Source organism: Gordionus sp. m RMFG-2023, chromosome 1 (assembly GCF_954871325.1).
Source record: "Gordionus sp. m RMFG-2023 chromosome 1, tfGorSpeb1-WG-v2, whole genome shotgun sequence".
NCBI lineage: Eukaryota > Metazoa > Nematomorpha > Gordioida > Chordodea > Parachordodidae > Gordionus > Gordionus sp. m RMFG-2023.
In genome coordinates this window covers 45,630,537-45,702,625 of record NC_088775.1, presented here as the reverse complement: position 1 = coordinate 45,702,625, position 72,089 = coordinate 45,630,537, and the positions used below count along the sequence as shown (strand labels likewise).

General features: G+C 26.9%; 1 protein-coding gene and 1 long non-coding RNA gene across 2 annotated transcripts; one reads left to right on the top strand and one right to left on the bottom strand.

The window, feature by feature from the left end:
• The first annotated feature begins 18,533 nt into the window (after positions 1 to 18,533).
• Positions 18,534 to 67,303, top strand: LOC135923497 (uncharacterized). Its single transcript, XM_065458286.1, has 9 exons — positions 18,534 to 20,083; positions 20,713 to 20,801; positions 33,404 to 33,548; positions 34,757 to 35,034; positions 48,351 to 48,530; positions 51,415 to 51,480; positions 51,938 to 52,082; positions 65,994 to 66,250; positions 66,452 to 67,303. Exons 1-9 carry the CDS (start codon positions 18,670 to 18,672, stop codon positions 67,145 to 67,147), a joined length of 3,270 nt encoding a protein of 1,089 aa, XP_065314358.1. The 5' UTR covers positions 18,534 to 18,669; the 3' UTR covers positions 67,148 to 67,303.
• LOC135923503 (uncharacterized) lies at positions 29,431 to 40,980 on the bottom strand. Its single transcript, XR_010571234.1, has 3 exons — positions 40,949 to 40,980; positions 40,852 to 40,906; positions 29,431 to 29,758 (listed from the first exon to the last, which is right to left on the bottom strand). It is a non-coding gene; the product is annotated as an uncharacterized LOC135923503 (long non-coding RNA).
• Positions 67,304 to 72,089: the final 4,786 nt, after the last annotated feature.

Genomic DNA, 72,089 nt, shown 5'->3' with positions numbered 1-72,089 from the left:
GTTTCACTTTTTTGTTTTTTTTAGATCTTGGTTCAAATTTTTATGTATTTATATTTATTATACATTTTTATTAATGTAATTGTGGTTTTTTTAAAAATAATCTGCAGTTCAAATTCAATTTATTTATTGATTTTTTATTTTAGATTTTGTAATTATTTTACACCCGATTACAAAAAGTTTGGCAATAATATAATATGAATTTGTCTGCTTAGATTAGTTTTTAATTTCTATAGCATATCCTTTTAATTTAAAGTGATGGATGGTCATAAGGTATGTTCTTCCAAGTAATAATAAAAAAAGATTAAAATAAGAAGGAATTAGTAATTTAAATTTTGTTTTTGCCCTTTTTTACACCATTTTCAATATTTATTTTTTCTATAAAAATATTAAATTATTTTGTAATCATGAACTTTGATTTATATATTTTTATTATTATATTATTTATTTATTTTTACAAAAAAATGTGTGGTTTGGTTTAATGAAAAATAATATTAAATATATTTTAAAAAAATTATATTTTAAAAATTATTTTAAAAATAATAAAAATTTCTGTAAATTTTATGTTAATTTTTTTTTGGGGGTTCTATGTAAAAAGATCGCGTTAAAATATATGAAATTCGGTTATAATTTTTACAGGTAAACATTTTATAATTTAGTAAAAAGTTTTAAATCGAATAGTGGTTTTGCAAAAACAAAATTATTAAGTAAAAGGGAGAAAATTAGTTTAAAAAATATTAAATTTGGTAAATTAACCAGACATTTTAATTAGGGTAAGGGGAAGAGAGGGGGTTGAAAGTTTCAATTAATCCTATATTGAACCAAAATTACTTATATGAGCTTTGTGGCTATAGTTTTATATATAAATTTTAGAATATGAATTAAATATTCACTATTAAAATTTAAACAAAATTTTGTTTGTGAAAATATGGGGAAAAATAAGTTGAGATTTGCTTTAAAAATTAATATATTACTATAGAATAGGCTCATCCACAAGCCAAAACAAATACGCTTAGCCTTAAGGACCATGTAAAAAAACTTAAATTTGGCTTATATGGGAGGGGGGGGTTATATCAATAACAATTTAAATTCCTTTATGGTCTTTCTTTTCCTACATTAATTTACTATGAAATTGTTGGCTACAATTAAATACCTATTATTTTAAAAATAACTTTTATTAAAAAATTGACTTTACAAATTTTCCTTAAATCTAAAATATAATGGAAAATATAATTACATTATTAAATAAATCAATGTTTCTTATTTTTCAATGAAAATAAAAAGGTTCTTTAATATGGCCTCGACATTTAAAAAAAAACCAACCTTTCACTTCATACATAATACGACGACAATTTTTTATTTATTTATTTATCAAAAAAAAGTAAAGTGACACATATAATATAATACTATATAAATAATTTTTATATTTATTTTATTGATTACCTTCAAAAAAATAGCCATTAGTTTTAAACTTCATTTAGTGATAATGAAAGGTCATTTACAACAAATGTTTTAAAATTTTTATTTATTTTTTATTTTCATATAAATATTTTTTATTTTATTGATTATTTAATTAAGTATAAAGTAAATTTTTCGTTCTCTTTGCTATTTATTTCCGGATGGTATCATTTAATTGCATAGTAGAATAGTTGAAATTCTAGTTTCGCAGTTTTATAATAATTGATTTAAAAAAATTTAAATCAATTTGTTCAGTTTTTAATTCATGTTTTCACAATTTCAAATAAAATTATTTTTAAGTTTTTGCTAGATTTTACCCATAAAATTAGTATTTCTCCTCATCTAATATAAACATGAACTCTTATCTTTGTTGCATAACCCTAAGCTAGTTGTTAAAACGGCCGACGAGTTTGGTATCAGGACTTAATCAGATCCACTTATTTCGGTAAAAACCAGGGATGTGAACCCTTAGACAAAAAAAAGGGTCCGGGTTCGGATACAGTAATAAAATTTAAAAAGGTACTGGGTCCGGGTTCAGGGAACATAAAATAAATGATCATTTATTATTATACTTCAATATATACACATTCATAATTTGCAAATAAAAAATTTTTAAATGAAATGATTTATATTTTAAATGTTTTATTCAATCGCACAATCAAAATATCTTCTAAAATATATCCTTGAGATTTCCACGTAAATTCGATATTTCAAAGATGAAAATCCACGTTCTACGCTTACCTAAAATATATAGTTATCTTTATAATACATAAATTATTGTACTTGTGTAGCGGTTACAGTCATTACGATTCTAGACAAGATATATAATTCTGAATATATTGAAGAATTTTCTTCCCAGAATTTTAAAATTTGGTTGCTTATTTATTCTCTTAACTTCTGAGAACTTTTCTATTAAAGATGCAAATAGACATTTTTTTATCCTCCTTTCTATCTGATAATAATTTGATTTTTTTTCTCCATCTTAAAGTAAAATATCAAGATCATCAATTTTGCTATCATTATCATTATTATCACTACAACCAGGTATTGTCATAGCCTCCAATATATTGTAAATAATGGAGTTTTGTGTATGTTATTAATCCTTAACATGGTCTTTAGCCATTTGTTTTCTCAATAAAACTTGATATCGAGGGTCTAAATATATAGAAGCTTATACAACTCTATTTTGCAAATATTGTTGCTCTCGAATTTTCATGTTTTCTAATATTCTATATGATAAATGATAGTAAATCTTTCTAAATCTAATCGACATCTAATATATGCCATACAAATCAGATAAACATAATTGTTCTGATTGTAATCTTCATCTTGTTATTTTTACAGGAACTAATACACTAGTAAGGTCCTTTATTTGGCTCCAATCATCTTCCGACAAATATGCTCCTATAATAAAATCATTACAGAAATCTTTCAAACTTAATAATCCTTCTTGTATCATATAAATTGAGGACCAACGTGTTGTGCACTCTAATATTGCCATTGACCATTTCATTGATTTTAATATACTTACAATTGTGCGAGTTCTTAAATATTTTGCAACATCCCTTGATTTATCAATGATATGTTTAAAGTGATTATTTTTTAGGCAATCATTAATAGCCATTTATAGAGTAAATATTATTGCCTACACTAGAAAATAATTTATGATATCAATCTCTAAATAATGGAAGTCCAGGAAGAAAATTGAAAGAAAACGCGAAGATAAAATAAATGATTCCACGAAAAAAAATAATAAATTTAAAAAATTTAATATTATTTTTAAAAAAAGATTTTTATTTTTAAAATTTTTTTAGGACACCTAGAACCCTTGGACTCTCCTCTTTTAAAAAGGGTCCGGGTACAGCCAAAATACGAAGATTCAGGGTTGGGGTTCACATCCCTGGTAAAATCACCATAAACGTATTTGCTTCACGTATCAGTTAGATTTTACCGAATGTAGTGGGTTTGGTGCCTAATAAAATTTTTAAATCTGCAAATTAAATTTAAAAAACTGGGAAAAAACTGAGCATTTAATTAAAAAAACTGAAAAAAATTATAAAACTGAGCATTTAATTAAAAAAACTGAAAATAATTATAAAACTGAGCATTTATTTATAAAACTGATAATTTTAAAAAACTGAAAATTTTAAAAAACTGAAAATAATTTAAAACTGCCTTATATAATTATTAATCATTAAACTGCTAATTTAATTATAAAACTTGAAAATAATTTAAAATTTACAATAAAATAAATTTTGATAATTATAAATATTTAAAATATACAATATTAAAAAAAATCTTGTAAACAATTTTAAAAAGATAAATATAAAAACTATATTTAAAAAATATATAAGAGGGGGGAGGAGCAAAATGAGCCTCTCATTAGATTCGAGGAAACTATTCATATTAAAAAACAGGGTTCCGTTTCGGTTTAAAACTATGCGTGTAATTTGTTCTCCTTACTTCCTTCCTCTTATTCCTTCTTTGCACAACCCGGTATACTATAATATTCCATTTTAGGCCTATATTTTTATACATAAAAATATGTTAAAATAAAATTTATTATTATAATAAATTAAAAGTTATTAAAAATAAATAAAAACATTAAGTCGTAACAATGTTTATAATGGTGTTGTTAAAAAGCCAGATTCGATTTTTAAAGCGGCCCGAAAAATAATATTGTGCAAGCACGGTGATTTTGCTCATAGATGGCAGAAAGGTTTGGACTTCTACTTGCCAAATCTTGAGGCTTACACAAATTATTTTGGCTAAAATCTTAATCGAGCCGTGTTTAAAAATCGACCCTTATCGGGCTTTTTAACAACACTAGCTGATAACAACGTTTTTAAGATTACACAAATTTTCAATGAAAAACATTATTTTAACCCATTTTATTAGGAAAGAATTAAGGGTTAATATTAATATATATTTTTTAAATGTTTAATGTATTTTTAATACAATTTCCTTTTCCGTGATATTTCGATTATTATAACTCACAGATGAAGACACTAAAATTATAAGTTAAATAAAAAATAATTGCCTTTTAATTAATTATTATATAATGTAATTTTTAAGAGGAATTTATTTTTACAATTTCGAAAGAGACCTTAAACTTTTACCTTGATCTTTTTTTTCCGTCAAAATACATTTTATAATTAAATATAATTTTTGTTTATTTTTTATTTAAAAAAAATTAATTTTTAAAAAAATTGATAAATTAACCAATTTCTAAAAAAAAATCTTGTTTCCCCTAAAAAATGTGATGTTATAAAATACAAAATAAAATCAAAATGTGATATTATAAAATATATATTATTAATTTGATCTATTTTTTTTATCGAATTATTTTTTATTAGTTCAAGGCTTGGTTAAGGGAGTTGATGAATTTTTATTTTAATTTTAAAAAGATGATAAAAAAATATAAATTATTGGCATATTTTATTTTTAAACATAAGGTAATATAATACAAGCATTTTGACCACATAATTATAATTGGGTAATGGCCGGCTTGAGCTGCTATCCCCCGAAACCAATATGATAGTTTTCGGCTAAAAACTTGGTTTAACCGATTTTTTAGCCGGCTAAAAATTGGCTTAAATGACAAAAAATTATGATGTGCTGGTAAGTTTATTTGGAATAAGGACTAATCTGGAATTCTCCCGTGATGATTTTAAATCTTCTTATTTTAACCTATTTACTGAGAGCGATTTTTAAAATGTGATTTTCAGGAAATGAATTCGAACCTATAAAAGGCATTATAAATTTGAGATATATTTTCTTTGAACTAATCTTAATTTGTATTATAATTTATCAGTCTGCAGATTTTTTTTAATCCAGAATGGATTGGAAAATAATATAAAAAATACGGACAGGGCTTAAAAATTTTAAAAGATTAAAAATCCGGGTCGGGCTAAGGATTTCAAAAAAATTACAAATCTGGGTAGGGCAGATTTATTATTTTTTTAAAAAAATCAATAAATTATTGGGAAAAATCTTATAAATGGAGCTTTTAATATTCATTTAATGCTTATATTTTCAATTTCCCATTGAAACAATTTTCAAGATAAAGTCAAAATTATTCAAAATAACGAAATTTTAAAAATTCCGCCGTGCTTGATTGTATAATGATCAAAAATAAAATCCAGGCCTGGCCAAAGTTTTAAAAAAATGTCGGGTAGGACTTAAATATTTTTTAAAAAAAATACGGCCGGGCGGAGCCTGAAAATGGGGGAAAAATCAAATCTGGGCCGGACCAAATATTCCGAACTCTGCAGGTCTCCGATTTTTTTATTATAGATTTTTCGCATAATGGAATTCATGAAATCAAATTTTTAAAATTAAAGTCGCCCTCTGCAAATGGTTTAAAATTGATAGATTTTGAATCAATGCCTGAGGATTCCATTAATCATTATTCCAAAGAAACACCACTATTATGGCATATTTTTGTGGGGGGGGGGGATTCCTTGTCAATAATGTTCTGTAAAAGACCCCCTGGACTTTGTTTCTGTCCTACCAAGTTCATTCTCAAAAATGGTCCTATTACGGTCTGCCCTTCATAAGGCGTGGGACGAACGCTCCTGTCATAGATTAAGAAAGAAAGATTTATTATAATATTTATATATTAAATAGGCAAATATATTATAATTTTAGCATTATATATCAGGGACCGGGAACAAAGTTCCTGTTTCGGCTAAAAAATTATGGAAAAATTTATCTAATTTTTATTAAATAATCAATATAGATCAGTTAATTTGGACATTCTCTAAACAATCATTATTTATATTTGTGCAGTAATTAATATAAATTTGAATATCTAAAAACACCTCTCATAATTTTAATTTATATAGAGTAATAATATTGTCATGTGAAGCAAATAGGAATTAAAGAAAAAAAATTGATATTTATAAATATTATATTATATTTTATATAATAAATTAAATTAAAATTTTCATATTTCTTTTTTTTGGAACTGTTCGGGGACGTTTCCGGGATCACTTTTCCTTTAACATTACATAATTTTTCTCAAGTCCCGTTCCAGGAACGTGTTCGAAACGTTCCATTTTATGTCTGTTTAAGATAAAATAAAAAATAATTATCATATCATTAGTAATTAATTAGTATTATATTATTTTACTTTTATTTAAAAAATTTTTAAATCGAAATTAATGATACTATTATACATATTATCATTCATTATCTATTAAATAATAAGATTAAAAACTATAAGAAAAATGTTAAATTTGATTACAAAAGAAAAGCTACTATCTGTATTGGTTTAATAATATTTTATATATTAAAATGATTAATTTGTTTTCGATAGGTAATATAATAATATAGGAGAGGTGTATATTAAAATGATTAATTTGTTTTCGATAGGTAATATAATAATATAGGAGAGGTGAAGTATAGGATGTTTCAGTTAAAAATAAAATCTTATATTATCCAAAAAACTAGATTAAATTATTATTTAGAAATAATTAGCATTAATCTGAGAAATCGAAGAAAGCACCGGACCTGAAATAACGGTCATAGGTATCAGCACATTCAAATTGCATATAAGCATAAATTAAATTCTATAACCTAATTATATACCTAAATAAAAGGATTTATTATTTTTTTATTAACAAAACCTAGATCTATATCATGAGAGAAAATTCTACCGATGCCAGAGCACTAGCTTTATCTAATCCCCCCTCCCTCTATTTAATTATTTAGCTTCAGATTGGTCTTTTATCATTTTTCTTAATCATTTGCATAACTTTTTCATCTGTTTTAGTAGAATTGATATATTAACTATAAATCATAGGCGTAGCCAGGATTTTTCCATAGGGGGGGGGGGCAATATTAGGTGAGTTTCTCCTCATAAATTATATTGGGCCTTTAGGTCCACTTACTTTGGCTATGCTATGTTAAATATTTTATAAAAATTGGGTTTTATGCTTTTCTAAAAATTTTAAATAAGTTGTTATTTTAAAAAGATATTAACTTAATTTTTCTCTCTAATCATTATTTATAGTGTTATATTAAAACACAACTTTTGAGAGAGAGGGGGGTTAGGGATGTATAGGGGAAAATTTTTTATTAGCTTAAAATGATATTTACGAGAACAGGCAAATTTCTAGTGTTGATAAACAGCGCGATTTGAGCCGATTTTTAAAAACGGCTAACTCAATATTTTAGCTAGTAAAATATTGTCTAAGCCTCGAGATTTTGTTAATAGATGTTCAAACCTTTGTGCATCTATGAGCAAATAAAATATTGAGTTAGCCGTTTTTAAAAATCGGCTCAAAATGAGCCGTTTAACAACACTACAAATTTCTGAAAGAAGGGGATTTCTCTTTTCCCACCCCTTGTTACGTCAATGCTATATATAAATAATTACCTTCTATACATCATTTCCATTAGAGTTATATTATATGAAGAAGCCATAATGAACATGCTACATCATCAATTATATTTATATATTATATAATATTGTTACATATTAAAATAATGTGTCGTTTTAATAATATTTTTGACTTTCTTGGCACAAGTTATCATAAAATATTCTAATAACGGTTAAAGTTACTAAGTAGGAGTTAATTTAATATATGTTTAAAATATGAATGCTACAAATTAGTTTGATAGATATAGCGTATCTAAGGGGTCCGAGTAAGATCCACCCATTCTCTCGCAATATTTTTTTTTCCAGTGCTATGAAGGGTTAAAATCATTTTTAGATTTGACTTATTCTCCTTTTTTTAAAAAAAATAGAGATTTTCATTATCAATTGAATTGTTTGGGAATGGAAACTCAAATTGTTTATGATAAATTTAACCATTTTTATGTAAAATAGGACCTTTTTATAACAAAAAAAAACATTTTATAAATTATAAATATAAATTTTTGCGAATTCGAGTTCATATTTTTGTTTAGCTTAGTTTGATTTCAAATTGGCTTGTTATTGTTTTGTTTTTGTAACAAGCACTTCTCTTTTTTTAAATACTAAAAATTAAATTTTTTATTTATACTACCTTCCATTATTTTATTATTTAATAAAGTACATATCGGTATTGTATTATTATGAATATAAACAACATGCTTATAAAGAGTTTCTCAAGAAACCAGACATTTTAAACGTTAAACTCTTGAATCATTAATTATTATAAGACTTATGGGGCTTTATATTAAAATAAAATACTTTAAACGGGAAAATTGCTTGATTATTTTTAAATAATTATATTAAAATGAACTTCATACTTATTAATGTTCCTGCTTTCACATTTTTGATATTTAAGAAATATAATCATTTTACAATTTTTAAAAAAAATTTGGGCGGGTTGGGCGGACTGGACCTAATTTAATTTTTGATTTTCGAGCCAGACAGGGCAAATCCTAAAAAAATTTTTATGGCGGACTTGGACCTAGAAATGATTCAGAAATTTTTTGGGAACTAATATAGGTTCGATGCAGGACTCTAGTATATCCGCCATGTAATAAATCACGTTAAAAATCATTTGGCTTACATGATACCTCGTATAATAGTAGCCAGAGGCTTCTACCACGAGGAGGGGAGTTATGACGCTTTTATTTTCTATTTAATCAAAAATGCACATAAAATAATCCTTATCACAAGACTATGATGAAATTTATTGCGTAAACCTCCCCTCCCCGCCAACAATAGGGGTTCTGACTATTCAATAAATTTTGAATTTTCAAAACGACATGCAAAAGCATTCATCCATACATTTATGATAAGGAAACTAATGGCTCTGAGCCATCCAAAACTCTCACCTTGGATTCATATTATCTAAAGAAGAACTTCAAATCGATGTAAACCTTCGGTTAGGCTCCGACATTATCATTCCTACATGCAAGTTCTAAAATCATACCATTGATAGACTTAGCTCAAAGCTCTCTACCACCCCCCCCCACCCCCCCCACGCCTTCGAGCTCATGAGGACCATAAGTGGTACATCTGTAGAGTCCTGCATAGGCGGCTCGGTTCGGGCTCGGGCATTGAAAAGTTTTCCTTGGGCTCGAGTCTGGTTGTAAGAGGGCAGCCCAACGCAAGTCCCAAAAATAAATATTAGAAATATCCTCAATAGTCATTTGTTTCATCGAGTGTGACTATCAGAGTCACGTGTCATTTTCATCTAACACACTTCACTTACTCATTTACGTAATTTACACTTACCAAATTAACTATTTGTGAATGCATACACATAATTATTAATTTTTGCTATGATATTATAATATTTAAACTCAATTCCAAAAAAATTTTGGTTGGGCTGGAACAAAAAATTCCTGCTCGGGTCGGGTTACAACAAAAAAAATTTTTAATTCTGGCTCGGCTTCCCATTCACTATCATTACTAAACGCTAATTGATGCAAATATAATTATAATTAATTTACAAATTGTGAATATTAAAAATTGTTTAAATATCGCTAAAAGTATAAATCACATTAGATAATAAAATTCACTGGTAAAATAAATAGAATTGAATCAAAAGAAGTTTTGCATAAGTCATAAGAAATAATTCAAAAATATATGTTTACTGGGTAAAAAATCATTAGAAATATATATAAAAAATTTCTATGAATTACATCTTTAGTTTAATTCTCATTATCCATTTCTTAAAATATATTTTGATAGTTGGGAATGAGATTTTAATTATTTTGCATAGAAGTTAGACTTAAGTTACCTTTTCATTTAACCTCTTGTAATGCACAGCTAAGGACTCTAATATCATTAACAATTTTTATATTTGCATGGGACTTTGAAAACGATTTAAAGGCTTAATAGAGCTTAAATAATTGTATCAAAATTGGTCATATTACCTTTAATATTTAGTAACTGTTTACAATATTGGAAACGGATAAAACCAATATAATTATACTAATTATATAACTGGCTTTTGCTATCTAGATTTTGGCAATAAAATATGTTCAATTAATTTAGTATGGCCAGAAAATTTTGTGTTATTAATGTATCTAGTAAGGTATAAATATTGATTTTATGAAATATTATTCAAAATTTCTTGGAGTAATTAACCCAGGTCTTTGAATTCCAACTTTCAGTTTTAGCCATATTTTAGAAGAATTAACTGTTATGTGTGGTGAATATATTCTAACATACTTGAAATATTTTTAGCCTTGTGTTTAATTCAGATTTATCGTTTGAAGATTACAGTATACGAGCAATCCCAAGTAAATGAATAAATTATAGCGAATATATCATAAAATGTTTTTCGACCGGTTTAGTAATTATCCGATGTATTTCAAATATATATATATTAAATATGTCATATAAACATTTTTGGACAATGGGATGTCCTGACCCCGAATAACAGACCTTAGTTACGCCACTGAAACCCGACCTCTTCATGATTCTAATTATCATACCCCAACCATGATAGAGGGCACTGCTTTGGATAACACATACTTTACTGTGACTTTCCTAAACGTCGTCATTCTCGACACGTTACTTTAATGGCAATTATTAATATATCTCTCTCCTTCAGCTAACATCGCTTGAACCATGTGGCCTAAACAATGAATAAGACCGACGTCACAACTGATACCTCAGAAGAACAAAATATCCTAGTTGGGGACAGGACCATTTTTATATTAATCGCTTTGCGTGGCCAGGTCGGAAATGAATAAATTTAAAAATTTAAATAACCACATGAATCCCTAAAGTTCCAAATACCATGGTGGGTTTAAGTATAAAGCTTTAAATTTTCTTAAAACTTTATGCCAACGTCAATTTCACACGCTTCAAAAGAGAGTTTGCCTACGTCAAGAAATATTTATATTCCTTTCTTTTAATTAGTCTATTATTTTTGACAAATTGAAATATTAAATGAAGAATTAAATATAAAAAACCAATGGTTTTTATAATTTTTTTTGTTATATATCAGACCTAATTTGGTTACAGATCTAATATTATATAAATATGCAATCGAAATTTTAGGCCCGACCCGGAATTTGAAAAAAATAATACTTCCAAGCTCTGACCGGCTCAGATTTTAAACAATATTCATTTTCAAGCCCATTTTTTAAAAAATATTTTGCTCGGCCGGATTTTTATCTTTGATTGATTTTTGTTATATTTTTCCAAATGTTTCAAATTAAAATAAATATAAAATATGAGGAGTTATAAGATTTTTTTACTAATTTATATTGTTATGATTCTTGAAAAAAGATTCAAAGTAGACCCCAGCCTGAATTTTTATTATATTTTTAAGCCTGAAACCGGTTCAGGCTTGCAAGTAGCTTAGTTAAATTATTTTCCACGATAAAATTAATTTAATAAATGTACCATCACTTTTACTTACTGACCTCCAAACATCTTCTATCTACGTAAAAAATCAATAAAAAATAAATCTTTTCCCAACTAAAATTAAACTTTCTATTCTTTAAAAATTTCCCACCTAAGATTGACCATAACGTCATACATATACATTCATAAGAAAATTTTTTTAAAAAAAAGAAAAAAAAACACTTTAAAATACACATTATTTATAAATACAATAAAATATAATAAAAAGTACATTGTACGTTACTTTATTTTATTTTTTATCCTTTTGAAAAATTTTTTATGAAAAATGGGGATGCGGGTAAATAATGGTAAACAAAATGATATTAAATATACTTTATTTTTAATAGAAAATTAACCTCTATCTATCTAATAAATATTAAAATTAATAAAATACGATTTATAATAATAAGGAATATAAGATGGAATGGATTATATTTAATAAACGAAAGATCTATCTTAGCGACAAGAGAGTTATTTACGATTATAACTTTTTATTTATTTCAAGGACTAACTTGCTGTTGCTAGGTATGGGGACGAACATTGATACATTCCGTTATCATGCGTTAAATTTTATTATATATATTTGATATTGTCTTCATGCAATATTAATCACTACCATTTAAATAACTATTTAATAAAAATTGTTGTGACTTTTTAACTGTGCATAGCAGGCCCGCAGCCACGGTCGATAAAATATTTGGTACCAAAAAAATTTCCGGCCCTCAAATTTAAAAAAAATATTAGTTATTAAATTTTAATTCCCCATTAACAATTCAATCTAAATGAAAAAATAAAATTCTTAGAAAAATTTTAGTTATTAAATTTTTTTAGCCAAATTAATTGGATAAACAAGAATTAGTTATAAAATATCGATTCACTTCATTAAATGAAAAAACAAACAATATCCGCCCTTTTTATTCTTCAGCAAAAAGACACTAGTGTTGGTCAGTATGATGATTCTTCTCAATCTCTTCTTGAACATGATAAGTCAGTCAATGTTAGCCAGATTTAATTAATTGAATAATTACGATAAATTATAGATATTGTAAACTACTTCCTTCTTACCTAAACGTTAATTCAATACATGTCAAATAATAATATAATATTTTGAAAAATTTAAAGAGGGCGAATATTTTTATATGAACAGGACGAATACTTTTTCAAAACATCCATTATGGCAAACTACTTCTTGCCTACCATGTGATCATAATTAAACGCTAATTAATACATATCAAATTATCAAATATTAAAATAATATATAAAAATTTAAAGAGGACGAAGATTTTTATAAAGAGAACGAAGATTATACTCCTAAGAAGACGAATATTCTTTTAAAATACCAACTTTAACTACCCTCAGGTACCTTAGGGTACTCAGACAGGCAGACATCTTACATTATAATTACTTGTTTCCACCCATAATATTTGAGTATAACGTAAGCTATCCAATATTTTCATTTTTGACGTTATACTTTAGGTCAATGAAGGATAAAAGAATACAAAATTTAGTTTGAGTAGCATATGAAAATAATCCAAAATATATCTTTTAGTTCATTTATGTTTAAATTTAAAAATCAAAATCTCTTGTATATTAATATTTATTTTTACAAATTTTTAATAAAAATAGAAAAAATTTCTAAATACCTATCTATTATTTCAAAAAATATTGGCTCTCCCAAATAAACAGTCCCCCCCCCCCACTGAAAATTCCAAACTACGGGTCTGTGGTATATAGTAACCAATCTAATTTATTTTTAAAGAAAATTCTAAATCATATACTTTATTAAAGTTAATTATAAAATGAAACGTAAAATTGGTATATCAAAATCTCAAAAAATGCTTACTAAGAGGGCTAGCAAATTCAGGTGATGGGGAACTCCAAATATATTAAGATATTTCACAGAAGAATAAGGAAACGATCAAAATATTTCATAAGTAGAATTGGAGGATTCAGGAGAAGATGAGATAATTAGGAATATAATAAAAAATTATACAATCATCTAAAATAAAATATAAAGATAAAGTGGAAAAAAGATAGTGATAGATAACAGTGATATTAAGTCATATCCCAATTTTAATCATGTATGGTGTAAATTGTACAAAAAAATTAGGGGTGTGCCAATCCATAATTTTTTACCGATTCGATCCATTATTACTACGAAAGGGATCCAATACCGATCGGATATTTATATACTATTTATATTTAATATCTATCTCTAAACCAAGACCATAAAAATCAATATTTTCTATTTTAAAAAGATCAATTAACTTTCACGAACGATTAAGGGTATATTCTTTTTTTATTCACCAAAAGATGTAAAATATGAGCTGATATTTCACCAATAGAAATCTAAACCTTTATGTTGTTTGTGGGCAAATTTCTAAGCTTTGGTAATTTGATTTTGGATAAAATCTTGTGTTAGCCATTTTTAAAAATTGGCTAAATTGGGCTGTTTAACTACATTAGCTGAATTTGACTCGTTAGATATTTTTGTATCCTTTTCTTTTTGCAAAGAAAAATATAAAATCTTTAGTGGCTAACTACTCTATCTTTTAAAATAATAATTATTTTTTTAAATATTAAAAATATTGAATCTGTATAAAATAAATACAATATTATTAAAGTAGTGTTGTAAAACGACTCGATTTTTCCCAATATTTTTAGCCAAAATATACCCAAGACTGACGATTTTGTTCATATATGACAGAAGGGTTGGGCTTCTCGTATTCTCAAGACTTACATAATATTATTTTGGCTAAAATCTTAATTCAAAATTAGCGAAATCGAGGTGCTTAACAACACTAATTATATATACAATCATAAAATAACCAAATCCCCGATCCTATATTTAAAATCGATACAACCCGAAAAAATACAACTTATATGTGACATATTTATTTCATATAAAATGTTAAAAATTATATTTAACCAACAAATGATGTATCCACTTCCCAATATTCTATTTTTCGAACATAGAGCAATTATTTTTATTAAATTTTTGATATTATAATTATGTTACCAATAAATTATTTTATTTAAAGTAAAATAAATTTTTATATATAAATTTAAGTGTTTATCACATCTTGGTAATAAGCGGGTTAAGCGCTGTCTTAAATAATATCGGATTGAATTGCAGTTCAAAAATCAATTACTTCTTAAAACATTAATCTGTCGTTTTTTCCAAATCAAAATATTGAATCTCATGAATTTGCAAAAATGAAATATTATTTTCAAGCCCATCCCAAATGACAGCCCTGATTATTATGAAAATTTTGGCAGTATTTTATAAATTGTTTCAAAGGGGAATTTAAAGTATAACCAGTAAATGAAGATTGAACGCTCTATTATAAGCAGGGTGTCTGATCGATAAGCATAACGGTTCAGTTCATTCCGGTTCTTAGTTTGAAATTTTAAACAGGCTAGTTCTATTTCGGTTAATTTTAAACGAATTTATATAGATTCTTTCCGGATAACAAATCCATATATTGTTTTTTTCTGTTATTAAAAGTTTTGGATTTTAAAATTAATCATCGTCTATTTGACACACATAAAAAAATTTTCAAACTGTATATAAATTATGCTAATCATTTAAAATAAATTGATAATATCAACATCTTTATGAGCTGCTCTGTTCAAAAGTATTTATAACGTTTCTGTTCTCTCCTTTCAAAATGTAATTAATTATAATTTCTTGGATCGGTTCCTATAAGATTTTCCAACATTTTTATTGATATTCTTGATTTTCCTCTTAAATTTTTTTTAGCTTGAGTGTCATCAGGGTCGAATTTCCAGCTGAGCCTACAGGTATCTGATATTTATAATTTGTTCTTTTCTGTTTATTTAACAGATATACAAGTAAAATATTTAAAATCGAATTATATTTTGAATCGAATTATTTTAAGAAAATTTTATTTTAATCTGATAAGACGCAGCTTTAATTATTTGTCAAACTTTTGAAAGCATTTGGTCAGAATGAAATGCTTAATTTTTAAACATTATAGTTTAGTGCTTCAATCCATCCCCCTCCCCCTTATCGAAATGTCAATATTTAAAAAAATTATTGTAAGGAGTCCTGCCCCCCTCCCCTTTTACATCAGATTATTAAGAAATTAAAAACCTTTTTTAAGGTTAATATTACTTCTGCGTTTTTTATAATTTTAAAACTACATATTATAATAAAGTAGTATAAATATTATAATAAAGTATCGAAAAGTGAAATTAAGTTGAAAGGACGGAAAATGTTACTTTAAATTAAAAAAATACTGACAATGCAATTATTTTCGCGTTTTATTTTATCGCCTCTCGTCTTTTCTTTTTTGCTATATTCTAATAATTAATAATAAAATACTGAAATAAAAGTAAGAAAGGAAATAAAAACTATTTTATATTATTATATTACATAATAATATTGTAATATGTTTTGTCATTAAAAAAAAACTTATTAAAATTTTCATTTTATTATTACCATTACCATGCCATAATGATTTATATAAAAAATAACACAAATTATGTTTTTACTTTGGCATTTGACGACCTAACACATTAAACTCTGCGAATTATGAGCGTTTTCGCTGAGGTGCATGCAATGCATTGAAGGGAAATGCAATCTTTTTTTTGCAAAATTTTATTGACCTATTATAAAATACATATTTATTTTATATACCTTATAATATATATAATTTATACTTTATATTTATAACCTAATGCGTAAAATGAACCGGGAAATGAAATGGAAAGAAAATGATTTGAATCGATGAATAATATAAAAAAACTATTTATCTGTGTATATCTATTGGAAAAAATATTTTTTAAAAAAGTTTGTTCTTTTGTATGTTTTAATTGAAAACGAATGACGAAGAATATCATATATTAATGCATTTTTTATTCTATTATGGCACAAAAGGGAAAGGTTAATTGTGGTTCAAAGATGAATCAGGAGGAGGGGGCGAAATGATATAGGCCAAAAATATTATTCATATTATTACAAATTTTATTACAAAAGTATAAGAATTTTATAATTTTATTATCGTTTGCGATACAGTATGGTGATATAACCGCTAACAAATCAAATATAATTTGATAATGATGCTCGAATTAGACAAGTTGAAATTTGTAATGTCACTGTTAAGAGGGCATTTACTTTAATTTTAAAATTCCTATAAATATTTTAAAAAAATTTTATTACAAATATCATTAAAAAATCATTTAAAATTATCATGTTATTTTTATAAACAAAAATTATTTCATAGGGTCAAAAAGGTAAAAAAAATAAATATTAATATTTAATAAAAAAAAAATATTTTCATTTATTAATATTTTCTACATAAAATAATTAATTTAAAAAAATTTTGATTAAAATTCATAGATAATGATTATGATTTGAAAATAAGGTAAATAAGCTAATTTATATACTATATGTATTTAAATGGTAAGATAGTATCAGATCTATGTTCCAGCTTGGTGTTAGATTTTTCTTATTGTTGACTGATCTCGCCAAACTTTGGGAGGTCTAAATCCGATCCGGCTTGAGCTGTTATTTTTAGAAATTACCGATCAGACTTATTAAAATTCTATCTGACTATACATTTGGATGTTGTAGGATTTTTCTTTACTTTTTATTCTTTAATGATAGAAAATTGTAATTTTCAATATAATTTTACGTTAAAAATATTATATTTGCAAAATTTATTGAATATTTTTATAATTTATCATGAAAATGTTTAATTTTTAAAGATCTTTTTAATTTTTATATAATAAAATAAAAAAGTTACACCTCATGTTTTCCTGTTTTTATTTTCAGACTGATATTTAATTTTAAATTCTTTTAACGTATCAGCTTTTTCTAAAAATTTTATTGTATATTTTCGGCCATACCTTTCATTCCCAGTTAGCGCGAATTCGCGTTGAACAATACAAAAATACAATTTGTAATTTGCCGCGAATTCGCGCTAACTGTGAATGAGAGGTAATTACTAGGCCTTACGACACTAGCAAAAATTGTGGTATCGGCGTATATCTGATTTTTATCATTATTTGTAAAAAAAATAAAGGTCTTATCATTTATTATTAAAAGGAATTAGTATGACAAATATGACATCGTTCAAGGTTGAATTGGTCAATAATACTATTTAATTATGACCACTTTTATATAAAAATATTAAATGGACAATGAGATTTTTTATTATATTTGTTTAATCTACCTCTCTCGTATCGTAGTATCCCTTTATATTTCCCATAGATATTTTATTATACAAATAAATACGATAATAAATAATAGTAACGGCTTTGTCTATTTTCAATATTTGTCCACTGGACTGAGAGTTGACTACATTCACAATGACCTTTATGTGCCAAACGTACATATTAATAAACTATTATTTATTATACACCACAATTTCTCTCTGGTGACCTATTTGGTTATAAAACGTATAAATGTAATTTTTTTACTTGATAATGAAATGGAAAAAATAATAAAAATAAATCATGAATAATTCAAATGGACTATTGATATTTTGCATAATTATATCATGTAACCATTAATTTTCAACTTTTATGGTTGTGGCTATCGTCACCCCGCCTCAAATATATTTTTTTGCGGAAAATTTTTTAAAGTTTAAATTTTTATAATATTTTAAACTATATTTTACTATTAATTATTTATTTAATCCTTAATTATTTCTATAGATATATAGGAACAAGTCATTTATTTATTGAGGTTCAAACGCTTAATCAAAAACATATTTTAATTTCTTTAAATATTCTTTGCCCGAAAAAATTATATAATTTGGGCGAGAAAAGTCGCATGGAAATTCGTTCATTTCAAACTTAATAATTTACCCGGCAAACTCATTGGAAAATTAAAAACGATAATTATCTATATTATTTTCAATTAAAAATCATCATATAAAAAAATGATGGTATTAAATCCCAGAGGGGAAAACTCTAACAATGAAGGCCAAAATTCGGTCCTGAACAGCAGTCTATCAAAATTCGAAACCTTGAAAAAATTACCTATTGAAGAAAGTGAACCAAAGATTAATTATGAAAGAGTGAACGAGAGAGTCACGCCCACTTTAAAAACGTCGGTCGGGCTTGTCAACCCGATCACAGCGTCAAGGATCATCCAAGAAGCGGCCAAGATGTTTAACGAAATTGATTTACAGAAAAATCTGTCCTGCTTGAATTTCGGGGATATGGAGAACGAGGCAAAAATTGTCAATGGGTATCGTCTCCCTAAGAATTTGAACGATAAGTACAGCAATAGTAGCTGTATAAACGAAACCAATTCCCTAAATTGGGGTGACCATGGAGGGGAAGATGCGAAACGGGAACCGAGAATCAGGGAATACTCTGAATTCCTGAAAACGCGACAATTGGAAAATTTGCGTCAATACCATCAAAGGCTTTGGCTTTACAGCACGGTGACCACTCCGGTCCATCAGACTCTCAGTTTACCGCCCCTTTATGCGACCGATAAAAATAACAAAGATTTAACATCTAATATTTTGGATGTTAACAATCAATACCATCAACAGAGTCTTAACTTTGTTCCTGAATTGCCATATGTTAATATCGATAATAAAATTAATAATTTCATAAATCACCCACTTCATCAACCCTTGATCGTTCACCCTTCATTATTTTACCCACAACACCAATTTCCTATGACGTATCCACTCTCACACCTACCAGCATTCGAAAACTTTCCTCACCAATCCTTATCTTACAATCAAAACTTGACCATCAATGGATCCCTACCAGAATATATCTTGAACACACTGGCTAATTACGGGAATTACTCTAATACTTTAGGCATCCAAAATTTGGCCGAATTAGGCGATAAAAGTGGTATCATAACAGATAACAGCGATGTGATGAGCGCCAAAAAATTCAATCGAAAGCGGAAAAGTCAGGATTCGTCTTACAACACGGGTTCCAGTAAGGATGACACCCAAAATTCTCCCTCTGATTCTCCCCTTTCCTCCTCCCCCAAAACCAAATCCTCATTCCAACTATCTCCCTTATCTTCTTCGCAAGAAAATTTAGCTGTCATTCATAACCAACATCAAGCCAAAATGATGAACGACTTGAAAAATTTTTACGAAACCGAAAGCAATCCTTACAGCTTCGAAATAAATGAAAACCACAACGGCCTATTAGCCTCCATGCCAGAAAATAAATGCTCAATCAAGCCTTTCAAAGACAACCTTGAAAATCATCTTTTCAAAAGTTCCGAGAATCGTATTGACCTATCTCCTATGGTACTTGATTCGCAGCATCCATCAATCCTCAATAATCTGGAATTGGAAAAGCCACTCAATTTAGGTTCAAAATTAATTTTTTTTCTTTTTAAAATAAGGGTGTCTTTATTTAAGCAAATAAATAGCAATGATTCTTGTCGACTTTGTTAAAATAATGCTAATTTAATTTAGTATGCCAAGGTGTTTTAATTCTATTATTTTTTGTTCTAGTCGGGTTTTTAAATATTGATTTTTAACAATTTCACTGGAGATGGCTAATATTAAGATTTTCAAGGAATTTTTTCCCCTAATTTTAATTTATATTTAGATTACTATTGACATTCCATCGTGCATTTAATGACCTGGTCTTGATATAACTAGAACACTTTTTTAGGATGCGTGCTAAATTTAAATTAAGCCAACATTCCAATTCTGCTTTTATATAGATTTTTTTTAAATGAATTTGATTGTCACCTTTTTATTTCATAAAATTTATAAATTAACTAATATATACAATTACAATTTTAAATGCAAAAACAAGACATTGTATTTATTCATATGTACTAATATGTAATTATAAATACTTGAATTACAATTCGACAAAATGTTAAAATGCTTTAAGTTGGAGGTATACAAAGGAAAGGAATTTCATAACAAAAATACGTTCTTTCCAATTATTATAGGATATATTTTTATTACATTATCATCCCTTAGAATTCGATGGAACGACAGTGCTTTGCAGGGTTTGTGGAGATAAAGCCAGCGGATTTCATTACGGAGTGCATTCTTGCGAGGGTTGCAAGGTATTTTATGATCATTATAATTTTTTTTCAGGCGGATCTTTAGACGTTTTAAAAAGTGGGTACTAAAAAGTGCTAATTTTCTTAAGAATATATCTATAAAATATTTTACCAAAAGAAATAGTGATGTTAAACGGCTCGATTCGAGCCGATTTTTAGAAACGGATAACTCAATGTTTTATTCGGAAAAATATTACGCAAGCCTAAATATTTTGCTCATATATTGAAACAAAGGTTTGGACATCTATTAGCGAATTCTTGAGGCTTAGACAATATTTTTCTGGCCAAAATATTGTTAATCGTTTTTAAAACTCGGCTCACATCGAGTCGTTTAATAACACTAAAAAAAACGCATCTAAATGACAATTTATTTATTATTATCAAAGTTATTTTAATATAATACTAATTAATAGTGTTGTTAAACGGCTCAATTTGAGCCGATTTTTAAAAACGGCTAACTCAAAATTTTATCCAGAAAAATATTATGCAAGCCTAAAAATTTTGCTCATAGATGGCACAAGAATTGAACATCTATTGGAAAATCTAGACGCTTAGGCAATATTTTCATTCCATGTCAAATCGATCAAAAAGGCACTTTTTCGGCCGACCCCTTTTAAAATTGTTAAAAATTTCGGGAATTATTTAGATAGGTAAAAGAATAAGAAAGCCGTTTATTTTAGCTCGCTAGCACACCTGGTTCTCGAGATATAAGGGCTCAAAGGTACAAAAAAGAGCCACTTTGGAATCTGTAAAATTTTTAAAATGCTTATATCTCAAAAACTATTTATAGTAAAAAAATTATAATATCTCATTTTTTAGGAAGATATTCTCTAATGGGCTAACAAAAAATAATAAATATTGGCGCCATTATAGGCTTTTAGCATCCGGTTTACCTAAATTGCTCTACCTGTATTTTTAAGCAAAATTGTGAGTTTGTTTTCTAATTTTTTTTTTCTTTTTATGCAGACACTTTTTATAAATTTATATACGATGTCATAACCTTGGAGATGCTATCGACTTTTCCGAAATATACATTTTTACCAAAAATTGAAGGGCCCTAATGGTTGAAAAATATTATTCTGGAAAATGAAAATATTGATATATTTATAAGAATTGTGATAAAATTTCCCAGTTCTGCCCCCCCCCCTCCCACTATCCTTAAAATGTTTTACATTTTTTAGATCTCTACTTTGTTACTATAGCGAGCGAATGACTTATTAGCTCGATAATATATAACAGCTGCAGTAAAAACGTATATTTTATTAGGCATATATTCAATTATATTTTACAAAATAAATTGTTTAAGATGATATCTCTTTCTGCGAATTAATTTTAACCTGTCCGTTCAGATCTATTTTATCGTCTGTCTACCAATAACAATCTGGATTTGGAGAGTGCAAAAACATGTATTCTAGGTGTAGATCAATTAAAATTTTATTCTATATCACAGATGGACATACCAAATATTAAAATGTTGCAACCCATTTAATCTACAGAGACATGCTTATTATAGCTAGAATCTAAGAAAGATTCTACCCTGGATGACCCCCAAAAATTTACCATTCAATTTAGATATGTTAATCTGCTCTTTATGGCGACAAAAATTAGCAAACATTCCTTATACTTCAAATAACAATGTAGATATTGATTCTCCCCTTCATATATAAAATCAAGAGGCTATTGATAACATTAATATATCCCTACAATCAAATGGGGAATCTCTCATTAAAAGAAAATGCTTTGTGAAAATATTCGAAAAAAAAAATATCTAGAGTAAAAAAAAGTTTTAACGACTAAAATTATACCATTATCTTCATCAAATGATGATAAATTCGATGAAATTGTAGATACCTTAAAAATTAAAAAAATTATATGAAAGATATTTATTATTGGAAATTCAGTGTCTAATGGGCATATACCCACTCTACTCCTCAGTTAATTAGTATATTTAATAGAAAATCAAAATTTTTTAATATAAAAAGTGAAAAAATCTGGTTATTGATAAGTTAGCAGCAAAATTTTAACCATAATCCGTAATTTCATAAAGCGCCATCTACTTTTTATCAATTTTTCAAGTCGATAGCGTCGCCAAGGTTTTGATATTGTTTATATATTTAGCAAAGGTATCTAAATAAAAAGCAATAAAAAAAATTCGAAAACAAACTCACTATTTTGCTTAAAAATACAGGTAAAGCAATTTAGGTAAACCGAATGTTAAAAGCCTATAATGGCGCCAATATTTATTATTCTTGGTTAATTAGAGAATTTCTTTACCTACAAAATGATATATTATAATTTTTTCATTATAAATAGTTTTTGAGATATAAGAATTTTAAAAATTTTACAGATTCCAAAGTGGCTCTTTTTTGTATCTTTGAGCCCCTATATCTCGAGAACCAGGCTGCTAGCGAGCTAAAATAAACGGCTTTCTCACTCTTTTACCTATCTAAATAATTCCAGAAAACAATTTTAAAAGGGGTCGGCCGAATCGTGATCGATTCCCGTTAGCCGTTTTTAAAATCGGTTCAAATCAAGCAGTTTAACAACACTACTAATTAATATAAACTTCATTATCAAAATTTACTCATTCTTCTGCAGCCGTATATTGCAGGCTTATAGACGTAGCCAGGATTTTACTAGGGGGGGGGGCTATTACCATTGATTCACGGCTAGCGAAAATTTGCGACGAAATGTACAAAAATTAATGTAAAATTATTATATTTATATAATATTTTCTATACTTCACCTCAAATTCGCGCTAACTGTAAATGCAAGGTTAGGTGAGTGTTTTCCCTATAAATTTTGTTGGAAGCATTTAGGTCCACCTATTGTAGGCATTTTACTATGTTATATTTTTATAAAAATAATTTTGGGTCACTTTTTTTAATAAAAATATTTTTTCTAAAATTTTTAATTAAAAAATTAACTTTAATTAATTTTCTTTGAATTCTTATGTGTAATTACATATGTTATATTCATTTTTGAAAGAAGATGGAGTGGGTGGGTGTGTAGGGAAACTTTTTTTAATAGCGTAAAATAATATTTACGAGAACAGGTAAATTTCATAAGGGGAAATTTCCCCTTGCCCCCTCCCCTGACTACGTGTTCAGTAAATATAAAAATTATTTTAGGTTAAAATAAAAAAAATTGATATAAAAACGTATATGTCATAGAGCTTTAGCATATTAAAGGCAGTAGCGAGTTTTTAAAACCTAAATTTTTCCCGGAATTTATTCCATTATGTACATATAGAATATTTACCCTGTGGATTTTCAGACAATTTTATCGTAAATTTTTACATATATTTTTAATTTATATGAAAATCTACAAAAATTAATTGAAATCAAGAGTATAATTTAAAAATTCACGGCAAGGTTCACAGGGTAGTAAGGTTTTCAAATATAAAAAGGTGTATAAATAAAAGTTTTAAACGTCTGCTAAAAACCTAGGAAAAATCATAAGATGAGTATAACGAGTGATAAATTTTTTTCAATTCTATTTTCTATAGAAAGAAAGAAAGAAAGACGATTCTGTCCCAGTCGAACATATATAAGATGTTTAAATTTGACATTCACAAGAACAGGAATATCGTTTAACGTTATAATTTTCTTAATTTAAAGTAAATATATAAGTTATTTAAAAAAATGATATTACTCTTAATTTTTAACCTTGCCCTAACTTCGTCAAAGAGGTCGGTCTCAGAAATTATTTTTTTCTAGAATAATAACAGATTCATAATCTTCTGAGCCACATGGGCATCTAAATAACAATGTTTTTTTATTGATCAATACATAAATAATGATAAAATTGGAACTACTCTTATAAAATATTAAAATGCTCTTTTATTTCAAATCATAATTTTATCCCGTTTATAAGATTTTTAAAAATAATTGGTAGAAAAATTTCTCACAACATTCGGGGTAGCAGCGGAGAGCTTTTTTATTCAAAAAAATATCGGATTAGAAGTGGTTAATTGTTATTTCAATACAATTAATGATTTTTTTTTTAGTTTATAAGTTACTACACCTTTAATATGTATGTCTTTAATGTTTTGACTTTTAAAAACTAAATAAAATAAAAAATATGGCTTTTTTAAAAAAAAAAATGCATTCTGAAAAAAATTGTTCAATTTTGATCAACAAAATTAATTTTGTATCCGAAATTTATTTTTATAAAAAAGGAAGGGAGAAATAAAATATTAATTGGGAAGGGTAAGATAAACTTTCACTCTTTTTTCATATGTATCACCCATTGTATTGGCAAAATTATAATATAGTGTAATGTATACTAACGAAAGAAAGAAACATTGACACTTTCATCTATCTTTGAAAACTGATAACGATCAAGACTTAAGGATGAAATATAAAGGAATAATATTACCATCACCACCATCTGCGTTCGTTTGTTCATATTATGTAATAAAAAAAAGATCAAGATAATAACTTAAAAATTTCAGGGTTAGAATATGACCTTAGTAGCTGCTATAGTCTACTTAATAAAATAACTTTTAAAATAATTTTTTTTTATTTGATCAAAGTAGAATATCTTAGCTGGGTTATCGAAGTATGTCCTATTTCCAATTTTTTCCTTCAATTTGGGTTATGGATGACAAAATTTACAGTCGTGAAAAATTTTAAACGATACCTATCTAATAGCTGGCTGTTAAGCTTTCAAAAATGAGAAACAAATGATTGTCGTAGAAAAATTATATTCATTATTAACTCAATCATTTGCTGGCTTATTTCGGTGTAAAGATAAATGAAATATACTGAAAAATATTCAACCTTCGCTATACTATTATATAATAAAAGGATTTCACATTTGAGCCAAGGTCTGATGTTATAGTATATTAAATATGGGCAAAAGCCGGAAACCTTGAACTTGATCATATGGAATTGTTATTTATACTTTAAAATATCTAAAACAAATAATTTTTTGGGAACCCCTTAGATGATATAAATATTGATATAAGTTTTGACAATAATCAAATTTTGAATAATTTTTTTATAAATATCGAGATTTTAATATTTTAATTACTATATGCAATAGTTTGGCTCCTTTTTAAGTATTTGATCCTGTCTTTCTTTAAGTTATATCAATTTCTCTAAATCAACTTGTTCAATAACTTCATCCGAATTATTATCATCTGATAAAATGGGAGTGGATGGTTTCAATGTTTATATTTAATTAAATTGTAAATATATAAAATCTCATTTAAATTATTAACATTGTATTTACAATTATACAAATATCTTAATATATGATTTAAATATAAAATTTACTGAACAATTTCCGGGTTCGGTTCGGGTTTTTAGAAAATTTTCAAAAAGGATTCAGGTTCGGTTCGGGTTCATAAATATTTTTCAAAAACCCGGGGTTTCTGCTCCGGGTTTGGTTCAAAACTATGCTATAAATAATGTATGGAAAAAATTACCATCTAAATATTGGCATAATTTTTTATTCAGCTAAATTATTATTTCTAAGAATGAATTAAAGATTAAGTGTCTATATGACATAATTTGATGATTTATAGTAATTACTGTTTATTTTGCTTTTATTTAATAAATTTTCATAAATAAAATTGAAAAGCATTTTGAACAAAAAATAACTCATAAAGATTTTGCTTTACTTGCATTTTGATTTTATCAAATAAAATTCTCAAGTATAATTTTTTAGGCTACTATTTAGAAGTAGTATTATAAATTGCCTCTCAATTTTTTACTTATATTTATCTATAGTTTTTTTATATTTGAATCTTAACTTTAAAATCGTTTTTCTTAGTTTTAAAAATCAATTCTTGACCGACCTTAATTAATATTCTCTAGTCTTATAACTTATTTTTTAAGAATATATGTCAATAGTAGCTATTTATTCAGATTAACTCTACCTTAGTCCCAATATGAAACATTTTTTACACAAATAAAGGAAATTAAAGGCACGAAGTCTATACTTTGTAAGTGTGGATTGTGCCCTAGTTCAAATATTTCATCCTCGATGTCCAACCGCTCGAATCTAAAAAAACACATTAAAGTAAAAATATAAATTCAGATTAAATTCTTATATAGATAAAAAATATTTGATTAGGATCTGAAATGAAGATTTTTGAAGATATTCTAATAAGTTTTTGAAAATAAGATCATTCTTCAAATATTTTTAATAAACTCCTCCAATTAAAATTTTTATTTATTAAATATAATACAACAGTTTAAGTGCTCGTGTTTAGCTGGTCATAATTTTGAAAATCAATTCTTGTTAAAAATATAAAAAAAATTATTAAAAAAGAACATTTCTTATAATATTATTTTTGTATAATATAATTTTATTATCGGGGGGGGGGGGGGGGGGTATATATAATTTTAGCAAATAACCGTTAATGCGTTGCTCTTTTTTTTCAAAAGTAACAAGTTTCTTTTAAAGTTTACAGCAATAGTTTATATAATATTGTTATTATTATATATTTTTAAAAAAAATTATAAGAGTTAAAATGTGAGTTTTTGCCTCCAAAAATTGTTTATATCATAGATCGTTTCTAAAATTTTATGAAACTTTGCAAAGTTTAGCATAAAATAGGAGGTTACTAAAAGAACCAGGTCGGTTTTTTGTGTATCAATTTAAAAATCTCTGGGCTGTTGCTATTCTTGAAAGGGGATTTTTATTCACCTCCGTTTCTCTCGCTCCATAGAGGAAGTATAAAAAAATTGAAACTTGAATTGTTAGAAAGTAAAAACTTATTATTTTTTTATTCATAATATTTATTATTTTGAAAGTAATCATTGTCGTTAGGTCTTTCAAAAAAAGAGAGATATTATATTAATTATTATTTTGTTAACAAAAGAAATATAAAAAATTATATGACAATTAAATTTATATCTTATCTTAATGAAATGAAGATGGGTTTATTCAACCTTCAATATTTATAAAACTCAATCTTATATAAATATATTATAATAGATAATGAATTTTTTTATTATGAAAGCTAAGAAAATCCATACTAATTTTTAGGCCCAATCAGAAATTTTATTTTTGAGTCTGAGCGTTACCCGATTTCATTTTATGCCAAATATCGGCCCTGAATTTTTGATTAAAATTTTTAAAATTAAATTCATTTTTATAAAGTTAAATAAAATAAAAATGATGAATATAATTTCCTTGCCCTAATCCAACTATCAATTTATTTTAATATAAGAAACGAAAACACATTTTACATTTTTTAAGGTCGGCCCCATTTTTTTATATTAAACTTAAGCCCGGACCGACCTGATATTTTAAAAGATTTATACCCTGTCCTGCCTAATATTTTTTTATTTTAATTTTTTAGGTTAGAGCTTTGAGCCAGTTTGAAATTTAGTAAGTATACCATCTAAATAAAACTACTATTCATAAATTGGCTTCTCTAGTTTTAACATGCTCCTATTCTATCAATATCTCGAATAAATAATTATTTGGGCTTTTGATGGAAACCAGTAAAATTTGTGCTGTTCGGGTCGATAAAACGGCCCGATTAAGATTTTAGCCAAAATAATATTATGCAATCCTGGAGATTTTGCTCATAGATGGCAGAAAGATTTAACCTCTATTTTCCAAATCTCGAGGCTTACATAATATAAATTTTCCTAAAATCTTAACCTAGCATTTTTTAAAAATCGACCCAAATCGGGCCATTTATCAACACTAAGTACTATTCTTTACAATGTATAGTATTATTAAGTAATACTAATGTTTCTCAAAGGACCAAAAATTTTAAAGCGAAATATAAGCGAGTTGAACCTTCTTATAATTTGATGCGGTTAATTTTTCTGTATATTTTTTATCGAATTTTATTTGGATTTCTTATTTCGGGGGACATAATATTGATTTTTTTTTATTTTATCATTTAAAAAATTTTTTTTGAGGCATATATAATATAGGCTAATAATTTAATCATATATTATATTTGAGAAGTCCATTTTTGATTCCTATTTATATAATTTTTGGTTGAGAGGGCGGGGGTGTAATGGGGTCAAATTCTCACTTTGTTTATTTATCCATTCATTTAATTTCTAAGAGCATTATCGATTTTCTTAATTTGTAATAAATGTTCTCATTAATTGAATTCTTAATTTGCTTTATATTAAAATCGAAATCATGGCCATTTTGGGGATGGAGAAAAATTTTATTATAATATTGAACATTATCGAGTTATTTTGATTGGTATTATTCTTGATAATGATAAAAATTAACATTCTTCTAATCCCCCGCCAATGTTTTTTAAAATTGTTTAAAAAGCTCATGCGGTTTATTCTTTTATAATTTTTCTTCTCCTTTTTTTTTATAAGCATAAATTTATATAAGATCAAGTTTTATTTTACATCTACAATATAGAAAAATTAGTAAACAACGAGAAGTATTGAATTTATAAAAATAAACATATAATTATATAAACGTAAAAAATAACCTGATATTTTGTTTAAAAAATATTGGGCATTGAACCCCTTCCAAAAATCATAATAAATAATCATTTGGTTTTTTTAAATAAAAAGGCATAACCAAAAAAAATATAAAAAAAATAAGGGTAGATAAAATATTATCGATTTTTTTAAAAAAAAATATTGTAACATAAAAACGATATCAATTTTAAAAAAATTCCCTGATTTAGGAGTTTTCTATAAACAAAACGTGGGCCAAAATTGCGAGAACCGATCTGAATTTATTTAATTTTCACAGAAAGTAGACATAATTTTTAATCTACATGTCCCAAAAAATAAATTTCGCTAGTTGTCAGTCATTAATGTCTACTTTTGATAGGCTAACATGATATTAATTATTTCTATTTCCATGGATTTCACCCCAAAACGGCTCCACGAAATTAAGCCCAGATAGTTTAAGATTTTTCGGAATAAACTCGAAGTTTGATGAGGTAATATTTTCGGGTTAGGAAGCGTGGGATGATTTTTCGTCAGTGTAGATGATCTCGAGAAGAACTAAATTTGTAAATCAAAATAAATTAACGATATTTTTATTGTCATTTCTTACAAATTAGGCCTTTTCATATGATTCGAATCGAATAATTTACCGTTCATATTATATAATTTAATCAATATTAGATTTGAATTAATTTTTAAATATTAGTAAATAATTCATAAAAACTGACAGAATTTTTTTTTTAAATTTTATTTGGTTTAAGATTCTTATCAATAAAAATGAGTTGTTATCCTTAAAATAGGAACCTATGTTTAGCTGGTCCAAATATCCGATAAAATATTCAACTTATTATTAATTTTGGATATCATTTTCTTTACCAATTCTTCTTTTCTGCAAATTTATACATAATATAATTTAAAAGTTTTGGATGGAGTATATATCAGAGACCTTATGGGCCTTAATTTTTTGACCAAGCCAGGTCCAGGCCAGCAGTAGAAAAATTTTTAGGCCACAGTCCCGGTACATATCTTATTAAAAAAGATAAAAAATTCCTTAACCGGCCCAAACCCATATCCAAAAATTTTATTTATTGTATTTAATAAAAATAAACAATATTATAGTGTAGTTTAGGCAATCAATTTGTTTACAATACTGAAATTTTTTATAATTAGAAAAATAAAATGGTAATATTTCTTTAAGTTAGTAACTGTTTTAAATAAGCGAAATTTAAACAATATTATAGTGTAGTTTAGGCAATCAATTTGTTTACAATACTGAATTTATAATTAGAAGAATAAAATGGCAATATTTCTATAAGTTAGTAACTGTTTTAAATAAGCGAAATTTAAATTTAATAATTTTAGGCCCAAGCCCAGTAAAAAAAATTCATAAACCCAGGTCCACTAGAAAATGTGGTAGTAGAGATCTCTGATATATATTAATTTTACTGATAAATCAAGATCATTTATAAAATCTTTAAAAAAGAGTTTAAATAAGTTAACTTTTAAAATTTGTTTTACAAATATAAAAAACATGATGTTTTAATGTTTCAAAAAATCAATTTTAATACGTTTCTTTTTATTCAGGTCAAATGTGAACGGATCCTATTATAATGATTGATCAGATAAGATTTCATTATCCATTATATATTTATGGTTGAATGCAACCTATTTATATTTTTCCCAAGTGGCCCCACTTTTTGGTAGGGGTTTTTATCAATACAATCATCAGGGTCAATTAATTATCACAGTTATTCATAATTTTACTAGATATGAGAAGAATTTATAATAAAATTATTTTACTAACAAAATATTTAGGTTCAAAATATTGATACATAAAATCTTTGTTAATATTAAAAAAATGGTGTAAGAAAATTAACAAATATTCACTCCACTATTTCATAAAAATTTGAAAATGATCAGGGATCTACAAGAGATAAAAATTTTAGACCCAGCATACCTTGATTTAAAGAAAGCATTTTTAACCCACATCGGTCTGGATTTCATATAATAATTTTTTTTTAGTTTTTTTGAAATATCTTAGCCCGGACTGGATTTTTATTTTTGAAATTTTTATAACTTCAAAGGGAAATTGAAAATATGAGCAGTAAATGATTATTAAACGTTTCATTATAAGATTTTGCTATCCATTAATTGTTATAATTGTTAAAAAAATTTAACAGCCTGCCCTGGATTTTTAATTTTTATAAGCCCGGCCCTAATTTATAATCTTTTAAAAATTTTAAGCCAATTGTCTTAAATTTTTTTTATATGACTTAAAATAATTGTTGAAAAAAAGTTTACTCAAAATGAAACTATTTAATTTATTTTCGACCGGGCAGGTGGGACTAAGATGCCATTTAATAATTTAAAAAAACTGACATAATAAATAGCTTGAGTTAAATATTTTTCTTAAATCCTTATTGAATTTCATAAAATAAACTTGTAACCCAATTATAATCACTTTTTTGGATAAAAAATCACTGAAAAGTTTTAAATGGCAATAGAAATTTTCTAAAGTTATTATTTGAGATATACATTTTTTTTATATTATTTTTTTTGAAAACAAACTCCGTTCTGATAAATTTAGATAAAACATTCAATAGAAATTAGATATCTTTTAACTTTTTCTACACCGGTTAGTTTGGGGAGTCTACGCTCCTCTAATAATTTGGGTCTACGATCATTCCACTAATATGTTAAATAGATTAAATATGATATTACTCGTCTCGACAATAATTGGTTGTTTAATCAATTGCTTGTTGATTGGTCAATTGGCTAAGATTTCAATAAGAATTTAAATAGAATTTTTTTTATGCCTTATTGAAAAGAATAATTTTTATTTGCGTGTTTTAATTTTTTTTTTGAAGCAATATTTTATATGTATCATTTTACCATTCTGAACAAGAAATATGATATTTGTGAATTTGATTATAAGTAATCTTAAATGAGATTTTAAAAATTTAGTTTAATGAACCCTATTATACATATATATTACACAAATTATATAAGTAGGCATATAATATTTTTGTATTTTATAATAAATTTTATAATTACATAATGAAATGAAGATTAAATTTTTTATAATCCAATAGCGAGAAAATATAATGTACATGCCATAATATTATCAATGTCGGGCAGGGGGCTCTAAGTATATTTTTTTGCTAATTTTAGATAGAATTTCTTTTTTATGCTAATTCTTAAAAAAAATTTAAAGGGTGAACCCATTCCTTTCAAATTGAGGCTAATAGGGTGAACCCATTCCTTTCAAATTGAGGCTAATAGGGTGAACCCATTCCTTTCAAATTGAGGCTAATGAACGTTGCCACTGAATTGTACGAGTTATTTTTTTATCTAATTACTTTCCCGAGTTCGGAACCTTAACCTTGAAGGAACCCTTGAAATGGGACAAATTTAAGAATTGGAACCAAACCCATTTTAAAATTTCCTTCATAACATATTCAAAAGTGGAAATAATTTATATATTTTTTTAAAAATGGTGTGTTTCATTTTAAAGGGTTATTACTTAATTTTTTTTTATAATTACTAACAGAGTTTGGAATAAAAAAAAGCATAAATCACTTTTCAAGATTTTAGGAATAGAAATCAGTACCACTATTTAAAAAAAAACATTCACAAACTAAAACGGTATCTCTTTAAATCCCAGATATTAAACTGCGAATTTCCACCAGCTTTATGTTTAGTTGCAAATTTGTAAATTTTGAGGCATTTTAATTTATATTGGCATTGGCTTTCGATGGGTTCAAATTAATCGAATCCGTTTTATATATTGCAATGTATTTAATTTTTATTATTTACATGTTAAAATTTCACCATTAAAAATAAATAAATGATTTTGGCTGAATTTAAGCAAACTCATAAACTAGATACTAATATTATAATAGATATATCCCTCTATTAAAAGTATTTAATCAAATATTATAAATATATTGAGTTCGATTCATCGTTCTGATAATTGCAATCATTAGTTAAGTCCGAAGAATTCACAATATTTTATATTATATTATATTTCTAAATATAATATTTTATTTTACTTCTAAACAAATATCATAATTTAACCAAAGAATTCAATTTAAAAACATTATGAATTTAAAAGGAAATATCTATTTCAATAATACCATTTTGCATAGTGGATTTCAACATTACCGTTTGATTTTTCTATTACATTTAAAAAAAATACTTCAGGGTTTTTTTAGAAGAAGCATTCAGCAAAAGATACAGTACAGACCTTGCCTCAAGAATCAGCAATGTAGTATCCTTAGGATAAACAGAAATAGATGCCAATACTGTAGACTCAAAAAGTGCATGGCGGTAGGAATGTCCAGAGACGGTATAATATATTATTCGTAACTCCAATAAATCTTTATTGACTTGAAACCTTCTAAATAAGATGATCACTTAATTACTCTTATTGACCACAGATGAAGCATTGGTTACTATACTATATATAGTTAATCATTTTTAGAAAGCAGAGCAAAATTATGAATAGTCATCTTATGAAGAGGTTTCAAATGTATTTAAGTGTAGCATCTTCATATGCTAAGAGCTATGATCATAGAAATTAGAATTGTCTCTTGTTATTATATGAGTTTTTTATTTGTGAGCTTTTATTTATATAATGGGTAGGATAATTATTTTTTAAGTGCTAAAGTATTAGGTTTCTACCTCGAATTGGCTATTTCAAAATATCCTAAATTCCAACCTCACATATCCAATCCACTCTAAATGGAAGTAAGGATGGAAAACGCATGTTTCCCCCAAAACAATTAGAAATATAATACATCCATTAATAATGAAAGACAAAGTGGAAGCTAATATAATATAGTCACGAGATGTGGGAATTTGGATATCAACTCCCCCCCCCCTTTAACATATTTATTCAATTACGGTAACAATGAGCCCTTCAAATTCAACAACTCGACTCTCCACAAAATTTTTATTAATTTTTAACGGTCCAAAAATTTATTTATTTTTAGGACCAAGTTAGGTCCGATCCGAATTATATTTTTATTTTTGGCAAATTTTTAATTGAAAATATAAGTTTAGGGCATATTTATTGTTACATAAAACTAATATTTTGTCCTAATCCCTGAAATTTAAATATTCATTTTATTTTATTAATAAAAAAGGAAAACATTTTTTTTAAACCCAAAAACATGTCCAATTTTTTTTTAATTTTGTTCAAATCTGTAGGAATTCTTCTAAAAAATTAATGCCCTGTCTAGCCCAATTTATTTTTAATTTAAGCTTGATCCTGACAAGATTTTAAAAAATGATTTTTTGAAATTTTTTTTAGGCCCGAGCCAAAATTTGAGCCGGTCTTTGAACTATGGCTTTCTAGACAATACCTTTTAATCACCTTTTCAATTAAAACAGATATATCTTATAAGCCAATTTGTCCCAATTATTAAGTTCAAAATTACGATATCGTTGAAGAAATATAGAGAGGAAATTTGGAAATAGAACAAGAATGATATATTTTTTACAAAGTTAAGTAACCTAAATCAGAGTTTCAAATTTTTAAAAATTAAAATACAGCCGTAAGATTCGGGAGGGTTCCAAAAAGGGAGAAAGCTAAAATACTTGCCGAAATGAGCAGAGTTATCAATTCAAAATCCTCCAGCTTGTCTAAATTGACCACGGATGACATCATACAACTGAAGGATAAATCAACTGGAAACGGGTTTTATTCTGACGAAAACGTTCGTTTAGACACGTTAGTTACGATCTTACAGAACGCCCACTCTGACACACTTAGCAATTTGAATGGCGGATCTTTGAAAGACATTAACCTTTCGCAAAATAATGCCACTAACGTAAATGACATTTGATGATATATATATCTAATATATTATATGCAGCGTAGGAAAGTGGGACCCCCACCCTAAACAACATTTTAAGCTAATTAATTATATCCCTGATTGTCGTACTTTTTATTGTATGGTTCGGTTACGGTTCTGAGGAATTTTTTTTATAAATGTTCGGTTCAGATTCATAAAATCTTTAATGAAGGTTCATAAAACATATATATATAAATATATATATATAAATAATTAATTCTCTTTGATGATAGAATATACTTTAATTCTCAACATTCTTTTTCAAACAAAATCTGTAACTTAGTTGTGAAATCTATTGATGCTAATAGATAGAATTTAGGTTGTTATAATTATCTTCCTCCCCCAATATGTAAGAATATCAGTTATTGCTTGTTATATTGTTTCATGCCGTTAAAGAATTTATATTTCCACTAATTAATCGATTATGTCTTGTATACAACGTGCCATATTTCTACTTTTATTATCCTAGGGATAATTTATTTGACTCGAACAAATAAAAAAGGAAATGTAAAAATATATTTATAAAAAATTTACTAAAAATATGATTCTATGAAAAAAATTGCTCTACAGTTTAACATTTATATATTTATGAGTAATTGAACCTAATACAAGTTACATTCTTGAAAAAGTAATTAGTTACGTTGCAAGTTACTTTATAAAATATTTATAACCTTATTTAATATAGTTTATTATCATACGAAATATTTGCATAAAAATTTTAATCATAAGAAATACAATTTACAAAAAATGATTATATCCCAATATATAGTATTTATTTGCACTCTAAAAAATGTCACAATTTAGTATTTATATGCACCTGAAGAATATATATAATATAAATAACACAATTTAATATTCATTTTTCAAAAAAATTCAGCTTAATAAAATATTTAACTTTAACAATAAACTGCTTTCAGATTGGTGCTTAAAAAAGACGTGCTGTTTTTCCTCCAAATTAAGCCCTCTACACTAAACTTTTGGTAATCATCATATAAAGATAATGATATATTTTTAAAAATTAACTTGAAAAGTAACATATTGTTTTTTATATTTCAAAAAATATGACTAGTTACAGTTAGTTATATTTTCAATGTAAGTTACCGGTTAGTTACTTTAACAACACTGAAACAATCTTGTGCATATATTATTATGGTACACCAATTGTAGGAAAAACACCAGGCTAAAGGTAAATCGTTATAATTCTACTTTATTGATTTTGAAAAAGCGTTGGTCCCAATTAGTGTTGCGTAATCGGCTAATTTTAGCCGATTATAAAACGGCTTAGCCGAGATTTTAGGTGAATAAATCGGCTAATCATAATTAGGCTAAGCCCAAAAATGGGCTAAGCCTAAAAATTGGCTAAAATAAATTAGTCAAAAATTCTGCATCGATGCCTAGCACTAATTATTATTTATTTTAGTAAAATAATTTATTTTATTTATATTTAATATAAATATTTTATTATTATCAACAAATAAACATGATATGATTTAATATTTTTTATTTATATTGTTTTATTTTGAAATGAAAATAAATTTTTTTATTTTATGTTTTTTTAATAAAAAAAATAATATGCTGATGCTATTGTAAAAATGTAATATTCTTTTTAATATAATTTATTAGTGATTTTCACAATCTTCTTTTTAAATACATCTTTAATTGAGGAATTATATTGTTTAGATAAAAAAACAATCTTTTATGTGAAATCTTTTATAATTTTTTTTTTATCAATTTTGTAAAATTATCTATTTTTTTATTAAATGAGGTGTTTTTTTTAAAATAATTTTTTAAAAATATTTATATTAAACATTTTTGATGTTATTTAATATGATCTTTTTAAGGATGATATTTTAATGTGACAATTGTCATAATCTTTATTTTTAAAGTTTTTTGATTTTTTTTTGACGAAAATAGATTAAAATAGGTATTGATAACATGTTTAAATAAAAATTTCGTAAAGATGTACCTTAGAAAAGTGACAATTGTCATAATCGTTATTTTCAAAGTTTATTGAATTTTTTTGATGAAATGTTAGAATGACAATTGTCATAATCGTTATTTTCAAAGTTTATTGAATTTTTTTGATGAAATGTTAGAATAAGTATTGATAACATGTTTAAATAAAATTTAGTGAAGATGTACCATACATAGATAAGTGAAAAATTGTCATAATCGTAGTTTTTAAAGTTTTTTGAATTTTTTTGACGTAAATAGGCTAAAATAAGTATTGATAACATGTTTAAATAAAATTTATTGAAGATGTACCGTAGAAAAGTGACGATTGTCATAATCGTTATTTTTAAAGTTTTTTGATTATTTTTTGACGAAAATAGAAGGGATGTGAACCCTTCAACAAAAAAAAGGGTCCGGGTTCGGGTCCTGTAATAAATTTTTAAAGGACCCGGGTCCAGGGTTCGGGTCCAGGGAACATAAAAATAATGACTCAAAATAAGACTTTTTTTTCATTCATTTTTATTATACTTCAATATATATACACATTCATAATTCAAAATGAAATATTTTAAATATTTTATTCAATCGAACGATCATAATATCTTCTAAAATATCATCTTTGAGATTTCCACGTAAATTAGACAATATGTATTTCAAAGATGAAAATCCACGTTCTACGCTGATCTAAAATAGATAGTTATCTTTATAATATATAAATTATTGTACCTGTGTCACCGGTACAGCCATGACGAATCTAGACAAGGTATACAATTCAGGATATATTAGAGAATTTTCCTCCCAGAATGTTAAAATATTTTTATCCCTATTAATTCTCTTAACTTCTGAGAATTTTTCAATTAAAGATACAATCGATATTTTTTTCTCCTTTCTATCTGGTCCTAATGATAATTTTATTTTTTTTTCTCTATCTAATAATAAAATTTCGAGATCGTCAATATTACTATCATGATTACTATCGCTACAACCATTAGATGTTGAAGCCTCCAATATATTGTTATAATAGAATTATGGTTATGCCATAAATCCTCGAGATGGTCTATTGCCATTTGCTTTTGCTCTATACTTAATAGAACCTGATATCGAGGATCTAAATATATTGAGGCATACACAACACTATTTTTCAAATATTGTTGCTCTCGTATTTTCATGTTTTCTAATATTTCATATGAAAAGGAACTTGTAAATTTTTCTAATTCTAATCGACATCTCACCGATATGCCATAAAAATCGGATAAACACAACTGTTCTGACTGCAATCGTAATGTAATAATTTTCAAAGGAACCAACACCCTAGTAAAGTCTTTGATTTGATTCCAATCAACCTCTGACAAAATGATTTCACATGATCCTATAATAAAATAATCACAGAAATCTTTTAAACTTATTAATCGCTCTAGCATCATACAGATAGAGGACCAACGGGTTGTGCAATCTGTTACATTTTAATATTTATTATTGTAAGATATATTTAAAGGTCACCTTATATATGTATATTATATTATTCCGACATGTAATATTATATTATCGAGGTTAATCAAATTGCATATTATTAAAAGTTAAATTGGATTATTATATAAATGTATATATACCAAAAGAATTACAAATAAAAGTATTATCGTTTTTTTAAAAACTTTAATCGATATAATACAATCTAATATTGCCATTTGCCTTTTCATGGATTTTAATATTCGTACAATTGTAGGAGTTCTTAAATATTTAGCAACATCCCTTACTTTGTCAATTATAGTTTTAAAGATATTATTTTTGAGGGAATCATTAATAGCTAATTGTAGTGTGTGGGCTGCACATCTGATACAGTATATCTTCGTGGAAAAATCTTTTATTATCTCCGGTATGTCAAATTCACTTATGTCCTCAAAATTATTATCATCATTATCTATATCTATATCATCCATTTCGTCCAATGAACATTCATTTAATAATTTAATAGATTTGACTAGATTAGCACCATTATCCGTAGTAATGGTATAAACGTTTCTTAAAGGAATATGGAATTTATTTAAAGTTTCCATTATCATTCTTTTTATATTTTCAGAAGTTGAACTTTCTTTAATCTCCTTCATTGCTAAATTTCTTAAGATTATATTATTTCCTTTAATATATTGTATATTTATTCCTAAAATATTTCTCCCTAATCTTTGGGCGGAATCTATTTTTAATGAAATTAATTTGTTTTTTGTTTCTTTTATAATTTTTGCTTGTATTTTTTTCGATTCATCAACCACTAAGTCCTTAATTTTAAAACGGTTAATTGATGTTCCAATTGACTTACTAATAGAATCAATAATTTTTTTTAAACCAGAATCCTCAATAATATTGAAAGGTCTTCCATTTATTGTAACAAGCTCAACTAAAGCATTCATCAAATTCTCCTCAGACATTTGAATATGAATGCTTTTTTTTAAGCAAAATTTTCCAATATTATTTTGATCCTTCTTTACAATACTGATAGTAGTAGACTTTTTAACAATGTCTTCTTCCAAAAATTTGGTTTTTCTATTTAAATATTCCTCAAAGATTATAGAATGATGTCTTTTTAAATGTCTTTCCAGGTTAGTATTGTGTGAACCTTTTATCATTAAGTGGCAGATTTTGCACTCAGAATCCCCTTTAGTTGCATTATAGTACTCTAACAAAATATCTTTTATTTTCATACTAAAAAAACAAAATTTAATTTGTTTAAAAACTTAAAAGTATAGACACATAGGATATATATTTTGTTTATTAAGGCTGCATCCAAAATTTAAAAATATAAAAAAAATTTGAAGAAAATCTATTTTTAATGTAAAAATAAAAAATGTGTTCAGTTTCATTTTTATAAAAATTTTACAAATTGAAATTTTAAAAAAAATTAGTAAGTACAATTTTTCCTAATGCTGTTAATTTTTATAAATTTACTACCCAAATGATTATAGCCTTTTATATTAATATATTTTAGTGTCAGAAAATCATTATGGAAAGCATAAGAGTGCACAGGAACCTCTGGTGCAAAAATGACTTAAAAATTAGATATTTTGTAGAAAATAGGAAAATTTGGGAGGAAATAGGAAAAACAAAACTTGAATTATGATCAAGTGAAAAAGAAATTTTTAGCTGTGCTAAATTTAATAAATTATAATCTGGTAAAAATATAAAATTATAATTTAAAAGGTGCTTGAAAATTATATTATTTCTATCACAATTTTATTAACTCAAATATAATAATTTTATATATATATTTTATGGAAAAATTATCTTTCAAAATAGGTTATATTATTGGTTTTCCAACTGTTTATTAAATATTGATATAATTATTCACAACATAGTATTTATTAAGTATATAAATAAAATCTAAATATAACTATTATCAAATAATAGGTTCTTAATAACTGAAAGGTAATATAAAATTAAATATTTATATAACTTTTATTTTAATTATACTAATATTTGAATCATATCAAGGATTTTGAATATTTTAATTTTTTTAAAACTTAAATGTGTCCAAGTGTTTTGTTATTAATTTGTGAAAATTTTAAAGATTTTTTCAAAATATTTTGGATGCAGCATATAACTAATTTTTTGATATGATGATTAGAATATATTTGATAACTTATAATAAAATATATATTTGCAAAACACTGCCAATTTTGATTCATTTAAATTTACTGCTTAAAAAATCATAAGATATTAATAAATTAGCCTTAACTTATAATAAAATATATATTTGCAAAACACTGCCAATTTTGATTCATTTAAATTTACTGCTTAAAAAATCATAAGATATTAATAAATTAGCCTTTAATATTAAAATATTATTACTTGCAGTACAAAATAATTCCAAATATTTCACTTTCAAATCAAAATACAAGTATTTCTAATAAGAGCAAATAAATTATCACAATTAAAATATTATTACTTGCACTACAATAATTCATTTTCAAAAAAATCAACGTATTTCTATAACATAGCATATTAATAAATTTACATAATAAAATATATTTACTTACACTAGAAAATAATTTATGGTATCAATCACTAAATAAAATGAAATGAAATCCAGGACGAAAATCAAAAGAAAAGCGCGAATATAAAATAAATGATTCCACGAAAAAAATTAATAAAATTATAAAAATTTTATATTATATTTTAAAAATAATATTTTTACATTATTTAAAAAAAAAATTTATATGTTAAAATTTTTACCCTGAACCCTTGAACCCTCCACTTTTTAAAAGGGTTCGGGTTCAGCCAAAATACGAGGGTTCAGAGGGTTCAGGGTCCGGGTTCACATCCCTGGAAAATAGATTAAAATAAGTATTGATAACATGTTTAAATAAAAATTTAGTGAAGATGTACCGTAGAAAAGTGACGATTGTCATAATCGTTATTTTTAAAGTTTTTTGAATTTTTTTGACGAAAATAGATTAAAATAAGTATTGATAACATGTTTAAATAAAATTTTGTACCGTAGAAAAGTGAAAACTGTCATAATCGTTATTTTTAAAGTTTTTTGAATTTTTTTGACGAAAATAGATTAAAATAAGTATTGGTAACATGTTTAAGTGAAGAGAAAAGTGACAATTGTCATAATCGTTATTTTTAAAGTTTTTTGAATTTTTTTGACAAATATGTTTAAATAATTATTGATAATATGTTTAAATTAAATTTAGTGAAGATGAACCGTGGAAAAGTAACAATTGTCATAATCGTTAATTTTATAGTTTTTTTAATTTTTTTGACGAAAATATGTTAAAATAAGTATTGATAACATGTTTAAATAAAATTTAGTGAAGATGTACCATAGATTGACAATTGTCATCATCGTAGTTTTTAAAATTTTTGAATTTTTTTGACGTAAATAGGCTAAAATAAGTATTGATAACATATTTAACATAAAACAACATTAAAAAAATTTAGGACTGGCCGGCCCTGAATATATAAAGTACGGACTAAAAATCCTTGCCAGGCCTAATTTTTTTGAAAAAAGCAGCCGGGACGAATAATTATATTTTAAAAATTAGGGTCATACAAATAACACCTCTACTGCTATCTCATAAATTAATTATTTACAAAAACCACATTTAAAAATTCATAAAAAACACTAATATGAATAAAAATTATCTTAAAAAATATTTAATAAAAAAAATTTATTAATATTTACATCAAATTTTATGAAAAAATAGAAGAAAAAAATGTCGAGTTAATAATTGATTATTTATCAATCAAACTATCTTTAGCTTAAAAAAAATAAATATTTGTATTTTAAATTCTTAACCTATAAAATTAATTATAGCACTAATTTTAACCCATTTGCTTCAAAAAACATAAAAATAACGATTATGACAATTGTCGCTTATTTAGAGTACATCTTCACTAAATTTTTATTTAAACATGTAATCAATACTTATTTTAGCATATTTACGTCAAAAATATTCAAAAAACTTTAAAAACTACGATTATGACAATTGTCACTTATCCATGGTACATATTCATTAAATTTTATTTAAACATGTTATCAATTTTTATTTTAACATATTTTCGTCAAAAAAATTCAAAAAACTTTAAAAATAACGATTATAACAATTGTCACTTTTCCACGGTATATCTTCGCTAAATTTTATTTAAACATGTTATCAATACTTATTTTAGCCCATTTACGTCAAAAAATTCAAAAAACTTTAAAAACTACGATTATGACAATGGTCACTTATCTGTGGTACATCTTCACTAAATTTTATTTAAACATGTTATCAATACTTATTTTAGCCTATTTACGTCAAAAAAATTCAAAAAACTTTAAAAACTACGATTATGACAATTGGCACTTATCTATGGCTTTATTAAATTTTATTTAAACATGTTATCAATATTTATTTTAACATATTTTCGTCAAAAAAATTAAAAAAACTTTAAAAATAACGATTATGACAATTGTCATTTTTCCACGGTACATTTTCACTAAATTTTATTTAAACATGTTATCAATAGTTATTTTAGCCCATTTACGTCAAAAAACTACGATTATGACAATTGTCACTTATCTAGTACATCTTCACTAAATTTTATTTAAACATGTTATCAATACTTATTTTAACATATTTTCGTCAAAAAAATTCAAAAAACTTTAAAAACTACGATTATGACAATGGTCACTTATCTGTGGTACATCTTCACTAAATTTTATTTAAACATGTTATCAATACTTATTTTAGCCTATTTACGTCAAAAAAATTCAAAAAACTTTAAAAACTACGATTATGACAATTGGCACTTATCTATGGCTTTATTAAATTTTATTTAAACATGTTATCAATATTTATTTTAACATATTTTCGTCAAAAAAATTAAAAAAACTTTAAAAATAACGATTATGACAATTGTCATTTTTCCACGGTACATTTTCACTAAATTTTATTTAAACATGTTATCAATAGTTATTTTAGCCCATTTACGTCAAAAAACTACGATTATGACAATTGTCACTTATCTAGTACATCTTCACTAAATTTTATTTAAACATGTTATCAATACTTATTTTAACATATTTTCGTCAAAAAAATTCAAAAAACTTTGAAATAACGATTATGACAATTGTCACTTATCTCTGTACATCTTCACTAAATTTTATTTAAACATGTTATCAATACTTATTTTAATCTATTTCAAAAAACTTTAAAAATAACGATTATGACAATTGTCACATTAATATATTATCCTTAAAAAGATTTTATAAAATAACATCAAAAAAGTTTAATATAAATATTTTTAAAAAATTATTTTAAAAAATTATTTTAAAAAAAACACCTCATTTAATAAAAAAATAGATAATTTTACAAAATTGATAAAAAAAAAATTATAATAGATTTCACCTAAAAGATTGTTTTTTTATCTAATAAAATTAACAATATAATTCCTCAATAAAAGATGTATTTACAAAGAAGATTGTGAAAATCACTAATAAATTATATTAAAAAGAATATTACATTTTTACAATAGCAGCATTTTATTTTTTTTTATTAAAAAAACATCAAATAAATAAATTTATTTTCATTTCTAAATAAAACAATATAAATAAAAAATATTAAATCATATGTTTATTTGTTGATAATAATAAAATATTCACATTAAATATAAATAAAATAAATATGCAGAATTTTTGACTAATTTATTTTAGCCAATTTTTAGGCTTAGCCTAATTAGGTTTTGCCGATTTTTAGGCTTAGGCGTAGTTTTTAGCCGATTTCGCAACTCTAGTCCCGATAGAATTAGTTCAATAGGTCCTTCATGGAAATGGTATCGAAAAAGAGTTTATTAAAATAGTTATAGCTTTATAAAAGCTTGCAACATTTATAAAAGTAAAAAATATAGTGATGTAGAGCTTCGAAATCATAAGGCTTCATCAAGGCTCTGTGTGAAATCACATACTATTGACATAATAATTAACCCAGTTACAAGAGAAATCCTAGCGGATGATCTAGTCCTAATAGCGTCAAATCAAACAGCTGCTAGACAGACTAACACAAGGAGGGCTCTGTAAAAGGGTATGAAAACTTATTTTTCTAAAACTAAAATAATGATAAATAATAAACCAAAAATACAAAGTCGTGTATTTAAAAACTAAATTCATAAAAGATTTATAAGGATTAAAGGTGAGCTATGATAGGTAAACTTTACCTGCCAGAGTTGTGTTCAACAATAATAATAATATTATTGCCCCAATGACCAATATTTTTTACTGCGGTATCAATATTTGGTCGATCAGTTTTGTTATTTAGGTGATATGCTTATTTCCCAAGGCAATTCATTCTGTTCTTGTAATCACAACTAGAATTAGATGTGACTGGAAAATGTTGTTGACTCCTATCATAACCCATAAAAACATCTTCCTGTTCATCATAGACTAGCTGGGGTCATTAAGATTAGTCCTATCCTTTGATATGACTTGGCTTAAAGCCATCAGCATACATTTTCTTATTCAACATGTCCTTGTCTGAAAAGTCCAACCTAGTCGTGTGGCCTTCCTCTAGTTTTGTCCAGGTACTTGGAGATAGAGGACTTGCAAGTCCATGTCAGTTTAGTCATTCCTTAGCACATGTCCATACCATTTCAGTCATTTCCGACAGGAGCTAGCTGCGCCCATCTTCTTTCTTAAGCCATCATAGGTCAAACGATCTAGCTTGGTATAATAGCCTAAGCTCCATCTGATTCTTCGTATTTTGGTCATCCAACATTTTATTTGAAGCTCGTAGTGCCAAAATTGTAAACCATAGAGCAAAACTGATTTGGTGATGATTCGATGGGTATTACCTTTAAGCCAAAGTAGCGCCTTTCTCTCGTAAAGCACCCTTGATACGCTTCGCCATTTCATCCAACCCATCTGTATCCTAGCGTTAACCTCGTCATGACAATCCCCATTTTGATGTATTGTAGACCTAAGATCTTTCCTACAAGAAGCAAGTTGAATACACTGTCTTAGTAAGCTGACGCGTAGGCCATATTTTTCCAACCTTGAAGCCTTTTCATTTTACAGCTATAACATATGGTACAGATAGGACATGACCATAAAATAAAGATAAGATACAGATGGGTTGAAATAAAAAACTATTTCTGAGTTTAGAGAAAATATAAGTATTTTACCGATTTCTGACCTTCTACTCGCACATCGACTGAGGTGGGCATACCATGGCTACCGTATGACAGGCACAGATTAGATTAAGAAATAAATAATAATGGAAATATGTGGTAAGAGGTCTAAAGGAAAACCCAGTAAAGTACGGCAAAGATAGTGAATAATGATCTGCAACCTTCTAACTTAAATTCATCAGAAGCCCTAGAAACCCCCCCCCCCAATAAAAAATCCAGGCCCCCAAACACTAATCATATCGCAAAGGGATTAATAGCGACTGAAGTAGCGAAAAAGATTTTGAAAATATTATTAATATTAAGAATAAAAAAAGATATCATATTGCCTTTAAAAAATTATATACATTCTATTCAGCAGATCTTAATATTGTGGCATCAACAGTTTCTTTTGAGGACTCATTTTCTACATTGAGGAGAGAATCAATAAAAGTTGAACAAAAATTGTTTATTGCCAATGGCTTATATGTCCCCTGTATTTTTTAAAAAAATTTATAATTTTATTTCTACGTCATAAAAAAGATCTATTCTATTTTTAATATGATAATGTAGACATTTTTTTATATGTTGGTTTAATTAAGGCTTAAAATGGAGGTTAAAAGATTTTCCCATACTTTAAGAGAATTTGAATTTACTTTCTTAATTAGTGTTGTTAAAGAAATAGAAATTTAAACCCTTGATTTAAAAGGTAGGTGAACCAAGGTTGATAGATATTCCCATTTAAAAAATTTTCATAAAAATCAGGATAAGTATTTTGAGTAGGGATCCAAACCGAAACAAATATCGGTTCCGTTCAGGTTCGGATAAAAATAACGGTTCAAGGTTCAGGCTCGATTCGTAAAAAATAAATATATCGGTTCGGTTCGAACCTCTAAAAACCGGTTTGAACATTTTTATATTAAAATCTACATTCGAATTATGTATAGGGAGGTATATTTTGTTTATTTCATCATTAAAATAAAAAACATACATAAAACCTTCATTTTTATTAATTGCACATTATAAAATAATATTTAAATTATAAATAATACAAATAAATATCAATGATTAATTTTAATATGAACAATGTTAACTTTATTTACTTAAATTTTTTTTATTAGGCCGCACAATTAATATATTTTCAAGATTCGTCTCACTCATACATCTATAAAAAGATAGTATAAATTTAATTGTTGAAAAACATCTTTCACACTAACTTGTGTTGCTGGCACTGATAGGATGATATCAAACAATTTACATAATTCTGGGCATCGATTACTCTGATTTCTCCAATAGTTTAAAATATTCATAGTTATATTTAACATGGGTTCTTTATAAAAATTAACTATAATATTTATTTCTTTGATTATATTTTGCCAAATACTAAAGGCTTACTCTGCAACATTAGATTGAATATTTTGTGAAATAATTTTAATTTTATTTACGTCTTCTAATATAGGATCAAGAATTTTTTTAAAACCGCTATCATCGATTGATTTGAATGGTCTGCCATCAAAAGTGTATTTAGTTTTTATTCTATTAATGCTTCTTCTAGCGTCTGTTGACTTGATGACATCTTAAACCTTTTTATTTTATTAGGCTCTTGTTGTGATATTTTGTTAATTTTATCGAATTCTAGATGGTGGTTTCTTTTTATCGAATTCTAGATGGTGGTTTCTTTTTATGTGACGCTCAAGATTTATGATGGTCTTTCATATTTATATGACAATCAGTAATATTACATTTTGATGTGACATTTATAATACTATTGAATAATTTATATATTAGATTTAATTTTCTCTAGGCATTATAATTTATAAACTTAATATATTTAATAAAGTTTATAAAAATTATGACTGACACTTATCAATCAAATGTGATTGATAATCATCTTTAAAACAATTCGAATATAATTAAAATTTTTGCAATATACTAGTAATAACTTGCATATTATTTTATAGGCATAAAATCATGAGGCTCGAACCGGTTCAAAGGCATTTTAGCGGTTCGGTTCAGGTCGGCTAGTAATTTTTTTAACGGTTTAGGTTAGGTTTGGGTTTGATAAAAAATACCTGTTTTTAGCGGTTTAACGGTTCAGGTTCGATTTGGATCCCTGATTTTGAGTTATAATGGGAGTATTTCAATTTCAGCAATATTATTGTACAAAATTTCATTTGAAAGAGGTTTATCTGAGTTTATACATAATTTTAATCTGAGTATTTTTAAAATTAATTTGCCGCGCCGCCTCTGACTTTAATTGATTGAAATTTTTCAAAGGAAAACATTTTTTTAAAAAAAGTACCGACAAAAATTATTTAAAAAATGTAACCACCTTTCCCCAAAGCCTGCAAAGAGTGGGCCTATATTCCTTCAATAGCATTTATAAGGAGGAAGCCACCTAAAAGTTATTTCCCCCATATGAGCAAAATATATACTTACCTATATAGATAGGAAAATCAATTTTGGTGGCAATAAAATGATTAGTAATTTCTGTTAAATGTTATTTTGCTCAAAAATGATTAGCGAAAATTATTTTGAGGCGGAAGATTTTATTCAAATTCTTGGAACCTTAAATAAACGTCTTATAACTTTCCATGCCCAATGTATTATTCGGACTCCCAGGTAAATTAAGTCAAATATAATTGCAAAATTATTCATCCTTAACACATTTTTTTAAACATTATTTTATGATATTTAAGCTTTGCCCAATAAGCATGTTGTTTAGCCCGACCGTTTGCACGGATGGAAATGGGAAATATGGAGACAACTCTCTCATTATAACTAACTATACCAAAGCTATTCACGAAGTAGTAGAGTTTGCTAAAAGAATTCCGAGATTTGTCAATTTAGAGCAAGAGGATCAAATAACATTATTAAAAGTAAGAATAATATTTACCTTTTTTCTTATTTGATTAAATTGATTTATAATTTATAAATAATCACTCTTCAACCAAATCGATCCATAGCCCAGGTAGCAGGCGCGTACGCATGAATTAGGGGTGGGGGTGGGGGGGGGGATAATAAATTTTTTTAAGAAATATTATTGTTTTTAAAAAATATCAAGCATAAATTTAAACTAATAACTATTTCTAATACACAATTTTAAATTAATTTATAAAAAAAATTATATGTATAAACCGTCATATAAAAAACTATAAAATAAATGTGAATTAAAAAATATTAAACAGATATAACTGGCGGTATAGAAAAACTATAATAAATGTGAATTATAAAATATAAAGTGAATATATATGAATCACTTAAATGACCCAAAATAGAAATTTGAATTTTTTGAGCCTTTAAAATTTATATATAAAAAATTTAAATGTTGAAAATATAAATTAATACACAAAAAGTTACTTAGGAATAATTGTATTTTGTATGTTATATATTTATATATAAAATCCAATCTTCGTTGGGATTGAGCTAATTTTTCAATTATCTCATCCTTGCTTGTCGTCAAATGCCCATGAATATTTAAAAGATCCAAATTTTTCAATCTACTTTCAGAAGTTTTACATCTTGGTATGTTTTTCAGAGACCGGGGGCCGGACCATATTTTAATTTTTTAAATATACCCGGGCCAGGCCCGAAATATTTTTTAAAAAACACGCGGGCGGGGCCTGAAAATTTTTTTAATAAAATATCCGGGCCGGGTTGTATATTTTAAAAACAGCCTATATTTAAAATCGTTATTATTAGCTATAAAAATCAAAAAGAAATATAATTTATTTTAAAAAATATCCGAGCCGTGCCTGAAAGTTTTATTTTAAAAAAAGCCGGGGTGAGCCTGAAATTTTTTTAAAAAAACTCGAACCGGGCCGTAAAAAATTTTTAAAAAAAATCCGAGCTGTGCCCTGCAAATGGTACCTCTGCAGGGCTCTGTTATTCTTCTTAAAAAAGAGAATGTTCTCTCATTAGTTTACTAATGGGAAGAGTTGCTAATATATATATAAACCCTTTTAATACATTGGGAATATAATCTAAAATATGTGAAATGCAAGGCATCCATAGCATTTTTTGGGACTATATCAACCATAGTTAATATAAACATAGTTATTCAGCTAATAAGGCATCATAAGATACTTAAACATCTTTATGATAAAAATCTAACAAATATTTTTTTTTCTATAACCATCTGAAAAGGTTGGTAAGGCTTTTGTGGAAGTAATGTCTGCAGATTGGTAAGTGTTGCATGATGAATTTAAACCCATTCATTTATTTGGGTTATAAATGTATCTAAGAGAGGGGACATTTGTTTTATAATACTCTTCCACTGATCCTATATTAATGTTTTAACGATGAGCTTGCCTTGTTGCAGATCGAGGGAGACAAATATTAAATAAGTATAGCTCTGCTTTTGACTCAACAATAACATATAAAATATGAAATTCTTCATTAACATTAGCCCTAATTTCCTTGAGTTCTAATAAAATGTTCTCCGCTATTCTCATCTTCTTAATCAAGTCAGTGTCATGTTTTTGAAAAGTATTACATATAGTTGTATAATTAAATAATACATTCTAATGAGAAAAAATAAATTGGAATAAGCATTGAATCCAATAAATTTCTTGCTTCTGAGGAAATATTTCTTTCAGGCCGTTGTGATCAGTAATAGCAAATAATCGGCTCTTCTAACTCCATAAAAGTTGTTACCACTTGATGGCGAAGACTCTATCTCGTTGGACAAGCTTGCAATTTCTTTCTCCCTGTTGGATAATGAGTTTCAGAAATAATAATTATTTAACTAGAAATTTGAAAATGGTAAATAAATATTACGCCACTAAAAATTTGAAAATAATAAGTAAATATCACGCCGGAAAACTTGAAATCAAATTAATTGATAAAATAACTAATAGATGAATGTGATAAATAAATGTAATTAAATATTTAATATGAGATAGGAATAAATATTAACAAATAATTAATATAAACAATAATATTTTTGAAAAATACATACGGCATCTGCATTTTTTGGCTTTGGGGGGGGGGGGGGGGTTGGGATTTGTCACCCCTACCCGCTGCGTACGCCAGTTAGATAATAATTAGAGCTGTTAAACGGCTCAATTTAAGTCGATTTTAAAAACGGCTAACTCAATGCTTTATCCAAACAAATATTGCCTAAACCTTGAGATTTTTCTAATAGATTCCTAACTTTTTTGCCATCTATGAGCCAAATCTACAGGCCTGGTATTATTTTTCTGGAAAAAATATTGAGTTAGCCATTTTAAAAAATCGACTAAAATCTAGCCGTTTAACGACACTAATAATGATGCTATTTGAAGTCACCGTTAAAATCGAATTCTAAATCAAAACATATTCCTTTATTTTATAATGAATTCACGTAATTTTATAAATAAAATATTAAAATAGTAAACGATGAACAATATTTTGTTACATGTAATCAAAAGGCGTTGTAGTTCTTTATTTAAGAGGGAAGCCGGCAGAAATAAATATAAAGTGGGCATGTTTTATTGACTAATAAGTTTGTTTTATCAATCTGGAGTCAATTTTTGTTGGTCTTTGTCTTAAATTCATCCATATCGATCGCGAAATTGAATATTGATCTCCTTCTACAACATTCCCAATATTCAGAGGGGTAACATGGGTTTTCATCAAGAAATTATAAAAATATCATCAAATTATCAGTGTTTTCCAATAATCAAATTATAATGAGAATGGGAGAGTACCGTTATGAGATTTATTGTAAAAGTAAAACTAGTTTTAGAAAAATGGTATATACAAATTTTATATATATATTAGACCGGTGTTTTCGAAGTTCTATTAATTCGAATGGCTAAGCACCTGGACTCCTCGAACCAATATTGGGTAATATAAATAGTTTTATATATAATATACCTTTGATTAATATAGTACTCTGTGTCCTTTTCACATCTCAATATGATTAATAAGTAGAGTTCAATATAACCAATAACTTTAAATGAGACTGTGACTCAGATATTCAAGTTATTAATTACTATTTGGCTGCCATGCTGGCTGTAGACAAGGAGGGTTTGGGATCCCTCACCTCCCAGAAAATATGATTTCCTGACATAATAAAACTTTCCTGTATATTTTAAAAAATTCTTAAAATTTCAAATATAAATGTAACATAGTTAAGGTTTAATAAGAGTCACCCCTTGGCCCGTTTCTCATGAATAAAATCTATCGCTGTTTATAAGGTTTTTTCATAATTTTAGAGAAATTATAATGAAAACTCTTAAATGTTGCAACCTTTTTGAGGTGACCCACTTATTTTATATTATGAAAAAAAATATTTTTTTAGTGGAATGACCATTACAAAAACACGAGCAATAGTATGAATTCAAATATTTTCGAAGTAATGTTCGATTTCGTGGATAGATTTAACAAGCTAAAACTGGACGAGACTGAAATAGCTATATATAGCGCGATAGTATTAATATCTTCGGGTAATAAAATTTTATTAAAATGACACATATATATTCAATAAGAGAATACAAATACCATTTTAAAATTAATTGATTATAAAAGAGTAACCTACTTAGTAGAAAATTGAGGGCTACACTGGATTAATAATTTTTAAATATTGAATCATTGGTTACCACGGACTTATGCTACCCTAAATCAAATTAGATCGGCATAATTTTATTTTCATAATTATTTAAATAAAATTTAATATGGAGATAATAATGTGATAGTCTTAATTTATAACTCTTACAGAGGTTAACATCCCTATATATTAAGAATAAATTATATCAATAATCATTAAGGATATGTTTATATTATTGAATGGGTTATAAATTAAAATGAGCTCCACTCTAACATGTAAATCAAATTGAGTGCTACCAGAGAATTCCCTAAGACTTACCTTAGTTAGGCATTGCCTTTGGGCAACGTAAAAAGTAACAAAAAGGCCACGTGATTACAATTTCAAAAAATATTAAATTTATGTGAAATGGAGACTAGAATGACATGACATGAATTTATTTTTAGTCTAAAAGCACATCCTTTATTGTGTTTTTAACAAATTGATATTCTTACCTAAGGGTGGCAAATATTTAGGGACGGTACTGATCGTCACGACTTAAATAGATCAGTTCAGAAAAGTTACATTTATATCATCTTGTTTGCATGTTTATTAATTTTTTAAAGTTACATTTGAATAGGAACACTGTTTCAAACTATTTTATTGCATAAATCGTTAAAAAATAATGTTAGTACAGGTATATTAAAATAAGGCAATCATAATCTTCTAGAATGGGGGAGGGGGTCAGAAACAACAGCCTTTTTAAATTTTAGAAATGGTTTTTTTTTATTTTTACAAAATATTAGCTTGATTATACAAGTGTTTATAAGTTTTTTCATTATTTTTTCATATCTTTTTATATAAATTATAAGGACTCGATGGCAAAATTGTCTTAAATTTATAAATAATCTAAAGTTAATAATCACTCATTGGCACTCACATATAAAAAAAAAATCAAGATTTTCGCCATTAAATATTTTTCTCACTCTTATTTTCTAAAATTAACTGTTTCTATCTCCACTTTTCTAAGATCACTTTCTTTGCAGTTTATATAATAAAATTTTAGAAAATGAATTTGTAAGTAAATCTAAAATTTTATGTTTAAATATGTTATAGTCTTTATACAATTTATTTATTTAATATGTATATGTAAATCAAGTATTCTATCACATGACAATTGGTATATATATGTATGATTGATTTGTATATGACATTTATAACATTAATAATATATCTCATTTATAACATATCCCCACACATATGATCTTACAACTCGTCAATCAGCCAATTTGTAGGTTTCCTAGGTTTTTGTGATTTCCGCGTTTCTAGTTTTCCGTTATCTTCCACATTTTCTAAAATCTCAACTATATCCGACTCTCTATTTTTTATATTTTCTTCCTTTCTCTCTGACTCCATATTTTCTCCATTTTCTTCATCTCTCTCTGACTTCATATTTTCTTTATTTTCTTCCACTGGCCCAGACTTCTCCATTTCTTTAGCTACCTCCCTTTTTCAAAGTTGATCCACATGCTTTCGTACCATTCTATCCTTGCTTTCTACCAAATAAGAATATCTACCAGTTCTGGATTTTATAACTCCTTCTCTCCAACCTGAATTTATTTCATTATGCACCCATACCGGTTGTGCAATCTCAAATTCCCTCATTTGACTATGTTCATCATGCGCTGCTGTCGTTTATTCGATCGTTCCATTTCATCCCTAACATTTGGATGTAACCAATTTAATCCCGTTTTTAAATTTCGCCCCAATAATAACTTTGCCGGTGAACGTCCAGTTGATTGATGTTCACCCATTCTATATGCTATCAAAACTTCTCCCATGCAGGCGCGTACGCAGGAATTTGGTCTGGGGGGGGGGGGGGGGATAATAAATTTTTTTAAGAAATAATATTGTTAATTAAAAATACTAAGCATAAATTTATTAGGATTAATAACTTTTCTAATACACAATTTTAAACTAATGTGAATTAAAAAAATTATATATAAGGCATTGAAAAACTATAAAATAAATGTGAATTATAAAATATAAAGTGAATATAACCCACGATATGAATCACTTAAATGACCCAAAATTGAAATTTGAATTTTTTGAGCTTTTAAAATATATAAAGTATAAAAAATTTAAATGTTGGAAATATAAATTAAAAAGTTTCTTAGGAATAATTGTATTTTGTATGTTTTGAGCTAATTTTTCAATTATCAATCCTTGCTTGGCGTTAAATGTCTATGAATATTCAAAAGATCCAAATCATTCAATCTACTTTCAGATGCATAGGTATGTTCTTATTTTAATTTTTTTAAATATTCCCGGGCCGGGCCCGTAATTTTTTAAAAAAAAACACCCGGGCTGGGCCTGAAAATTTTTTTAGAAATAATATCCGGGCCGAGCTGTATATTTTAAAACCAAATATTTGAAATCGCCATTATTAGCTATAAAAATCAAAAATAAATATAATTTATTTTAAAAAAATTCGGGACTGGCCAGTCGGGCCGGGCCTGAAAATTTTTTAAAAAAAAACCCGGGCCGGAAATAATTTTTTAAAAAAAATCTGGGCCGTGTCCTGCAAATGGTACCTCTGCAAAGCTCTGTTATTCTTCTTAAAAAAGTGAATGTTCTCTCATTAGTTTACTAAAGAGCTGCTAATATATATAACCATTTTAATAATTGGGAGTATAATCTAAAATGTGTTTGAAATAAAAAGCATCCATAGCATTTTTTGGGACTGTATCAACCATAGTTTATCTTTTAATCATAGTTATTCGGCTAATAAGGCATCATAAAATATTTTAACATCTTCATGATAAAAATCTAATAAATATTTATATTTTTCTTCTATCACCATATGAAAAAGGTTGGGAAAGGGGACATTTGTTTTATAATGCTCTTCTACTGATCCTATATTAATGTTTTGACGATGAGCTTGCTTGCTGCAAGTCGAGGGGGACAAATATTAAACACGTATAGCTCTGCTCTTGACTCAACAATAACATATAAAATATGAAATTCTTCAACAACATTAGCTCTATTTCCTTGAGTTCTAATAAAATGCTCTCCGCTATTCTCATCTTCTTAATCAAGTCATTGTTATGTTTTGAAAAGTATTACATAAAATAGTTGTATAATTAAATAATACATTCTAATGAGAAAAAAAATTTGGAATAAGTATTGAATCCAATAATTTTCTTGCTTCTGAGGAAATATTTCTTTCAAGCCATTGTGATATTTCAGTAATAACATTAATAATCGGCTCTTCTAACTTCATAATAGCTGTTACTGTTGCGGAGACTCGATCTCGTTGGACAAGCTTGCAATTTCTTTCTCCCTGTTGGACAAGGAGTTTCAGAGATAATTATTATTTGACTAGAAATTTAGATAAATATTACGCCACTAAAATTTGAAAATAATAGGTAAATTACGCCAAGGAAAACTTGAAATCGAAATTGATTGATAAAATAACTTAGTAGATGAATGTGATAAATAAATGTAATTAAATATATATATATATATGAGATGGGAATTAATATTAACAATAATATTTTTGAAAAATATAATCCGGCATCTGCATTTTTTGGCTTTGGGGAAGGGGGGGAGGGATTTGTCCCCCTGCCCCCCCCGCTGCGTACGCCAATGCTCCCATGGCTTCCTAGCTCCCTGATCCTAGCTCCCTGATGTCTTTCCTATTTGCAAAATATCCACTCTTGAGGGTTCGTATTGTTCATCCCGCTAAACAGTTCGTTTTTGGTTGGTACGGTGTTGTATGTATCAATTTAATATTTTTATCGAAACAAAATTTTCGAAATTCTCCAGAAATAAATTGAGGTCCATTATCTGATACAATTTGTTTAGGTGTTTCAAACCGTGCGAACCATTTCCTTAAAGCCCTGATCATTGTCGTGGACGTGGTCTCTCTCATTAACTCAACCTCAACCTATTTAGTATGTGCATCAACTCCAACTAACCATGAATACGAATCAATAGGCCCCGCGAAATCCAAATGAATTCGTTCCCATGGCATATTAGATATGTTTCACGAATATAAAGGAACCTCCATAATATTTGACCGGTTACTTTGATTTGGCATACATTCACGAACATATTGTTCAATGTCTTTATCGCAATTAGGCCACCAACAATACATTCAAAAAATTGATTTCATAGCATTTATTCCTGGATGCCCTCTGTGTATAATCGTTAATATTGATTTTCCTCAAAACGGTTGGAATTACCAACTTCCCATTCCATTCAATAACATCAATGTTCTACTGACAATTCCTCTCTACGATTATAAAACAAACTAACTCTGTATCTTTTTTTTCATCAAACTCTACCCATCCACGCTCAATGTTTTTAACTACTTTTTTAAACAAGCTATCATTCCTTGTTTCCTTCTGGAGTTTAACTTGACTAATATTTATATCGCGCAAATTTATAGCTCTGATTTTTAACGCATGTTTTTGATCGTTATTTGATTCTATGCCTTCTACTGGCAGTCCAGATAGAGTATCAGCTACTTTATTTTCTTTTCCTGGAACATATTCAATATCAAAATCATACGCGGACATTTTCCAAGTCCAGCGCGTTAATCGACTATTGGATATTTTTGGTAGTTCCCGTTTATCACCAAATAATTTTTCCAAATGTTTGTGATCTGTTCGCAATATAAATTTTCGACCAAAAATGAAAGTACGAAATTTTTCCATTCCAAACAAAAGTGCTCGTCGTATTTTTCTATTGGTGCATAATTTTTCTCTGACTCCAATAATGTTCGCGAGGCAAATGCGATAGGTCTGCTAATACCTTTTTTTACTAAATGACACAACACAGCTCCAAAACCAGTGTTGGAGGCGTCACATTCCAATAAAATTAGCAAGTTTGGCGAATAAGGGCGTTTTATTTGTTGACAAAAGCTGTTTTATTTTATAATACCTCTTGTTTCCTGTCCGACCAACCCCAGCAACATTTAGTAATTGTTAATTTATGCAGTGGAGCGGCAATTCCATGCAGATGTGGCAAAAATCTCTCGTGATAATTCACAAGTCCTAAAAAAGATCGTAATTGGTGTATATTATTAGGAGTTGGTATCCTTCGAATAGCATCTATTTTTTCTTTCGCTGGGTATATTCCATTTTTGTCTATTACAAAACCTAGAAAAGAAACTGATTCCTTTAAAAAGCGTATTTGGCCCATTTTGCCTTCATACCGACCTGTTTTAATTTCATTAATACTATTTTACGTTATTCAAATGTTCTACATCATTTTTCCCAGTTATGATATTATAGTCAAGATATACTCCGGTCATTTGGCAGTCTTGTAATAAATTATCCATATATCTTTGGAAAATGGTCGGCGGACTAGAAAGACCGAAAGGCATACATAGATATTGGAAATAACCAATATGGGTTGACATGGTTAAGTATTCTTTTGAACTCTCTTTTATTGGTAATTGTAAATATGCATCTTTCAAATCTATTACCGTAAATTTCAACCCATCTTTTAATTTAGTTAAAAGATCATCCACCGTTGGTATAATATGATAATCGTATTAAATATATGGGTTTAATGTCACCTTAAAATCCGCACAAATCTTGATTTCTCCATTTGTTTTGCCTACGTTTACTGTTGAAGTAGCCCATGTCAATTTTTTGTTGGGTCAATCTCCTTCAATATTCCCGATTTAACCAATCTATCGAGCTCCATTTCAAACCATAGTCTCACCAAGTACATCCAGCGGTTGGTTACCATATACTGACAAAGGTTTGGTTGGTCCAAGCTTTGGTCGGCCAATTTCATCCCAATATTGTTTCCCAATCACCGATACCTGTGCCCCCGTATCATAGTCAAATTCTATAGGTACTCCATTTATCCTAACAGATATCTTCGCACTAATTCTACCAATTTGGGAAATATTATTAATTGAATCAGATGAGTCATTGTCATCTTGATGCAAAGCACTTCCATCCCTTACAATATTTAGCATAATGCCCTACCTTTTGGCAATTATAACATTTCACCCTTGATGCAAAACATTGAAAAGGGTGGAGGGGTGAGCTCTTCCACATTTTGAGCATTCATTGTACTTACACATATCATTATTGTTAAATTTACTGTTATCTCTGAACTTAAAATTATTATTATTATTGTAATAACAAAAATTTCCTTTTTCTTTATTATTATTATATGGGTACTTTTGATTAGAAAAATTTCCTTGATTATTCTCTATCTGCTCCTTAGATTTATTGACTTTTTTTACCATCATATTTGTCGCTTCATCCTCAGCCCTTTCCATTGCCAAAGCCATATTTAAAACCTGTTGAAAACTCACCCTTTCTCCCATGTCATTTATTCCATCTGGAAATCTGGTGCGAATATCTTTCTCCAATGTAACTACTTTGATTCCAGCCACCATCTGATCCCTCAATCTCCCATCCAGGACAGATTCAAATTAACACTCTTGTGTTAATTTTTTTAAGTCGGTCTGCAAACTCAGCAACTGCTTCACCATCCCATCCTCGTCGCCAATATACAATTTCTTTATTTAATATGTATATGTTGGTATATATATATGTATGATTGATTTGTATATGACATTTATAACGTGGAACATATCTAATATGACATGGGAACGAATTCATTTAGATTTCGCGGGGCCTATTGATTCGTATTCATGGTTAGTTGGAGTTGATGCACATACTAAATGGGTTGAGGTTGAGTTAATGAGAGAGACCACGTCCACGACAATGATCAGGGCTTTAAGGAAATGGTTCGCACGGTTTGAAACACCTAAACAAATTGTATCAGATAATGGACCTCAATTTATTTCTGGAGAATTTCGAAAATTTTGTTTCGAGAAAAATATTAAATTGATACATACAACACCATACCATCCAAAAACGAACGGTTTAGCGGAAAGAACAATACCAACCCACAAGAGTCGATATATTGCAACTAGGAAAGATATCAGGGAGCCTGAGGAAGCCATGGGAGAAGTTTTGATAGCATATAGAATGGGTTAACATTAATCAACTGGACGTTCACCGGCAAGGTTATTATTGGGGCTAAATTTAAAAACGGAATTAAATTGGTTACATCCAAATGTTAGGGATGAAATGGAACGATCGAATATACGACAAAAAGCAGCGCATGTTGAACATAGTCAAATGAGGGAATTTGAGATTGCACAACCGGTATGGGTGCATAATGAAATAAATTCAGGTTGGAGAGAAGGAGTTATAAAATCCAGACTGGTAGTTATTCTTATTTGGTAGAAAGCAAGGATAGAATGGTACGAAAGCATGTGAATCAACTTCGAAAAAGGGAGGTAGCTAAAGAAATGGAGAAGTCTGGGCCAGTGGAAGAAAATATGGAGTCAGAGAGAGAGGAAGAAAATATAAAAAATAGAGAGTCGGATATAGTTGAGATTTTAGAAAATGTGGAAGATAACGGAAAACTAGAAACGCTGAAATCACAAAGAGCTAGGAAACCTACAAATCGGCTTATTGAGGAGTTGTAAGATCATATGTGTGGAGATATGTTATAAATGATATATATTATATATATTATTAATGTTATAAATGTCATATACAAATCAATCATACATATACATACCAATTGCCATAAACTAATAAAAATCTCCCCTCTTTTCCCGAAAATATATTATATTACACTATAAACGATAATTTAAAAGAAAAATAAGCAAAAGTTAATAATTTTTTAAAATTAAATATAGTAATTTTTATAATTAGAATTTTTAACTATAAATATATATATTATTTTCTATTTGGATAGGATTGTTTGAATTTTTATTTATAATATAATCTAATTGCAGAATTTTCTTAAAATTTTTTGTATTCTCATTTAGTATTTAACGTTTTCTCAAAATAAGATCCCTTATTTTTAAAAAACTTTAAGCAACATTGAATTTACCTCATATTATGAACGATGCGATAATAATCTTTTATGATTTAGATCTTTGGTGATCTTGTAATAAGCTAAATCCGAGATTGGTATCATAATTTATCACCTCGTAGATAGAATACTATATTAAATAAAGAAATATTTGCATTTGTGTGGGACTTGGTTGGATAACGTAATAGTTAGATAATTATTTGCCTTCATATAGGATCTGATTTGGATAATGTAGATAGTTAGATAGGATTTTTGTTTATACGATTTGCTACTTTATTTGAATAATGGGTTAATATTTTTTTATTTTTGCACCTATACATGAAGCTCCAAATCTTAATTTTATTTTAAGTACATTTTATTTAAACTAGTTAAATATAGATAAGTAACAAAATATTTTTTTTACATTAATACTTTCATATTATGATTGTCTATCAGTTGATAATTAATATCATAATTTCAGGAGTATATAGCTGTGAATTCAAAATCAGCGGAAGTTCAATGATAATTGTAAACTTTTAGGCTTAATCCTTTGTATATTTATAAATTCAAAATCAGCTTATATTTAATATTATCTTTTCAGGTTTATAGTTCAACGATAATTGATAAATAACTTTTATATACAATGATATTTATGAGACAACTTATATTGTAAACTTTTAAGTTCAATGTTTTTTTTGATACTACAACATCATATTATGATAAAGGTTGAGGCCTTTCTATATCTATTAATTCAAAATCAGCTGATAAGTAATATTATCATTTCAGGATTATAGTACAATGATAATTGATAACTTTTAAATACAATAGAGACACCATAATTAGAGATCAAAATTTAGTTATTGAGTATTATCTTCCCAGGCGAAGCAGCAATATTCAAATTTACTGAAGAATTCCCGATTAAATTTGACCGACTTCAGAAGATCCTAATTACCATCTCATTCATTTTTTCTCCTAAAGAATTTCCTTTATATTCCAAAAATATTGCATGCCTTTCGTTCTGCTCCTCTTTTCCAATTCCCAAACATGTTACTAGATTTGGAATTTAAAGTTAAAATCCCCCTTGAATCTATATTAAATCTCAAATTCTCGCTCAGTTGCTTAATGCAAGTCTCTCGGGTATAGGCTTTCGATCCCCTGCCTATCTGAGTATTGCAGCCTTTCTCTCATCGTAATCAAAAGTCAAACAATTAATAACCTTTTTACCATCAATACAGGTCCCCATCTGGGGTTATCACTAGACCTATGAAGATCAAACTCCCCAAATACTCCCTTGCCTTCTCTAGACAACAAGATTGGTACTTACCTTTCATTCCATTCCTTTACTCGCACTGCATTGAAGGGCATTTCCTCGATCTTTAACCCAGATATCCCAACCGCAATAAATCAAAGTAGTGATTCTCCATCATCAATTCAACATTTCAACACATTCTATGAATGGCTTGAGGCTATCCCTAGAACCTGGTTTGCTTCTTTCCAACGAAGAACTTCAGATAAGAATAGGTCTTTGTTTAGGCTGTGATATCGTCACACCCTCATCTTGCAAAGTTCAGCTCCCTGTTGACAGTCTAGGTTATCACCCTCTGCCGCTTCTCTAAAGGCCGCCATTCATGCCACCAAGCAATAAATTTAATTATTACTAGAACTCTTCATTCATCTAATATTCCGTCAACTTTGGAACCTATAGGTCTTAATCTCGAGCAAAATATCGAGTGTGACGGAATAACACTTATTCTATGAAGCAGGGGAATCCTGCTAGCCTGGGATTATACATGTGTTGATCGGTTTGCACCATCCTTTATCTCAAATTTCTTAGTTAGAAAGGAAATTATAAATTAATAAATACATTAGCATTCTTAATATTACTCTCATCCCAATTGTTTTTGACACAATCGGTGCTTTTGGATCCATAGTAAAGAATTTTTTCAAGGCACTCGATATTTTATTCTTATATCTTTTATTGTAAATTGTAATCTTTAAATCGAAATAAAAATTTAAAAAAAAATAATTAATTAAATTTTAAATTTTTTTTTCCTTTTTCCCAATTATTTACCCTTTTCAAAAGAATTAACCTTTCTTTTTTTTTACCAATAAAACTATTACACAATTTTTAAACATTTTTATTAAATTACCATAATAAAATTTTCCAATAACCTTTCAAAAACAAAACTATACCATTATTTATTTATTTAAACAAATAATTACCCTTCTTTCATTATATTATTTATCTTCAACCCTTTTTTTAAATTTCTCTCAGACCGAACAACTTATTTAATCAAACATTATCAGTTGTCTTCATCATGAAATTTTTTTTTTAAACATTCCTTAATTTTTTCAAATTCTTATTTCTTCTTTTTTTGTTTAACCAATTTACCATAATTAATTAAATTTTTTTTAACATTCCTTAATTTTTTCAAATTCTTATTTCTCCTTTTTTTGTTTAACCAATTTACCATAATTAATTAAATTTTTTTTAAACAGAATTTATTTCCTAAAACCTTTATAAAAAATTTTTTACTATACATTCCTTATTTTTTTTCCGTTAAAAACCATAATTAATTTCACTTTTCTTTTAACACAAAATTCATTTCGAACACCCCCCCCCCCCTTTTTTTTTACTTTACAACTTTTACTACATACAGTGTTGTGATGATTTAATTTAAACACATGCATATATATTATAATCTTTACAAATGTACAACAAAAGAAATAATATTTATATATGCATGTGTTTAAATTAAATCGTCAATATGTTACATTAAATCATCACAACACTGTAATACATTCATAACAATTTAACTTCAACCCATGTGTTACTTTTCTCTACATATTTCATTACTTAACTTATACAATGTACTAAACATTTTTATTACAACTGCAATTAATCATATCAATTTTTTCTCTTGATATTTTTATTTAAAATCAATTAAATTCTCAACTTTTATATAAATATATTTCTATCCTTTAACTTTTCCACATCACATTATCACGATAAAACACATAAGATATCAACAACCGTTGAGCTTTAATACAGCCACTTTACCCCTATATCTTACTTAATTTATTATCCTGATTTTATTTAACATCATTTAAATTTACTATTTTTTTACATATATATATTTTCCACTCCTAGACTTTCATTTTAATAATATACACATAAAAATCAAAATAAATCGAAACGTAACCCAATTATCTAATTCTCTCTCCATTTCTGCTCTCCATTCAAAAAGCTCTCAGCGCACTACATAATACTGCGGAACGTACCCCTCTTTTAAATGTATATATCTACCTCATAATCTATCAAACGATCCAAATTTTTTTTATCAAAAATTTCCCCATATTTATTTTTTAAATTTGCCACCGCTTTTGCAACTCTGCCAAATTTTGATTTACTTCAGTTTCATCTACTACTACTCTCCTCCAATTTTTTCCTTACTAATTTCGTTGGCATAATTTCTATGACATGTCTTTTATCTCTTTCAAATTTTATTTCTTCCGACTGATCATTATCCCAATATTTTCTTATATCATTATTTCCCTTTTCAGTTATTGTCTCAATCTCCAAACTATGGTCTATTTCATTATTAATTATTTTTTTCATATATTTATTTATTCATACATTTATTTTTCCATATTTCCACCAATCAAATTACCCTTCCCATTCCATTGCTTTTACCTTCACATATCTTCATAATTTCTTCCTCCATATTTTTATCAATATTTATCACCTTAAAAATTTTTGTTGAATCCTATCCTAATTCCACATTGGTATCATTTATACTGTCACTATATCTTCCTTATTTATTTTCATTCCATACTTCATTTTTCCCACCGCACTCGCATTAATTTCCTCTTGGTTATACATTTCTTTATTCTCTTTTGGCATTGCATTTCCACTTTCAAACTTAATTTCCCCTAAAGTATTCCATAAATTAATAGGCGATCCAATTTTCACTATTCAATTTTATCTCATAACCGTTTCTACTTCTTTCTCTAAAATCCAAATTTTGAATCGTATCTCTTACCACCCCCGTAGATTGATTCTTTCTAAAACTACCATATCAGACCCATCAAATTGTTTAACCATTATTCTCCTTTATTATACGCTCATTTTGTCATAACTTATTCACCAATTTATATCTCATGACTGAGATTGTCGCTCCCATTTCTAACAACATCACAAACTCTTTATTTCCTACAGTCACATTTACCCTTGAACAAGAATCAAAATCCCTATTATTTTCTACCATCAAATTTGGATTCATATCTTTCAAAATATCCATTTCCTCTAAATCATTTCACCACATCTGATTTTTTATCCCGTTCAATTCATTTTTTTATTTTCCACCATTACATCTGATTATACCACTTCTCACTTTTATTTCTTTTATACCGTTCTCACAACCTTATATATTAATCCCCCCCCACTCTCTTCCCTTTCCACATTCTTATTTATAATATTATTTATTTGTCCCTGAGAATCTTCCGAAATGAAATTCCCTAATATAGCCTCTTTTCCATAGTCATCCCACTGGACAATCCTTGGCAAAATGCCCAATCTCTCGACATTTGAAGCATGTTATATTCCCAGTATTGTTTCTTTCATACCAATTGGTATTTCCCTTTCATTTTTACTATGTTCACCCGTAGCCAAATATTCCACTGCTGGAAAAGCTTTATTAATCAATGAATATTTATTTTGCTCATGCCCCTATTTTCCACAATTTACACAAACAATTATTCTATGTGTATCCTCCACTAATTCATACGCTGGAACATAACAACTCTCTACACTGTGCTCCTTATTTCCGCATCTTTTACAAACCGCTGGTAACGCCCTTTGATCCATTCTTTCATTACAATCCCTGTTTATGTGGCCAGATTTCCCAAGTGTGAAACACGTTCTATTCGACGACGCTCTTTGATTAATTTTCTCCTTACAGTCTCTGCTTATGTGGCCATATTTCCCACATGTAAAAATTTTCCATTTGATCCCGTTCCAATTGACCAACCCCTTCTATTTTTCCCCCTTTCTCCTTTTTATAATTATTTACGTTATATTTAATTTGCCTCGTACAATTACCTAATTTCCCATTCCATTTCTTCAATTTTTTAAGCATTTCCTTTTTTTTCTTTATATTCTCTTTCAATTTTTTTTTTCAATATTTTCAATTTCTATTTTCTCTATTCCCATACCCTTTATCATTTATTATTTCAATTCATTATTTTCACATCCCATATTTTTATTTTCCGTATCAAATTCATTTTTATCTTTTTCATAATCTTGATGATATCTGGTTTATTAATATTAATTCCAAATTTTCTCTTTTCAGAATCTCTAAAGATAACCGTTTTTAATATTCTATTTTTTCTTCATTATTTTTCATATTACACATTTCATTAAACAATTTTTCTATTTCTTTTTTCAATTTACCAAAATTTTTCATTTTTTTCTATTTGAGTAACATTTTTTAATCTCAAAATAATTATAAGTTTTTATATTTTTTTATCAAACATTTTAGAATTTTATTTTATATTTTCTTATACTCAAAATTGATTCTTCTATAATTTACAATAAATTGATTATTAATTATTAAAAAAATTTTCACGATTTTAAATGGCAAAAAATAACACAATGCAATCCTAACACAATTATTATCAAACAATACATTAAATTCCCCCAAAAAATACAAAAAAAATTTACCTTTTATTTTCTATTTTGATTCGTCTTTTTAATATTTAATGGTCCATGATCATAAATTTTTAGTTAGTTTTTATTTGTCGTATTAATATATAATATATATATATATATAATATAAATAATACACTATAATAATACAACAGTTTGAATAAACATATACTAAGTCAAATATCGAAACTTTATTATACATTGATTTATATGATATTACAGATCGGCAGGGCTTAAAAAACGTACCTAAGATTCAATCTCTCCAAGAGACATTAATCAAAATTTTAGCATACTACTTGACCAAAAGACAAAAATGCGATAACAGTTATTATCCTAACAAAGACCACTTATTCGCCGAAATGATGACTCAAGTAGGGGAATTAAAAAAACTCAATGCTTTGCATTCCAGAAAGGTTATGAGCTGCAAAAAGACACTCCTGCTCGATTATAATGGAATGGTAACTGTGACGAATGACAAAGTTATTCATATTTCCTCATTTTTAAGATCTATTAATTGTTCAAATATGTATTAACATTCGTTTTGTAAATTAATTTCGAGAATTTCGGAGGTTTTAATAGATACCAACCAGTTGAGTGAATTATTTTAATACTGACAGTAATAACCTCTAATTTACGTTCAATATTAATTTTTTTAAATAAAATATTTATATAAAATTTAGGATAGTTTTTTAAATCCGAAAGAATCCCTTATTCTTAAGCATCAAGGTGGGTTTCTCAGGCAAAATTGCGACATGTCCGTTTTACGTAGTTTTTTAAAGCGCAAGCCATGCGATACGAATTTTTCAAAAAAGGACGAAAATCGTTGTCCGATAGTAGGCACTAACGATAAAATACTAAGAGCCTTTTTATCTTCTGACACTAATCCTTCTAATTTGAAACTCCCCACTGACTCAAGATTTTCTGCCAATTCTGTAGAAACAAATCATTCATTTTTTCAATCATTTTTTCCAAATGAATCCGTTACTGATATCCAGGCCATGATGGATTTAAAAGAGGATGTAAGAGACAAAAAAATGGAAGATGTTCAATGCGTAGTCAACAGAAAATGCTTTTCAACTTCGCCTCAAACCACAAATCGTTTAACTCGCACTAATAGTGATTTCATCAAATTTAATTCTTCAACCAATCCTAAGAAACTCGATAATTTCAACATAAATATATCAGATACCTTGAGCCACGAAAATTTAGATATTAAAATAGAAACAATTACCAAAAACAATATTTTATCGGAAGAATCAAAAAGTATGGTCCCCCCAAATTTATTAAATCAAGAAAGATACCAATATGACTTAAACGACGCCGTTCAATACCAACCGCTAGATTTATCGGTAAGAAAGAGACCGAAAACTATATAATCTCTTAAATAAATATTTTTGAGGTCTTTATTATACTGACAGCTATTAACCAATAATAAAATCATAATAATTACTTTAATGATCTCTTCGATTGATTTTATGAATCAATTCGTAATTTTTTACATATTTTTATTATTTTATATGGTTAAGATTTGAAAAAAGGTATAACATTGCATCAATTTTTTTAACACGCATTACTTTATATAAATTAAATGCATTTATTGTCTTTTAAGCATTGGATATTTTTTTGATCAAAGATCGATCCTGTCCGTTTCAAATATATGGTTTTATACTAATTGATTATATTTTTTCAAACGCAATCAGATTTTAGTATTATATCATTCATTTAATTTTAAAATAAGGATTAAAAAAATCACACGATACTTTATTATATTCGATTTCTAGTGATAAAATCATTATGTATAATTACCCTGATAATTAATGTAGTTATATAATTGTTATATTCAAATATATTTTGTTTTTTGTTTCATTTTAATCAAATTTTATGAATAAAATTAGTTACTAATTAAGTTTTACAACTTTAAACTTCTCGGAATGCCTTTTACGGATAATAAGACCCACGATGTTGCTTCCAAAAAAATTCTATCATATAATTAAAAAATTGCCATCCCCGTTTATCAAAATGCTGATGAACATGTATTTAGTTGGTAACTTTAAAACTTGAATTATATCAAATTGATGGGGCATATTGTATGTAGTAGATTCATTATTAAAAAAAAATATTAAAGTTTTGATTAAGGGCCTTGTTCTATCTACTTCAATTATTAATTTATAATTTTAGACTCTATTATCCCTAAATTTGAAATTACAGTATATTAAAAACACTATATAAAAAGTAGGATAAATTTTATGAAAATCAAATATAATCAAAAAAATTTTTAAAAGGAAACTAGGGGAGACCGGGGATGGTTGGGACATTTTTCGTTCAAACCTTAATAATTTTAATATTAATAGACTAATCTGAATAATTAAAACATCCTCTGAATCCCATAAGTATAGGCTACTTGAAATAATTAATATATATATTTTATGAGGATTATATTTTTTTAGAAAATTAAATTTAAAACAAAATTTTTTTTGTCCCAACCATGACAGACTCTGTGTACGTTGGGACACACATATGTGATAGTTGTGACACTCATGAAATAGAGGTCTAAATAAATTTAAAATCAGTAATCCAATAAGACTAGAGACTATGACACATATGATTTTATTGATAATATTGTAATTCATAATCAATAACTCTATAAAAAAAATTTTAGCAAAATTTAGGAAATTTATTTTGGGGAAAAAAAAATGTAAAAAATTTTTTTTATTTAAAAATCCAAAACCTTAATTTATTTAACAAACTTAAGTAGCTTTATCAGGGAGAAAAAAACGTACAGAATAAATAACTTTATGGTTATATTTGTATTAGAGACCTTCATGGGCCGGGCCGGCCCACGTCCCCCGGCCCATGAGCCGGGCTCTAATTATAAATTTTCTAGCGGTGTTCGTTGGAAATTTCTGCAATAGGGCTTGGGCTGGGGCCCGAAATTTTTAAATTCAAATTTAGCTTATTTTAAGGATATTTAATAGGACAAATATAACAAATCATTCTGATTTTATTAGTGTTATTTATCAAATTTCCTATACACCTTGGGAGAGTATATATTTTTTAAATCGGAAATTGGTATAATTTTACTTAACCTAAAACAACGGCCTGGGCACGAAACAGCGAAAATCAGGGAATATTCCCAAAGATGGCCAACATTTTCGATATGACATTATTTTATACGAAGCGTATCAAAATAATAATGAAATTAAGTTAAAATTAAGAGCAAAGGAATTTTTAATATCAAAATTCCAAATAGATATTTTACACAAAATCGCTACATTTTAAATCCTAAATTCCGCCAGTTAAGAATGCATACTTTGGAAGAAGCACTTGAAAAAAATGGTACAAGGGCCTTAATGATTGATTATTCAGATCATCATCCAATTCCTATATATGATCTAGATGAAGCAAATATCCATAGAGCTTCAAGTAACATGTATTTTATAAATATCTTTATCTATATAATATTTTTAGATACTTCAGATCTGGATGAAGTGCATGTGCATGTTCCTATTCCTACTTCGAGGATTACTAGAGCTACCAGTAATTTATTCTTTATAAATCTTTTTAGCTATATAATATTTTTAGCTTCATCCTCATTATTGGATATGTCTTCATGGGAGGATGATATAATACTTCATAATGAGACGGATGCTGATGAGATTAATTTATATATGGATATTCAGCTAAATGAAGAGGATATCAACTATGATGACTGCATTCTAGATTGGTGGAAGAAGCATGAAAAAATCTTGCCAAAATTGGCAAGATTAGCCAAAAAAATTCATGCAATTCCAGCATCTAATATTTCCAGTGAACGGAATTTCAGTACTATTGGAAGGGTTATTGAAGAAAGAAGAACAAATTTAAATAACGAAATTGTAGATAATATATTATTTTTAAATGATAATTTGAAAATATAAATTAAAATTTTGTTTATATCATTTATTAATATAATATATATATATTATTACTAAAAAAATATTATATTTCTATTAGTATTACTTCAGCATAAGTTAAGTATACATAAAATAATTTTATGGGCTTGGGCCGGGCTTGGGAAATTTTTTAAATATTATAGCGGGCTTGGGCCGGGCTTGGGAATTTTTTTAAATATTAAAAAAGGGCCGGGCCTGGGCTTAAAATTTTTTTTACGATGGGGGGCTTGGTCCTAAAATCTAGGCCCATGAAGGTCTCTATTGTATATCCAAAATACAGCGTAGCTGCACCTCATTTCATCCATTTTAAAATAATTATGTATTTTTTATTTTTAAAAAGATTTCGGTAATTGTTTTGATAAAGGAGAATACTCTATTTTATAGAGAAAATAAACTTTGATATTAACTAATTGTTTAATTATTGATATAGATCTGATTTGGAATCTCTTAAATGGAAAATAAAGCACAAAACAATTGAAATTATATTATATTTTAATTAGTGATAAGGTAACGTCGATGAAATGAGCGCCAAGGAAAAGGAACGCTATTTGTTACCTGTTTCAAAAAGGAACGCGTTTCTTTTTTTGAAGTAAGAGTAACGCAAAACATTTCTTGAAATTAAAAAAAAATATATATTTTATTTTATAAATAATATAACCAAAGTTTTTAATTCAGGTCAACCACCAAAATTTTTTATCTTATTTACTAGTTGATAGCCCGTCAAGGATGACGGTATCAAAATTTTCTACTTAATTTGATGATGGGTGAATCAGATATTTTCCCTTTATTTGATAGTAGATAAATCAGAAATCAGCTTATCTTATGAGGTGTTAATCATATATTTAGATTAAGTGTACAAAAGATTGCTTTTTATTAAAAATTAAATATTGTGTAGGCCAATTCCAACCATTAATACATTAAAATATGATATAATTTTAGGAGAAAGCCAATTTTTTGCAAATTTTATATTATAATTTTTTTTTTTATAAATTCTACCTCATAAGATCTAGACCTGACCACTTAAGGCGATAATAATTATAGTCAAAATATTACCTTTTGTTTGATGCCCATATTAAATAATGATAAATATTGTTTTAAATTTCTTACCCCACATGATGTAGATCTTACCACTTAAAGCGACTTTTAATATTGCAGTCATAAGATATTTTATTTACCTTTTATTTAATGCCCATATCTAATTATTACTTTTGACCCCCCCCCCCCATCTCAGGCCTAATACAACTCATTAAGACACTACTATTTTAGTTTACTTAGTTACTTTATAACTAGTTACATTTTTTGGAATATAACGAGCAAAATTTTTTAAAATATGTTAATATTTATAGATATCCTATTCATTTTGTTTATATGATTCTCAAAATGTATACTGTTTATTATATAATGTTTCACTCACATCTAGTGCATTGCTGTTAACGTAGCTATTAAAAGTAGCGCACTATATTTTTTAATTAGCGATGTAACGATGGCACTTTTATAAAAACGTAGCTATTTATTTCGAGCAACGATAGCTAAAAAAAATAGCTACTTTATAAAAAAATTTAATTAATATTTAAAATGGATACATTTTAAAAAATAAAATGTAAATCCTATCACTCATTTATCATTCCATTACAAATTAACCAGTGTTTCGGACGACAATCTCAAAAATGAATGACCTAGAATGTTAGTTATTTATGAATCAAAATTTTAGAGTTGTTGCTTAACCAGATTCAAGGATATGCCTAAGTCAAAATCGCGCAATGTGAGTTTTCATTAAATCATGTTTTTTTTAAAAAATCCTTATATGGCGTAACATTTATGAATCAATTTATAGCCCTTAATATTAAAAAAAATTAAAACAATTCAAGTGTTATCCTATTTCCCGTAAAAATAAAAAATTTCAATTGTTGAGAAGAGCTTTTTTGGGGGGTTGATATGCTCTAGAAATGTTTATAATTTATATTTAACTGTCTAATAAAAAAATCGATAGTTTTTTCTTTTTTTAATTTTATTATTTTATAAATAAAAAATATATAATATAAATATTATAATATATTATATTTAACAAAAATATGTATTGTATTCAGAGTTGTTACTAATAGTGGCTACTTTTTTTGTAATTATTTAATTTTTTAGCGCGCTACTTTTTTTGGCGCTACTTAGCTACTTTTAAAAAATATAATGAAGGTAAGTATAAACATAAAAATTTAAATATAATATCATAATTAATTATAATTTTTATGATTTATTATTTAATTTTGATATTTTCAATTTGTAATTTATATTTTCATTTGTATTATAAACTAAATCACGTGTTAATAATTTAAAATGTCATCGCCTATGGATATTTAAATCGTTGAAAGTGATTCAGACAATGATATTAATG

Excerpts from the sequence above, each read along its gene's own strand:
- LOC135923497 (XM_065458286.1), top strand. The coding sequence starts at position 18,670 with ATGATGGTATTAAATCCCAGAGGGGAAAACTCTAACAATGAAGGCCAA. Across the intron at positions 35,035-48,350 it reads CGCAAAATAATGCCACTAAC|CTTTGCCCAATAAGCATGTT; the intron begins GTAAATGACATT and ends ATGATATTTAAG. Across the intron at positions 48,531-51,414 it reads ATCAAATAACATTATTAAAA|ACCGGTGTTTTCGAAGTTCT; the intron begins GTAAGAATAATA and ends TATATATATTAG.